Source organism: Salvelinus namaycush, chromosome 10, assembly GCF_016432855.1.
Source record: "Salvelinus namaycush isolate Seneca chromosome 10, SaNama_1.0, whole genome shotgun sequence".
Taxonomy (NCBI): Eukaryota; Metazoa; Chordata; class Actinopteri; order Salmoniformes; family Salmonidae; genus Salvelinus; species Salvelinus namaycush.
This window is the reverse complement of record NC_052316.1, coordinates 29,261,193-29,333,281: the sequence shown is the minus strand read 5'-3', so window position 1 is coordinate 29,333,281 and position 72,089 is coordinate 29,261,193. Positions and strand designations below refer to the sequence as shown.

The 72,089-nt window shown below is 43.0% G+C and overlaps 1 protein-coding gene and 1 pseudogene across 2 annotated transcripts in view; one reads left to right on the top strand and one right to left on the bottom strand.

Moving 5' to 3' along the window:
* Positions 1–2,706, bottom strand: part of inppl1a (inositol polyphosphate phosphatase-like 1a) — a 64,408-nt gene extending 61,702 nt beyond the window's left edge. For both annotated transcript variants that reach the window (XR_005477646.1, XM_039002709.1), the window contains exon 1: positions 2,250–2,706. Coding sequence is in view for 1 of the 2 variants with exons in the window: in XM_039002709.1 (XP_038858637.1) it covers positions 2,250–2,419 (170 nt within the window). In the remaining variant the exon portion in view is untranslated. The remainder of the gene's footprint in view (positions 1–2,249) is intronic.
* An 11,119-nt stretch (positions 2,707–13,825) lies between these two features.
* LOC120054292 lies at positions 13,826–70,367 on the top strand (annotated as a pseudogene).
* Positions 70,368–72,089: the final 1,722 nt, after the last annotated feature.

Sequence of the window (72,089 nt, the reverse complement as noted above, 5' to 3'; positions counted from 1 at the left end):
GGAATACAAAGATAGAGACAGAAAGAGATGTTTACTGTTTATTTCCCTTTTGTTTATTGTCTATTTCACCTGCTTTGGCAATATAAACATATGTTTCCCATGCCAATAAAGCCCATTGAATTGAGAGGGAGTGCGATATGGAGAGAAAGATATGGATAGAGATATATGGAGAGAGTGATATGGAGAGCGAGAGAGATATGGCAGAAGAGTGGGAAACAGTAGGCTTCACCCCCTATGTGTGTGTTTACAGTAAACACAGTGCTGTATTTAGTGCACTATGCCTCCAGCCCGCTCTCTGTTTCCCTCCAGCCCGCTCTCCGTTTCCCTCCAGCCCGCTCTCCGTTTCCCTCCAGCCCGCTCTCCGTTTCCCTCCAGCCCGCTCTCCGTTTCCCTCCAGCCCTCTCTTGCACCAACACCAACAGATGATGGCAAAATACCCACCTCACCCTCTCTCTCTCTTATGCTTGTACCCTTTTTTTCTCTCCAAAGTAGCCCCCCCCCCCCACACACACACACACCAGGTGTTTTAGTGAGGAATGTTTGCTAGTAAACCCTAGCTCCACACACAAACAGTGCGTAACACTCTGAATCCTTGTGGGTCTGCGTGTTTAAACGTGCTAAGTAGGCCTAGTGCTCTGAGGAATATCTCCCCCATCTCTCTGTAACACACACATGGTCGGGAGGAAACACCCAAATTCCCTCACAGACACAGACACACAGTGAAATGTGTAATCTGGAGTGGGCAGAGGTTGAGGTCAGACCAGCAGAAGAAGTAGAAACTCCATAGGCTCCAGACAACCCCCAGACAACCAACAGACAGCTTTTAGACAACATCTGTTTCTCCTCTTGTAGCTCTGTAAACCACCACTTTGTTTCTGCACTCTCATCCCTTTACTCCAGCCATGTTTACTTCAACAACACATTCACAGTTCCTCATCTCTCATCTGTGGCAGTAGGTTGCACAGACAGATGACACGGCTGTTCCTCTCTCTCTCCTCCCCTCTCTCTCTCTCTTTCTTTCTCTCCTCTCCCCTCCCCCCTCTCTCTTTTTCTCTCTCTCTCCTCTCCCCTCCCCCCTCTCTCTCTCCCCTCTCCCCTCTCTCTCCACTCTCTCTCTCCCCTCCCTTTCTCACTCTCTCTCTCCCCTCCCTTTCTCACTCTCTCTCTCCCCTCTATCTCTCTCTCTCGCTCTCTGATATCTGTCAACCAGCAACCACCACTATTTATCAGTGCTCTGAATATCAGCTAGCACGATTTTCAGAAAATGCTCCTGAAGCATACTGATGTCTCATCTGTCTGTCTGATAGAAAAGGGAAGTGTGTGAAAAGGGAAGTGTGTGTCACACGAGCAAGAGGCATGAGAGAGCTGTAAATGTGTGAGGTGATGACATGATGGCCACCAGTGCATGTGACATGACATATGTGATGTCTGTGTTGTTTTACCTGACCTGGTGACCTGACCAGGTAGACCATGATGTAACATGGAGTGGATTGGTGATGCTCATGTTATTGCACAGAAGTAGCAACAATGGCTGCCCATCCAACCCACTCTCAGAGAGGACAGGACACGGGCCCTCGTTCAATACAACCCTTTTCCTCCCTTCCCTGAGCACAGTTTCCACCCTTTTAAGTCCACCCTAACCATCAGCAGAGAAATATCTTGACTGTACTGATGGCTCGATGCTGGGATGTCAACACTAGCCGATAGAGACTTCTAAGCAGCCACTGTGTCACACTGACAGTGTGTGTGTGTGTGTGTGTAAGACCCCTCTGGTTCGGGGGGTACAGTTACAGTCTAAATACCTACGTGCAGACTGACAGACATGGGCTGGGTATGATTGGATGTAGGCTACATAGAAGGGATTGCGGTTAAAATAGGCCTACTGTTGGCTGTAGAAAACTTAAACCGAGATGTTGTGATGATGAGTTGACAGGCGAAGTTAAGAAACTAACTTTTCCTGACAGTCCTAGCTAGTTAAATAACTAGTTAGCAAGTTACAATGTCATAGCATGTCTTAAGAACACAATCTATTGATATTGGCTGTTACACTGTAGCCACAGACGGATAGAATATTTCCTGTACCCTACTGACTGGCTTCTAGATATTTGATTAGTTGCCACGACGTGTCCCTTCCAACCATAGGACAAATGAAAGCCAGACAGCTCAGAAGTTTAGAAACCATCTAGCCAGTCTATCCTGAAAAGTAAAGCCACACTTTTACGAAGAGAACAGTAAATCTGGCTACTTACAGCACACACAAAGCGTACGCCCCGTTAACACTTTCGCTGTCCCGAACCAGGAAACTCCCGTCGCGTCCCGCGCGGGCCAGCAGCTCCTCGGCAGCAGCGCGACTCAGGTCCCGGTGATACCACAACGGAGGTGCTAGCCCCAGCGGCGACACCCCGCCGCCACCGGCCATCGCCACAGCCCCAGAAAACACACGGTTTCCTGAGTTAAACAATCTGAAGGAGACGATAAATCCGGCAGTTAGAGTGCAAGTAGTGTGTCCGAGTTGGAAAACGCGAGAAAACTGTGACGTTAATACTTTTCGATGGGTCGTTTCTGTAGTTTCCTCCGTTCCTGAAAGTCTGCCATGGAGGCTCCGCTGCTTTCGCGCTTCCCACGGAAATCAGCCTATGTAAATCCTGGAGATGGAGCGAGCTGGAGAGGGAGAGGCATAGCAGCTACAGCGAGTAGCTCGCTGTACTTCAGCCAAGACTAGGCCTCACAACAACAAAAACTTCCTGTTGTGTGGTGTGCGTGTTTATGCAGCTAACTATTTATTAACCCTCCCGTTGTCCTCCTATTATGCCTAGCACACAGTGTCCCCCCCGGGTCACCCTGTCCCGTCTTGGCTAAAGGCCCAGTGGGCACAAGTGTGACAGTATGGGTGTGAACAGCCTTTGCAGATGTATTTCTTACACCTGCAGCACGCGGTGTGTGTCTTGGCGTCCTTCTTGGGTGGGCAGAGCTGACACCTCTTCCTCTTACTCGCCTCCAGCCGGGCAGCCGGGGCTGGGTCGGAGGCGGCGGCCGGGCCGACGGCTCGCTCAAGGGCTTGCGGACGAGCCTCGGCGGATACACGCTCGCCCCGTATGACTTTGACAAGTGCTGAGGCGGCTTCGGTGCGGGGGAGACGCTGCCTTCTTTGGATCAAGGGCTTCACGAGCGCCTTTCCGAGCTGCTCCAGGAACACCCTCCTCTTGTTCCGCTTCCCGGGCATCCAGTCGGGGTTGATCTCTCGCCATATGACAAAGGCGTTGTAGGAGGACACGTCGAGGATGTTGTGGAAGATGACCAGGGGCCAGCGGGCGGTCATCCGTCTGCAGCTGTAGGTGCCGACCACCTTGTCTAGGTTGTCCACGCCGCCCTTGTTGCAGTTGTAGTCTAGGATGAGGGCCGGCTTCCGGTCTCGGCGATCGCTAACGTCGGGCTCCGCGTGCCGCGTGCTCAGAAGCAGCACGTTCTTATTTCTCTTTGCCAGGTAGGACACTAGAGTGGCGGTGGGCGTGAAGGCGAACCTGGAGGACGAGACCTGTCTGTCCTTGGACTGGAGCAGCGCGGGAGGGAGCTCGGGCTTGTTCTTTCGCACCGTGCCCACCATGGTGAGGTTCCTCTCGAGGAGCCGCTGCCCGAGTTCGTAGGAGGTGAAGAAATTGTCACACGTGACGTTGTGACCGCCCGGCAGTCCCTCGGTCAGATCGAGGACGACGCGCGCGCCCTGGTTCTTCTCGGGGCCTCCGCCGGCCGCCTTGCCGGTGTACACTTGCATCTTCCAAGCGTAGCTGGACTTGGCGTCGCAGGCCACCCACGACTTGATGCCGTATTTGGCCGGCTTGCTGGGAATGTACTGTCGGAAAGGACAGCGTCCTTTCGGCGAGGGAGAGGGGAGGGAGAGGAGAGGGAGAGGAGATTAGCAGAGTCATACACAGATACATAGACTGCCCGTGCTCTCTACGCTACACGTACAAACACAGATACCAGCGTCATCGTTACCGGCTCACCATCGGGGCGCACTGCGTTTACGTTACACGCAGCCGCCTCCGCCGCCCGTGCTACTGCCGATTGCTACTACTGCCGATTGCTACTACTGCCCGTGCTACTACTGCCCGTGCTACTACTGCCCGTGCTCCACGTTGCTACTCTTGCCGATTGCTACTACTGCCCGTGCTACTACTGCCCGTGCTCTCTATGCTACACGTACATAGACAGATACATTGACTGCCCGTGCTCTACGCTACACGTACAAACACAGATACATAGACTGCCCGTGCTCTCTACGCTACACGTACAAACACAGATACATAGACTGCCCGTGCTCTCTACGCTACGCGTACGTACACAGATGCATAGACGGTACCTCTGAACGGGACCAGTTGTTCGTCCACCGTCACTTCGGGCCCCGGGTTGTAGAGGGCCTGCAGCCGCTCCTCCCACAGGTCCCACACCTCTCTCACGGCCGCCAGTCTGTCTGTGGCGAGTCTCGCGGGTCTCGACTGGCGGTCGTCGAATCGCAGCAGCCTCGAGTACTTGTGAAACGCCTTGAGCGGCATGGTGGCGCGGAACACGGTCCTGCCGCTCTCGGCGTCCCACAGGCTGGCCGCGGCCTCGCCTCGGGACCTGTAGACGCCGGCTAGGATCAGCAGCCCTACGTAGGCGCGCAGGTCGGTGGAGTCCATGGGTCGCCAGCCGTCGCCGTATTTTCTCACCCCCTGCAGATTCGTCATGTCCACGATGATCCTTTCTATCGCCGGTGTGACAAACAGCCGGAAGGCGGACGCGATGTCGAGCGCTCGCGACGCGGCGTAGGCCGTGGGGCCCGGCGTCACGGCGGGGCAGGGCCGGCGGATGGCGCGGGGCCGGTCCGGGCCGCGATAGGCCACGGAGGACCATTTGATTTTGCCGTTTTTTGACAGCAACGTCTCCCTTTCTGGCTCTGGCTCTCTGGCTCTGTCTCGCTCTCTGTCTGGCTCTCTGTCTCGCTCTCGCTCTCTGTCTAGCTCTCTGTCTCGCTCTCGGCCAGCGGCCGCGTCTCCCTCTCGCTCTCCCTCCGGCTCTTCCTCCGAAGAGGAGCACGACCGCGAGGCCGAGTCGTCTTCGTAGTCGTCCGCGTCGCGCTCGGGGTTGTATTCCTCACCGTCTTCATCTTCCGAAACGTCCTCCTCTTCGGAATCGCAGTAGTCTTCTTCGTCTTCTTGGTCGACGCTGGAGGATATCTGTTCCAGGACCTGAGCCGCGCTGAAACCGGGACTGCGAGGCGTCGTAGGCGGAGGCAACACGCTCGGCGGGGTCGTATTCCTCGTCGTCGTCGTCGTCCTCGTCGTCGTCCTCATCATCGTCCTCATCTTCTTCTTCTTCTTCTTGTTCTTCTTGTTCTTCTTCTTGTTCTTGTTCTTCTTCTTCTTCTTCCTGACAATATTAGTAGGCTCTCTACGCCCTGCTTACAGTCGTAGGCGGAGGGCTCACGCTCGGCGGGGTCGTATTCCTCCTCGTCGTCGTCCTCGTCCTCGTCCTCTTCTTCTTCTTCTTCTTCTTCTTCTTCTTCTTCTTCTTCTTCCTGACAATATTAGTAGCCTCTCTACGCCCTGCTTACGGTGGCCACGTGAATGGGACGAGGCACGCGAATGGACGAGGCGCGTGGTCGGCCCTGCCTGCTCCTTCGGGCCCTTCGGCCCCTTCGGTCCCATCCGGGACGCTCGGCTGGCCTCCCCGTGTTATAGCACCGAGGTCGTGCACTGAGTTGTTGGGGACAACTGGTCCCTGCCGGGGTCACTCAGACCCGGCCCAGACAGAGGGGAACAACTCCTAACACAGGCCCCGGGTCACTCCGACCCAGCTCAAGACAGGGGTAGGAGGGTTACAACATACACCTTGCTAACGCTGCCGGGGTCACTCTGACCCAAGCCCCCGGGACAGAGGGGAACAACTCATAACGCAGGGCCTACAACAGGGCCCGGGTCACTGTGACCCGGCCCAGACAGGGGTAGGAGGGTTACAACATACACCTTGCTAACGCTGCCAGAGTCTCTCTAACCCACACAGACACTGGGAATCGACTCGTAACGCTGGCCGGGGGTAACTCTGACCCGCCGAGGCAAGGGGAAGGTTGTGTAACAACAGCCATACCCGAAAGGCACAATTTCCACAACCAAGGGAAAGTAGTTTGTAGGGGGGCGTTTTTAGATTCGATATCCAAACTCACACGGGGCCCAAGGGCCCGATGGGGGGACAGAGGGCCGTATTCGACACAGGCCCTTGCCCGGAATGTTGAGCGTGTCAATTTTGGGGCAGGACCTTTTACTAGTATCCAGCAGGTGGTGGTGTTGGGTCACTGTGACCCGGCCTGCCAGGGTCACTCTGACCCACACAGACACGGGGGAAGCGACTGGTAACGCTGCCGAGGGTCACTCTGACCCCTCTGACGTCACTATGACCCCGCCCACACAGGGGCAGGGGCAGGAGGGTTACAACATACACCTTGCTAACGCCGCCGGGGTCACTCTGACCCCTCTGACGTCACTATGACCCCGCCCACACAGGGGCAGGAGGGTTACAACATACACCTTGCTAACGCTGCCGGGGTCACTCTGATCCACACACAGACACGGGCAATCAACTCGGAACTGCCCGGGGTCACTCTGACCCGCCGAGACAACGGGAGGGTTATAAACAACCTGAGGATTGATTATAAAAAACGTTTGACATGTTTCTACGAACATTACGGATACTTTTGGGAATTTTCTTCTGCCTTTCAGGACCGGAACGAGCCTGTGTTTTTCTGAACATAACGCGCAAACCAAATGGCGGTTTTTGGTTATAAAACTAATATTTATCGAACAAAAAGAGCATTTGTTGTGTAACTGGGAGTCTCGTGAGTGCAAACATCCGAAGATTATCAAAGGTAAGCGATTCATTTTATTGCTTTTCTGACTTTCGTGACCAAGCTAATTTGAGGCTAGCTGTTCTTACTGTTTTGTCTCGTGATTGATAAACTCACAAACGCTTGGATTGCGTTCGCTGTAAAGCATATTTTCAAAATCTGACACGATAGGTGGATTAACAACAAGCTAAGCTGTGTTTTGGTATATTTCACTTGTGATTTCATGATTATAAATATTTTTAGTCTTTTTTAAAAATTTGGCGCTCTGCAATTCAGCGGTTGTTTACGAAAATGATCCCGCTAAAGGGATCCGTGCGGCAAGAAGTTAAAGGTTCCAATTTATTACGTTTTTTAACCTCTCTAGGGGGTGTGGGACGGTAGCGTCCCACCTGGCCAATATCCAATGAAATTGCAGAGCACCAATTTCAAAAACAGAAATACTCGTTATAAAAATTCATAAAACAAACAAGTGTTATACATCGGTCTAAAGATGAACTTCTTGTTAACCTGATGAGGATAGAGGGCGCTATTTACACTTTGGGGAAAAAACGTGCCCAATTTAAACGGCCTCGTACTCTATTCTTGCTCGTACAATATGCATATTATTATTACTATTGGATAGAAAACACTCTCTAGTTTCTAAAACCGTTTGAATTTTGTCTGTGAGTAAAACAGAACTCATTTGGCAGCACACTTTCTGACCAGGAAGTGGAAAGTCTGAAAATTATGCTCTGTTCAAGGGCCTGCCTATAAATGGGCATGACACGTATGAGTATACATGCACGTCATACACCTTCCCCAGGATGTCAAGATGCAGTGAGAGAAGAAATGGAGTGATTATCTTGGTCTGAGATGTAATACGTCCTCTTGGAATGACGTGTCCCCCATTTTATGTTTTCAGGAAGGCGCGAAGTTGGTTCTGGATTTGCCATCGGAATAGCTGTCGTTATAGCCGATTACTATCTCCATTTTTGATTTTATTTGATACATGTGACCATATCATCGTAAAGTATGTTTTTTCAATATAGTTTTATTAGATTTTTGAAATTTATTCGGGACGTTAGGCGTGTTGCGTTGTGTGCCTTTGTTCAGAAAGGAGAGCTTCGAGCCACTTGGCCAGTGTGCTGGCTAATTGAAGAGGGAAAAACGATGTTCTAAATCCAAACAACGACTGTTCTGGACAAAGGACCCCTTGTCCAACATTCTGATGGAAGATCAGCAAAAGTAAGAAACATTTTATGATGCTATTTCATATATCTGTCGAACTGTATACTAGTAGTTTTGCGCCCCGGTTTTGGCCACTCTCTTGCTATAACATAAGCCTTATGTCGTAATGAAGATATTTTTAGAATTCTAACACTGCGATTGCATTAACCTGTTTGGGCTCAAGGGGCAGTATTGAGTAGCCAGATAAAAGGTGCCCATTTCAAAAAGGCCTCGTACTCAATTCTTGCTCGTACAATATGCATATTATTATTACTATTGGATAGAAAACACTCTCTAGTTTCTAAAACCGTTTGAATTATATCTGTGGGTGAAACAGAACTCGACTTAGAGCAATTTTCCTATGTGTATGTCAGAATGCAGAATTTTGCTGGCTGTTCTGAGACCTGTGTATTAATTTGCCTGTCCTCTATTGGTTGAGATGCACTGCATACGCCTTCCACTGGGTGTCAGCGAATAGGGAGAGTTGAAATGGAGTTTCTACGTAGTTCCCAAAGGTTATAAATTGCTTGGAACCGAAGTGTCCCATCTTTCCACTCTTCGCTCTGACGCAGGGAGGGTCTTGGCATGTCATTTTAGAAGCTCCCGTTTTAGCTCCTAGATATATCCGGCTCTGTTTTTATTCGATATAGGTGTTGAAGACATCGTAATGTTGTTATTTTAAACCGAATTATATCAGTTTATGTCAGTATATTGCGATTTTCGGGTATTTATTTTCATGACGTTGTAGGAAGTTGGGTATCTCTGGCCCACATGGTTATTGTTTACTGCTAATTGCAACGTTGAAGACGACGTTCTCCAACCTAGCAACGATTCTTTTGGACAAAGGACACCTTTCCCAAGATTCTGATGGGAGTTCATCGAAAAGTAAGAACTATTTATGCTGATAATTCATTGTTCTGTTGAAAAATGTCAAATGCATAAAACGCCATTTCCTGCAGTGTAGCCTTGCGTTATCGCAGCCTGTATTGCGCAGTAAGGTTAATTTTAAAAATGTAATTCAGCGATTGCATTAAGAACTAATTTGTCTTTCAATTGCTGTCCAACCTGTATTTTTTTAGTCAAGTTTATGAATAGTTTTCGATAAGAATAGGTGCCTTTACAAGATGGCGCCGGACAGATTGCTTGACGTTATGGACACTATTCTCATTGTATAAGCACGATTTGTGCCGCTAAATATGCAAATTTTCGAACAAACTCTATATGCATTGTGTAATATGATGTTACAGGACTGTCATCTGAAGAATTCTGAGAAGGTTAGTGAAACAATTAATATATTTTGGTGGTTTATACGTTATCGCTATTTTTGCCTTGAATCAATGCTGTTGTTATGTTTGCTATTGTGCTAAGCTAATATAACGCTATATTGTGTTTTCGCTGTAAAACACTTGATAAATCGGAAATATTGTCTGGAATCACAAGATGCCTGTCTTTCAATTGCTGTACACTATGTATTTTTCAGAAATGTTTTATGATGAGTATTTAGTTATTTGGCGTTGGTGTCTGTAATTTTTCTGTCTGCTTTCGGTGCAATTTCTGACTGTAGCTGCAATGTAAACTATGATTTATACCTGAAATATGCACATTTTTCTAACAAAACATATGCTATACAATAAATATGTTATCAGACTGTCATCTGATGAAGTTGTTTCTTGGTTAGTGGCTATTTATATCTTTATTTGGTCGAATTTGTGATAGCTACTGATGGAGTCAAAAACTGATGGAGTAAAAATAGTGGTGTCTTTTGCTAACGTGGTTAGCTAATAGATTTACATATTGTGTCTTCCCTGTAAAACATTTTAAAAATCGGACATGTTGGCTTGATTCACAAGATGTGTACCTTTCATCTGGTGTCTTGGACTTGTTAATGTGTGAAAGTTAAATATTTAAAAAAAATATCTTTTGAATTTCGCGCCCTGCACTTTGAGCTGGCTGTTGTCATAAGTGTACCGACGTCGGGCTTGCACGCCAAACAGGTTAAGAACTAGTGTTACTATCATTTCCTATACAACATGTATTTTTTTGTAATGTTTATGAATTGCTATTTGGTCAGAATAGGTGAGAGTCTAATAGAAATATCCGCACATTCTGGGAAATAGAAGCCACGTTAGCATAATGGATAACCACTGATTTCAGCTCTAAATATGCACATTTTCGAACAAAACATAAACCTGAGGAAGGTTTATGAAGGTTAGTGAAAATTGATATCTTTTGCTGGTTTATTCGCTAACGCTAACGTGCCTATTGCTATCGCTAACGTGCCTTGATGAATGAATGCGGTTGTGTGTAGGCTATTGTAGTAAGCTAATATAATGCTATATTGTGTTTTCGCTGTAAAACACTTAAAAAATCTGAAATATTGGCTGTATTCACAAGATGCTTGTCTTTCATTTCTGTACACGATGCATTTTTCAGAAATGTTTTATGATGAGTATTTAGGTATTCCACGTTGGTCTCTATATTTACTCTGGCTGCTTTGGTGCTATTTTTGACGGTAGCTGTGATGGTAGCTGCAATGTAAAACTGATTTATACCTCAAATATGCACATTTTTCGAACAAAACATAGATTTATTGTGTAACATGTTATAAGACTGTCATCTGATGAAGTTGTTTCTTGGTTAGTTTGGTTGGTTCTTGGTTAGTTAGGTTGGCTTTGTGCATGCTACCTGTGCTGTGAAAAATGTCTGTCCTTCTTTGTATTTGGTGGTGAGCTAACATAAATATACGTGCTGTTTTCGCTGTAAAACATTTAAAAAATCGGACATGTTGACTGGATTCACAAGATGTGTATCTTTCATTTGCTGTATTGGACTTGTTAATGTGTGAAAGTTAAATATTTCTAAAAAATATTTTTTGAATTTCGCGCTCTGCCTTTTCAGTGGAATGTGGGAGGAGTTCCGCTAGCGGAACGCTGGGGCTAGACAGGTTAATCCAACCACGGTGTCAGATTTCAAAAAGGCTTTACGGCAAAAGCATACCATGCAATTATCTGAGAACAGCGCCCAGCAGACAAATCATTACAAACAGTTACCAGCCAAGTAGAGGAGTTACACAAGTCAGAAATAGCGATAAAATGTATCACTTACCTTTGATAATCTTCATATGGTTGCACTCACAAGACTCCCATTTAGTCAATAAATGTTTGTTTTGTTCGAAAAAGTCCCTCTTTATATCCAAAAACCTCTGTTTTGTTCGCGCATTGTGTTCAGTAATCCACAGGCTCAAACGCAGTCACAACAGGCAGACGAAAAATCCAAAAAGTATCAGTAAAGTTTGTAGAAATATGTCAAACGATGTTTATAATCAATCGTCAGGTTGTTTTTAGTCATAATAATCAATAATATTTCAACCGGACAAAAGCGTTGTCAATATAAAAGGAAAACAAGAAAGGCGCGCTCTCGGTCGTGCACATGAAAAACCTCTGGGACACTGCAGTGTCCACTCATTCAGAGTGATCTTACTCCCTCATTTTTCAGAATACAAGCCTGAAACAATTTCTAAAGACTGTTGACATCTAGTGGAAGCCATAGCAAGTGCAATTTGAGTTCTAAGTCAATGGAATATGTACCCACCTCCAGGATGGATTTTTCTCAGGTTTTCGCCTGCTATATCAGTTCTGTTATACTCACATACATAATTTTAACAGTTTTGGAAACTTTAGAGTGTTTTCTATCCAAATCTACCAATTATATGCATATCCTAGCTTCTGGGCCTGAGTAACAGGCAGTTTACTTTTGGCACGCTTTTCATCCGGAGGTGAAAATAGTGCCCCATACCCTAGTGAAGTTTTAATCAATTAGTATATTTGAGTTTAACCACAATATTTGTTATGTCTTTTCTGATGGATTAAACTGAAATTGCTTTCACGTTGGTATGAAGAGATTCGGGTAGCAGGCGCAGGAATGCGTAATAGTTTTTTTTTATTGAGCCCAAATTACGGCGTGCTCGGTAAAGGCACGGGGACGAAGACAGAACAAACACTTAACAAAAACACAGGGTTGAAACCCAAACAAAAGAGCGAGGAGTACCTCGAATAAATAACACACGCGCACAATGATTATTAACACACGGGATGAGACCCGTAATCATCTGCGCAATCCACAAGGGCACGAAAGCCCAAACCACACAGCACAGGTACTCACACGCACCAACGGACAATGTAACAATAATGGACAGCCCATTGGAAACCAAAGAGCACACTTATACAAGTACTAATCAGTGGGAACAGCGGACAGGTGTGTGTAATGAAAGTTCCCGACGGATCCATGACAATTGCAACCAACTTTCTATGACTTGTTTAAAAAATAACAATATTTTGGAGACTATTTAGTTTTCAGATAATCTAAAGTGAGCGAGAAAAAGGGCCTTCCTAAACATGGGGTGAGACATTGTTACTAATTTGTAAATAAAGCCAGTTTGTTATTTAGAGTGATTTATTTCTGGTTTTAGAGGGAGAGAAACCAAAAGCCTACCACCACTTCATAGGTCTCCCAGTCATGGCTGGCATGGGTATTGAACTGACATCTGTAGCAAAGCAGTTTGCGCTGTGATGCAGTGTCTTAGACCGCTGCGCCACACAGACACTGGAAAATGTCAGTCGTCGGGAGTAGGCTACAGTACTACAGTAAGAGCAAAATAATCTGAACATTTCCACACCCTAATTGTAGTCTAAGTTTCTCATAGAATAAAAACCTTAGAGTAACAACAGTTTTAGTAAGTGATACTGATGAGTAGTAACAAAAAAATAAGCGTATTTTTCCAGGTGTGTGCGTGCAGGACAGAGGAATAGCAATTCTTACACTATTGTTCTAATTTCAATCACCTTCTTCATCGTCATTATTCAGTTCATTGAAATTAAATTTTGAAGTCGGGCACAATTATCAGTTTCTATTTGGTTAATGTCAACCATTCATTGTCAGTTAGAGACACAGTAGCGCCTTGAGACTCAAAAGCATAATCAGTGCTCTAACTCCCCCTTGCGCTGGTCTGGAGCAATGAAGTAGTGACGCAGGGTACCGTACAAAACCAAAAATTACCTCTAAATCACGCAGCATAATCACAAAACTTTTAGTTGAGCAACCACTGTAGTAAAAGTAATTCTGTCTCCCTCCATTTAGTATGATGGGCGGGCTGCTGCTGTATCATACTAATTTGGGTGTCCCGGATGTACGTTTACTTTGTTACGTCTAGTCTATGAGACCAGGCTGGACGGACAGACTGAAAGACAGACATGCACACACAAAGGAGAGTTGTCATTCTAAGCATAACGTTTGATTAGCTGACTTCTTTATTACTGTACCTTCCTTAGTACCCCTGTTGACCTGTGAAGGAGTAGAAAAGTATCTCATCCAAGCGCACTGAAACCAATTTCTCCTGCTGGGGGCAATAGGGCTTGAACCCTGCCAATGCTGCTTGCAGCTATATTTCCATATTCAATTCTGAGCTATGAAGTATGAAGGAGGTGGAGGGTGATATATTTATGACAACACCAACACTTGGACTTCACCCCTGTATTTTTCATCTTAATGTTCCCTGTCTGGGTAGCTCTCCCTCTTCAAACCTCAGGGGTAACAACAACAATGGGAGCAGCCAGGTGACTTTACGGTCAATCTCACCTTGGGCTTATCTCCACCCCCATATCACTGCAAATTAAACAGGCTGAATTAGACTAAGGTCAGTCCAGCCGTGGAGAGACATCCCTGTGGAACAACAAAGAGACGATGGGGTTCTGCTGGGACTGGAGCAGGGAGTGTGGGCCTCACGGCAGAGGCTGGGTGGACCTCACAGTGCTGCTCTGTATCTATGGCTTCTGCTCAATGATGAGGCCCTCTGAGCCTTTCCTCACGGACTACCTCGCCGGGCCATACAAGAACCTCACCACCAAACAGGTGTGGCACATTAACCGTTTATTCATTTATTGATTTAGCTAGAGAATTCATATCACAAATTATATTTTATAATAATGGCAAATGCTTTTATGTTAATTTATTGTTGTATGACATATCCTGCCATTTTCCTTATCTTTCCACAGGTTACAAGGCAAGTGCTCCCAGTATGTGCATATTCCAACCTCATCCTACTCAACCCAGTCTTCTTGGTGACAGATATCCTGAGGTACAAGCCTGTCATCGTCCTCCAGGCACTCAACTACATCTTGGCATTTCTGCTGTTCATCTTCAGCTCTGGTGTGGTGTTGACTTAGTGCGCCCTCTTCATTTACAGTATGGGCACCGCAGCAGATGTGGCTTACTATCCCTATATCTACAGTGTTGTCCATCCCCAGTATTACCAGAGAGTGACTAGCTATGCCAGAGGGGCTGTGCTACTGGGCTACGCAGCTGGAGCCATGTTTGGTCTACTCTTGGTGTCCCTGGGAGGGGTTTCCATCTACTGGCTCAATGTCATTACCCTGGGATCCCTCTGTGTGGCGCTGTTGGCTGCCCTCCTCCTGCCCATGCCCCAGAGAAGCCTTGGTCCTGGGTGGGACTCAGAATGATAACGGCCCATTCGAGGAGGTTGTGTCCAGTTCATGTGGATCCTGGGTTGTGTGGTGGCTGAGGAAGGAGAGGAGGACCGGGAGGGGGAAATGAGAGCTCTGAAGAGGTTGGCGGTGGATTGTAAAGAGTGTTACTCCTCTGTGGCCGTGCTGTTCTTCTATGTGTGGTCAGTCATGGGGAAGTGCGGCTATCACCAGATCACAGGCTACGTGCAGCTCCTCTGGGCATCCAAACAGCCCCAAAACAACTTCACAGAATACAATGGAGGGGTAGGGGCTGTCGCCACACTCTCAGGTAACATAACGATTCACTTTAACACACTCGTCACATGACTCTTGGTAACACGCTGGAGTTAAACTACATATTATCTCCACTTTCACTCTCCTAACAAATGTTGTTTAACATTGAACTTCAAGAGGACTCTGTATCATCAACTATTACACTTTATACCCCTTTTAAGGACATCCAGGACTACACATGCACTACCGTTCAAAATTTTGGGGTCACTTAGAAATGTCCTTGTTTTTGAAAGAAAAGCAAATGTTTTGTCTATTAAAATAACATAAAATTAATCAGAAATACAGTGTAGACTGTGTTAATACTGTAAACGACTATTGTAGCTGGAAACGGCAGATTTTTTATGGAATATCTACATATTCCATTATCAGCAACCATCACTCCTGTGTTCCAATGGCACATTGTGTTAGCTAATCCAAGTTTATCATTTGAAAAGACTAATTGATCATTAGAAAACCCTTTTGCAATTATGTTAGCACAGCTGCAAACTGTTGTCCTGATTAAAGAAGCAATACATCTGGCCTTCTTTAGACTAGTTGAGTATCTGGAGCATCAGCATTTGTGGGTTCGATTATAGGCTCAAAATGGCCAGAAACAAAGAACTTTCCTCTGAAACTCGTTAGTCTATTCTTGTTCTGAGAAATTAAGGCTATCCCATGCGAGGAATTGCCAAGAAACTGAAGAACTCGTACAACGCTGTGTACTACTCCCTTCACAGAACAGCGCAAACTGGCACTAACCAGAATAGAAAGAGGAGTGGGAGGCCTCGGTGCACAACTGATCAAGAGGACGAGCACATTAGAGTGTCTAGTTTGAGAAACAGACGCCTTATAAGTCCTCAACTGGCAGCTTCAATAAATAGTACACGCAAAACACCAGTCTCAACGTCAACAGTGAAGAGGCGACTCCGGGATGATGGCCTTTTAGGCAGATTTTACCCAATGCACAGCATTAATTACACTGGCTAATTACCTGTACGGTCTATTGTCTCCAGATGGCTCAGACCAGCTGGAACTCGTCACAGACAGGCTTTCCTTTGGCTTTTTAGCTCTGAAACGTTCCCTTATATCCCTGGAAACCACAGGCAATTACTGTGTTTAAATTACATCCTGCTTCATGTCTCCACTCTATACGTTCTTCCGGTTGACATTTTTATCACAGTTTCTATGTGTTTGACTAAGTAAATTTACATTTGCCGATGTTTGAGGCCCAGTGCAGTCAAAAATGTGATTTTCCTGTGTTTTTTTATATTTCCACACTATGCGGTTGGAATAACACTGTTAAATTGTGAAAATGGTGATAATGCCCTTTTAGTGTAAAAGCTGTTTGAAAAGACTGCCTGAAATTTTGGTGGGATGGAGTTTTGGCCTTCCATGGTGACATCACCATGCAGTAAATTAGTTGATACTCCAATAAGAAAGAGAGTTCCAAACTTTTCCGTCAATTACAGCTATATGACAATGAACTTGGCAATAGGAATGTTATTGGAAACAGATTGGTGAAAAGCATGAACCAAGAATGTTTTGCATGAACATGTAATATATTCCTGATATCAAAAACCCTTATCCTCTTCACATATGAGTTCTACAAACGTTGGAGTTATAACCATCAGCATAAACTCATCCACTCCAAACAACACACAGTTCATAGAAAGGTCAAAGGGTTCTGTCCTCTCCATCCATCTTGTCTCTAAAATCTCCTGCCAGGATCAAAGGCACGCTCTGTAATACAAATTACCAGGAATGTGTCCCTGCTTATTTCATTTCAATGTATGTAATTATCTGACTCTCATGGAGGGATTAAAGACAACGCTAAGCTATTAGCAGGTCTATCTCATAACCCTCTTCAGATGGAAGGCCTCTCCTTCTCCTTCTCCTCCCCCTCTTTATCCTCCTCTCCTTTTTCTCTCTTCCTCCCCTCCTCTCCTTCTTCAGAATGAGATTAATTCCATCAGGTGAAACTGTACTCTCCTCAGGCCCAGAAATTGATTAAATACATCTCTAATACAGAGAGCGGTCAGCAGTGCTTATAAACCAGCTATTATTGATCTGCCAAGGCGGGATGGGCCAATGAATATAGGCGTTAAGTGGATTAAAACAAGCCCAAGCTAGCTATAGTAGCCTATATTGCGTTAGCATCACAGTGATATGGAGATTATACAGGGTCCTTTCCTTCCTTGGTGTTGTCTCTTTCATTGTTACAATTCTGACTTAGTTTATGTATGGACTACTCTATAGCCCAAAAGAAACATGATCAGTGGTGTATTTGGTTAAGGAATTTTTTACCGCATTCACCTCAGTTCTACCAGATTAGTGAGATTGTATCTACCTGTGTTCCAGGGTCGGCAGCCTCCATAGCTGTGGGCCATGTGGCTCTGGACTGGTCAGTGTGGGGGAGCTGGTCCTGGGTGTGTTTACTGCTCTGACTGCTGGAGTTCTTTACCTGATGGACCTGACCAACAGCATCTGGATCTGCTACGGCTGCTACGGACTCTTCAAAACCATCTACATGGAGCTCATCACCATCTGCACGTAAGAGATATTTCAACCATAGGAAATATCAAGTTTATGGACTAGGCAGTCAATCAATCATTATTTTACTTTAATGATTCCCTTTGTGTGTCTCTGTCAGGTTCCACATAGCCCAAGGCTTGAGCAGGGAGCGCTATGCCCTGGTGTTTGGTGTAAACAGCTTTGTGGGCATAGCCCTGCAGAGTCTTCTCACAGCCATTGTAGTCAACACCAAGATCCTGCAACTCACCATCACCTCACAGGTACAGCAGAGAGAAGTACACTGACTACCACACACACATATACTCACCTCACTGAAATGAAATAATCTTACAAGCAATTACTGACAGTTACAGTTTGCAAGAACATACCGAAACATCAGAAAAAGTGGTAGGTATTGTGTAACTACTTGTACTTTTTAGCTTATAACATAGTAATAACAACAACATGTTGTTAGTTACACTGGTCGTTACTGTGTTATAATCATTTTGTAATGTAGCCTAATAAGAGTGTTCCTCTGATCTCCTTCCCCCGGCAGTTCTTGGTCTATGCCAGTTACTTTGCTGCCATGGTCATGTTGTTCCTTATCAGAGGAGTGTATACTCTTCTCCAGAGCCGATTGATGGAGCTCTGCCCCGCTGAGGGCCTATCAGAGAGAAGAACTGACCTGCCACAAGTCTCACCTCTGGCATGACACTCAAACTAAGGGAAAGAACATACAGCACTGCCACCACACCTAGCCTAAATGGAGAACAAACCTATGCAAAGGATACACAACCACCTGTATTACAATTATTTATGTCCAAGGAGTGCAATATCTGTATTTAGCCACAAGACAGCACTGTAACCTTATGAACATGGCCATTATTGTTTCAAGTTTCCAGCTGACTCTTTACTAGCCTGAGTGCAAGTCTGTTTTTGCCATAGAGATTATATTCAATTACTAGAGGGACTATGTCATAAACCATTAATGTTCCAGAATGAAGTGAAAATGTCAGCCATATTGTTCAGGGAAAAATCCAAACCAGTCTAATTACAATTAATGTCAGTAGAAGCATAATCCTGAGTTTACTTATGCAGGAAAATAAAAGTAAGGCATGTGATTTATCAGAAATTGTGTAACAGAATTATTGTAAACATAAGATATTGTCATATAATTATAAATACAGTTTTTACATGTATTTCTTTGAATGCGAGTGCTATTATAAGATACAAGTTGCATTTACAACTTGTCTAAGTCCTATCATCAACTAATTTCAGCCAGTGTTTGGCTGTAGATGGACTGCATTGTTTGAATTGAATGTTGGCATATTGGCAGTTAATAAAAAAATGTAATCATTCCTCTGAAACTGTATGGCTAGCTAGCCAACAAAGATACAGTGCAGATAAATTCTTCAATTTTTTTTTTTTACAGAATATCTTATCACAGCACTGGCAGTGGTCGACCAAAATGACTGACCTTTATACCATCATAAGAAGGTTCATGTCCATTCTAGTGTTCTAATTCTTAATTACATGGTTTCTGCTTTCTTGCCAACTCCTTCTGGAATTGTAATTTAATGTCAAGTTGAATTACAATGACAATGGGGTAGGCACAAGTAAAATCAGATCTGGGACCAGGCTAACTTTTTATAACATCACTGGAAAATAGTATTTTGAATATGTCTACAGTACCCCTGAAATGTATGTGCCAAACCATATTTGCCATTATATTTGTCTACAATCATGTTGATTAAAGTGACCACATGTTCCAGATTTTCGAGGACAGTAACGCATTGTGGCCCTTTGTCCCTACTCCCGCAACCAAATAATCATGTTCAGCATTTTATCAACAATTTCAAACACCACTAATTTTGAAAAAAATTTAGATTTGTCCCCGTATTTCTGTCAGACATTCCAACCTGTCTCTTGTGGTCACACTGAGCTTATGAATCTATATATAGAAATACACTACCATTCAAAAGTTTGGGGTCACTTAGAAATGTCCTTGTTTTTGAAAGAAAAGCACATTTTTTATGTCCATTAAATAACATCAAATTGATCAGAAATAGAGTGTAGACATTGTTAATGTTGTAAATGACTATGCTAGCTATAAACGGCAGATTTTTTTTATGGAATATCTACATAGGCATACAGAGGCCCATTATCAGTAACCAACATTCCTGTATTCCAATGGCACATTGTGTTAGCTAATCCAAGTTTGAATATCTGGAGCAACAGCATTTGTGGGTTGATTACAGGCTCAAAATGGCTAGAAACAAAGACCTTCTGAAACTCGTCAGTCTATTCTAGTTCTGAGAAATGAAGAAATTGCGAGAAATTGCCAATAAACCGAAGATCTCGTACAATGCTGGGAACTACTCCCTTCACAAAACAGTGCAAACTGGCTCTAACCAGAATAGAAAGAGGAGTGGGAGGCCCTGGTGCACAACTGAGCAAGAGGACAAGTACATTAGAGTGTCTAGTTTCAGAAACAGACGCCTCACAAGTCCTCAACTGGCAATAACATATCCTGACAGAATGTAAACTTTATACATTCCCCTTCTCCTTTAGTGGCAAGAATAAGTATATTTCATATGTTCACGTTTATAAGTCAGAACCTATCAATACAGTGTCAAGTTACTTTTCAATGTGTTCCCAAAAAGAGCAAATTGACATCTACATAAGTAGCACTTTGTGTGAGTGCACAGGTGCACCCAGTTAAAACAACAATATCATTGCTTGCTAGCACAACTGAACCTGTGCGCAATTCAAAAGAAAACGCCATGCTTGTTAAAACTTCTTAAGGCTAGGGGGCAGTATTCGGAAGTTTGGATGACTGAGGTGCCCAAAGTAAACTGCCTGTTACTCAGGCCCAGAAGCTAGGATATGCATAGGCATGGTAGTATTGGATATACAGTGGGGCAGCAAAGTATTTAGTCAGCCACCAATTGTGCAAGTTCTCCCACTTATAAAGATGAGAGAGGCCTGTAATTTTCATCATAGGTACACTTCAACTATGACAGACAAAATGAGAAAAAAAAATCCAGAAAATCACATTGTAGGATTTTTAATGAATTTATTTGCAAATTATGGTGGAAAATAAGTATTTGGTCACCTACAAACAAGCAAGATTTCTGGCTCTCACAGACCTGTAACTTCTTCTTTAAGAGGCTCCTCTGTCCTCCACTCGTTACCTGTATTAATGGCACCTGTTTGAACTTGTTATCAGTATAAAAGACACCTGTCCACAACCTCAAACAGTCACAGTCCAAACTCCACTATGGCCAAGACCAAAGAGCTGTCAAAGGACACCAGAAACAAAATTGTAGACCTTCACCAGGCTGGGAAGACTGAATATGCAATAGGTAAGCAGCTTGGTTTGAAGAAATCAACTGTGGGAGCAATTATTGGGAAATGGAAGACATACAAGACCACTGATAATCTCCCTCGATCTGGGGCTCCACGCAAGATCTCACCCCGTGGGGTCAAAATGATCACAAGAACGGTGAGCAAAAATCCCAGAACCACACGGGGGGACCTAGTGAATGACCTGCAGAGAGCTGGGACCAAAGTAACAAAGCCTACCATCAGTAACACACTACGCCGCCAGGGACTCAAATCCTGCAGTGCCAGACGTGTCCCCCTGCTTAAGCCAGTACATGTCCAGGCCCGTCTGAAGTTTGCTAGAGAGCATTTGGATGATCCAGAAGAAGATTGGGCGAATGTCATATGGTCAGATGAAACCAAAATAGAACTTTTTTGGTAAAAACTCAACTCATCGTGTTTGGAGGACAAAGAATGCTGAGTTGCATCCAAAGAACACCAAACCTACTGTGAAGCATGGGGGTGGAAACATCATGCTTTGGGGCTGTTTTTCTGCAAAGGGACCAGGACGACTGATCCGTGTAAAGGAAAGAATGAATGGGGCCATGTATCGTGAGATTTTGAGTGAAAACCTCCTTCCATCAGCAAGGGCATTGAAGATGAAACGTGGCTGGGTCTTTCAGCATGACAATGATCCCAAACACACCGCCCGGGCAATGAAGGAGTGGCTTCGTAAGAAGCATTTCAAGGTCCTGGAGTGGCCTAGCCAGTCTCCAGATCTCAACCCCATAGAAAATCTTTGGAGGGAGTTGAAAGTCCGTGTTGCCCAGCAACAGCCCCAAACATCACTGCTCTAGAGGAGATCTGCATGGAGGAATGGGCCAAAATACCAGCAAGAGTGTGTGAAAACCTTGTGAAGACTTTTAAACGTTTAACCTCTGTCATTGCCAACAAAGGGTATATAACAAAGTATTGAGATAAACTTTTGTTATTGACCAAATACTTATTTTCCCCCATAATTTGCAAATAAATTCATTAAAAATCCTACAATGTGATTTTCTGGATTTTTTTTTTCTCATTTTGCCTGTCATAGTTGAAGTGTACCTATGATGAAAATTACAGGCCTCTCTCATCTTTTTAAGTGGGAGAACTTGCACAATTGGTGGCTGACTAAATACTTCTTTGCCCCACTGTATAACACTCTAAAGTTTCTAAAACTGTTAAAATAATGTATGTGAGTATAACACAACTGATTTGGCAGGTGAAACCCTGAGGACAATCCATCCAGGAAATGTATTTTTTGAGGTCATTGGACTTTCCAATACTTTTGTATGGAAAGCCTAATTATTAGGACCCAGATTGCAGTTCCTATGGCTTCCACTAGATGTCAACAGTCTTTAGAAATTGTTCTATGTTTTTTTTTGAAAAATGAAGAAGTTTTCGTATTCTTTCTAAGTGTCACTCAGGAGGACTCTAGGGTTTTGGTGCGCGTGAATGAGAGCGCGCTCCTCGTTGTTTTTGTCCGGTATTGAAAACAGTTTATTCCATCTTAAATTTGATCAATTATTTACATATTAGTGTACCTGAGGTTGGATTAGAAACATTGTTTGAAATGTTTGGACTAAGTTTACAAGTAACTTATTAGATCCTTTGTAGGCATGTTGGGCGAGTTGGAACATGTGTATTTCTGAATCAAACGCGCCAAATAAACTGACATTTCTGGGATATAAAGAAGGACTTTATCGAACAAAACGACCATTCATTGTGTAACTGGGACCTTTGGGATTGCAAAAAGATGAAGATCTTTAAAGGTAAGCAATTTATTTTATTGCTATTTCTGACTTTCGTGATGCATCTGCTTGGTTGGAAAATGTTTTTAATGCTTTTGTATGCGGGGCGCTGTCCTCAGATAATCGCATGGTATGCTTTTGCCGTAAAGCCTTTTTGAAATCTGACAAAGCGGCTGGATTAACAAGAAGTTAAGCTTTTAAATGATGTAAGACACTTGTATCTTCATGAATGTTTAATATTACGAATTTAGTATTTTTTAAATCAATCCCGGTAACGGGATTCTAGCCGTAAGGGATCCCTAAGAGGTTGGTTAGAGCTAACACTATAAATAACCTAACTGTATAAATGAGACTGTTTTCAACACATCAACTGTTTTTAGACAATTTATTTTTAACCAAGCAAGACAAATAAATGTTAATTGGGCTCCCGAGTGGCGCAGCAGTCTAAGTCACTGCAGCTCAGTGCTAGAGGCATCACTACAGACCCTGTTTTGATTCCAGGCTGTATCACAAACGGCCGTGATGGGAGTCTCATAGGGTGGTGCACAATTGGCCCAGTGCCGTTAGGGTTTGGGGGGGTAGGTTGTCATTGTAAATATTGTAAATTGTAAAATTGTAAATTTGTTCTTAACTGATCTTGTCTAGGTAAATACAAATAAAATGAGAGAATGGACAACCAAAACATTGTGCACCGAAGGTATCCTGTCATCAACAGACTGTCCAGTTAAATAGAGTTAACATGTTTATAATCAAGTTGACATGTTTATAATAAGGTTTGCAGTCTAACGGTTACAGTCACCGCCTTTGAAACTGAAGGTCCTGGGTTTGCCTCTCAGAGGATACATTTTGGCCATTCTCTTTAGGGTATATTTTTGACACAGAATGCTTAATTGCATTTATTAGGTGGCTCTGAAAAGAGCCTTTGGGTTCGTGGAGTTGCAGGCAAGTGAGAGTGGTGGTGTGTACTACTGCTTGCATATTGCTAGAACGGAGGAGAGACCAGCTCTCAGATTATCAAGGAAGAAAGAGGTTGTTGCCCTCATCCATGAGATGCACGCCATACTGTACTGCCCAGGGACACTTATGGCAGATTGTGGGCATGCTCCTGCAAGCTGGCCCATGTGGAAATGACAAACAACTTTTGCCAATTCAAAAGCATGCAGTACACACGATACATCGCACACTATAAATACTTAAAATGTATGTTCTAATCCAAGTCTGTGAGTACTCTCACCTGTTTTCTTATTTATACTGCCATTTACAAATGAGGACATGTGTGCTCTTTTACTGGAGATGGACAGGTGTGTACAGTACATCATTACTTAGGACATTTGTAGCTGAAGTTTTTAGAGCACCTATTCCATTTTCATATTTGTAAATATGACAATATTTTTCTTCAGTGTTTTGAACTTGTTTCTCAGCAGTTTGTCATTTGTTGCACTATTTATATCAGGAGTTATCAAAATTGCTCTTGACGATCCATAGCGTTGTGCAGGCTTTTCTGTTCAAGCCCAGTGCTACCACACCTGATTCTACTACTCAGCTGTTCATCAAGACCTCAGCTGTTCATCAAGGCCATGAATAGTAGAATTAGGTGTGATAACTGGGCTTGAACAAAAAAGCCTGTATAAACCTGTAGCTTGTCAAAATCAATTGTGGCCATCCATGAATTGTATTTACAAAGTTGAGTATATCTGATGAATGTACATTTGGATGTAAATGTTATATTTAGTGATAATTCACTTTTGTTTACAGGTAATGTCATTATAGGCTTTTCTCCAGTAAACTACAAGGTACATTTTCATGTAAATAGTTAATGGTTACATGTTTATTATTTGTGTATTCTCCAGGAGCTTGATTGTGTGTCTTGAGAGATCAAGAAAAAGTTTACTCAATATTGGCTTAAATGAGTTTCATTTTTTTTCGCTTCCCTCTGGAAGATCATATGTCAATATTAAATAAATACTAACAACTACATTATTTCTGTTGTCATTTGATATTATTGTTTACCTTTATTTAACTTTTATTGGTCATTATCTGATCAATGATTTTTTCACATATAACAAAAAAAAAAAAAATTGAATTCTCTGTCCATTTCCTCAATTTTCTGTACATTCTCTGGTTCTCTGTCCATTCTCTGATTCTCTGTTCATTATAAATAACATCCTAGGATATCCTGGAGCTAATATTTTAGGTGAAGAGTCTTGTTTACCTGTTCTGATCAATCAATCAAATTGATTCAGGTTGTTTATGATAGGATGAGATGATTGGTGGGTGATTGGTATGTCCATATTTGGGAGATGTTATTCTAGTGTCCGGTTACATTTGAATGTCTATTTTGCAGATAATATATAATAAATATGATATTTGTACTTGTTGTTGGCAGTTGATGTCAATTTCAAGGAATTTACCCTGTTGTATTATGTTGACATATTGCTAAGTCTACCTTTATGTTCCCATTCGTCTGCAACAGGTGTTCACAGAGACTAGAGGGCGGGGTGGGGTACTGTGCAAACAGACTATGTACACATCCCATTCTACTGCATAGTCTCTCTATCCTCATCATACCATACTGCTTCCTCTGGACAGGAAATGACAACCTTAAATGTTCATGTCACAAAGATGATGTATCTGAGTGTCTGATTTCCTTCTCTACTCCCTCTTTCTTTGTCTTTTGCTCTGTCACTTATTTAAAAAACCTGATAACAGTAAAAAATAAGTCAGGACATAGTATAGTTTAGAGTGTTCCCATGTCTCAACTGTCACAAACAAAGAATGTCATATAGGCGTTTATGTACAACATTGCATGAAACAGAACAAAACAATTATTTATTATCTGTTTCTTCTCTGAAAACACGAGACCCCGCCACCCCACACACACAGATGTAGGATCTTCATTTGAGCCAGTTTGCTACAGCAGAAAAATTATCCTGCAGCAACAGGAAATTTTAGATATTATCTGGATAATGATTAATGCACAATTTTATAGTGGTTGATACATTTTTCGTAATGGAAACTAATTTACTAATTTCAGAAGTTTTTTTAAACTGCATTGCAGGAAAGTTCTCCTGCAACAGGGTGATTAGATTAAGATCCTACATCTGTACACACACACAGACACACTGTCATTATATAATCAATAGCTATATAGTAAGTAGATAACCCATATTTACACCTGGATCTCGCAGCTAGCTAGCTGCTATCCGTGTGACTATTGGCTTACGTCGATCCCGGAGCAAACATCAATTATTCCAGAGCTAGCCAGCTGAAGAGTTCCATCAGCCACTCCTGGGCTACAATCACCTATCCGGACCCGTTTTACTGCCGATGCGGAGCCCCACCGGGCCTTCACGAGTGGACTACCGACGTTATCTGCCCGAGGGAGTTATCCAACTGGCCCCTCCGTCGCAACGTTACCTGAACGCCCATCTGCGGCCCGCTAATCGTTAGCTGTCTTATCGGCTGCTATCTGAATAGGTCTATCTATCGGACAATTTTTCTTGGGTCACTATAACTATATCTATTTTGCCAATTGGATTGATCCCCTCTACCACACGGAACCCCACTAATCTACCGTCGGAAACGCACGAGGTGGCTACCCCAACCAACCTCACTACTCACTGGACTCTTATGATCACTCGACTAAGCATGCCTCTCCTTAATGTCAATATGCCTTGTCCATTGCTGTTCTGGTTAGTGTTTATTGGCTTATTTCACTGTAGAGCCTCTAGCCCTGCTCATTATACCTTATCCAACCTTTCAGTTCCACCACCCACACATGCGATGACATCACCTGGTTTCAATGATGTTTCTAGAGACACTATCTCTCTCATCATCACTCAATACCTAGGTTTACCTCCACTGTATTCACATCCTACCATACCTTTGTCTGTACATTATACCTTGAAGGTATTTTATCGCCCCCAGAAACCTCCTTTTACTCTCTGTTCCGAACGTTCTAGACGACCAATTCTCCTAGCTTTTAGCCGTACCCTTATCCTACTCCTCCTCTGTTCCTCTGGTGATGTAGAGGTGAATCCAGATCTTGCAGTGCCTAGCTCCACTCCTATTTCCCAGGCGCTCTCATTTGATGACTTCTGTAACCGTAATAGCCTTGGTTTCATGCATGTTAACATTAGATGCCTCCTCCCTAAGTTTGTTTTATTCACTGCTTTAGCACATACTGCCAACCCGGATGTTCTAGCCGTGTCTGAATCCTGGCTTAGGAAGACCACCAAAAATTCTGAAATCTCCATTCCTAACTACAACATTTTCAGACAAGATAGAATGGCCAAAGGGGGCGGTGTTGCAATGTACTGCAAAGATAGCATGCAGAGTTCTGTCCTACTATCCAGGTCTGTACCCAAGCAATTTGAACCTCTACATTTAAAAATCCACTACTACTTTAAAAAAACGGTCTCTCACCGTTGCCGCCTGCTATAGACCACCCTCTGCCCCCAGCTGTGCTCTGGACACCATATGTGAACTGATTGCCCCCCATCTATCTTCAGAGCGCGTGCTGCTAGGCGACCTAAACTGGAACATGCTTAACTTCTTGCCACTAGGGGGGTGCCATTTCGACATAGTACAAATTCGTTTCCAAATTAAACTGCCTCGTACTCAATTCTTGCTCGTACAATATGCATATTATTATTACTGTTGGATAGAAAACACTCTCTAGTTTCTAAAACCGTTTGAATTATGTCTGTGGGTGAAACAGAACTGGACTTAGAGCAATTTCCCTATGTGGAGTTGAGAATGCAGAATTTTCCAACCTGTTCTCAGACCTGTTTATAAATCTTCTATTGGTTGAGATGCACTGCATACGCCTTCCTCTGGGTGTCAGCGAATAGAGGGCCTTGAAATGGAGTCTCTAGGCAGAGCTGAAAGTCTATAAATTGATTGGAAACGAGGTGTATCGTTCTTTTCCCCTTCGCTCTGACGCACTGAGGACCTTGGAACGTTCTTTTGGAAACATCGGTTATAGATCTAACACATTTCCGGCTGTGTTTTTATTCGATATAGGCTTTAAAGACATCATAATCTTGTTATTTTGAACCGAATTATATCAGTTTATGTCAGTATATTGCGATTTTCGGGTATTTATTTTCTTGGCGCTGTAGGAAGTTGGGTATCTCTCTCTCTCAAGCTAATGTTTACTGCTAATTGCAACGTGGAAGACGACGTTCTCCAACCTAGCAACGATTCTTTTGGACAAAGGACACCTATCCCAAGATTCTGATGAGAGTTCATCGAAAAGTAAGAACTATTTATGCTGATAATTCATTGTTCTGTTGAAAAATGTCAAATGCATAAGACGCCATTTCTTGCAGTGTAGCCTTGCGTTATCACACCCTGTATTGCACAGTAACGTTAATTTAAAAAATGTAATTCAGCGATTGCATTAAGAACTAATTTGTCTTTCAATTGCTGTCCAACCTGTATTTTTTTAGTCAAGTTTATGAATAGTTTTCGATAAGAATAGGCGCCTTTCCAAGATGGCGCCGGACAGATTGCTTGACGTTATGGACACTATTCTCATTGTATAAGCACGATTTGTGCCGCTAAATATGCACATTTTCGAACAAACTCTATATGAATTGTGTAATATGATGTTACAGGACTGTCATCTGAAGAATTCTGAGAAGGTTAGTGAAAAAATTTATATATTTTGGTGGTTTATACGTTATAGCTATTTTTGCCTTGAATCAATGCTGGTGTGATGTTTGCTATTGTGGTAGCTACTATAACGCTATATTGTGTTTTCGCTGTAAAACACTTAGAAAATCTGAAATATTGTCTTGATTCACAAGATCTGTGTCTTTCATCTGCTGCACGCTGTGTATTTTTAAGAAATGTTTTATGATGAGTAATTAGCTAATACACGATGGTCTCTGTAGTTATTCTAGTCGCTTTGGTGAGAGTTTGGATGGTGGCTGCAATGGTAAACTATGATTTATACCTGAAATATGCACATTTTTCTAACAAAACATATGCTATACAATAAATATGTTATCAGACTGTCATCTGATGAGGTTGTTTCTTGGTTAGTGGCTATTTATATCTTTATTTGGCCGAATTTGTGATAGCTACTGATGGAGTAAAAAAATGGTGGAGTAAGAAAAGTGGTGTCTTTTGCTAACGTGGTTAGCTAATAGATTTACATATTGTGTCTTCCCTGTAAAACATTTTAAAAATCAGAAATGATGGCTTTATTCACAAGATGTGTATCTTTCATTTGGTGTCTTGGACTTGTGATTTCATGAACATTTTATTATATGATATCCCTGTGGCTTTAGGCTAGGCTATGCTAGTCAGCTTTTTTGATGGGGGGGATCCCGGATCCGGGTTTGGGAGGTGTTAGAGGTTAACTCCCCAGCCATCCTACAATCTAAGCTTGATGCCCTCAATCTCAAACAAATGATCAATGAACCCACCAGGTACCACCCCAAAGCCGTAAACACGGGCACCCTCATAGATATCATCCTAACCAACTTGCCCTCTAAATACACCTCTGCTGTTTTCAACCAATATCTCAGTGATCCCTGCCTCATTGCCTGCATCCGTAATGGGTCAGCGGTCAAACGACCTGCACTCATCACTGTCAAACGCTCCCTGAAACACTTCAGCGAGTAGGCCTTTCTAATCGACCTGGCCGGGGTATCCTGGAAAGATATTGATCTCATCCCGTCAGTAGAGGATGTCTGTTTTTTTTATTTGATTGCCTTCCTCACCATTTTAAATAAGCATGCCCCATTCAAGAAATGTAGAACCAGGAACAGATATAGCCCTTCGTTCTCTCCAGACCTGACTGCCCTTAACCAACACAAAAACATCCTATGGCGTTCTGCATTAGCATCGAACAGCCCCCGTGATATGCAACTTTTCAGGGAAGCTAGAAACCAATATACACAGGCAGTAATAAAAGCCAAGGCTAGCTTTTTCAAGCAGAAATTTGCTTCCTGCAACACAAACTCAAAAAAGTTCTGGGACACTGTAAAGTCCATGGAGAATAAGAACACCTCCTCCCAGCTGCCCACTGCACTGAGGAAAGGAAACACTTTCACCACCGATAAATCCACTATAATTGAGAATTTCAATAAGCATTTTTCTACGGCTGGCCATGCTTTCCACCTGGCTACCCCTACCCCGGTCAACAGCACTACACCCCACACAGCAACTCGCCCAAGCCTTCCCCATTTCTCCTTCTCCCAAATCCAGTCAGCTGATGTTCTGAAAGAGCTGCAAAATCTGGACCCCTACAAATCAGCCGGGCTAGACAATCTGGACCCTTTCTTTCTAAAATGATCTGCCGAAATTGTTGCAACCCCTATTACTAGCCTGTTCAACCTCTCTTTCGTGTCGTCTGAGATTCCCAAAGATTGGAAAGCAGCTGTGGTCATCCCCCTCTTCAAAGGGGGGGACACTCTTGACCCAAACTGCTACAGACCTATATCTATCCTACCCTGCCATTCTAAGGTCTTCGAAAGCCAAGTCAACAAACAGATTACCGACCATTTCGAATCCCACCATACCTTCTCCGCTATGCAATCTGGTTTCAGAGCTGGTCATGGGTGCACCTCAGCCACGCTCAAGGTCCTAAACGATATCCTAACCGCCATCGATAAGAAACAATACTGTGCAGCCGTATTCATTGACCTGGCCAAGGCTTTCGACTCTGTCAATCACCACATCCTCATCGGCAGACTCGATAGCCTTATTGCCTCGCCTGGTTCACCAACTACTTCTCTGATAGAGTTCAGTGTGTCAAATCGGAGGGCCTGTTGTCCGGGCCTCTGGCAGTCTCTATGGGGGTGCCACAGGGTTCAATTCTTGGACCGACTCTCTTCTCTGTATACATCAATGATGTCGCTCTTGCTGCTGGTGAGTCTCTGATCCTCTACGTAGACGACACCATTCTGTATACTTCTGGCCCTTCTTTGGACACTGTGTTAACTACCCTCCAGACGAGTTTCAATGCCATACAACTCTCCTTCCGTGGCCTCCAATTGCTCTTAAATACAAGTAAAACTAAATGCATGCTCTTCAACCGATCGCTGCCTGCACCTGCCCGCCCGTCCAACATCACTACTCTGGACGGTTCTGACTTAGAAAATGTGGACAACTACAAATACATAGGTGTCTGGTTAGACTGTAAACTCTCCTTCCAGACTCACATCAAACATCTCCAATCCAAAGTTAAATCTAGAATTGGCTTCCTATTTCGCAACAAAGCATCCTTCACTCATGCTGCCAAACATACCCTTGTAAAACTGACCATCCTACCGATCCTCGACTTTGGCGATGTCATTTACAAAATAGCCTCCAATACCCTACTCAATAAATTGGATGCAGTCTATCACAGTGCCATCCGTTTTGTCACCAAAGCCCCATATACTACCCACCACTGCGACCTGTACGCTCTCGTTGGCTGGCCCTCGCTTCATACTCGTCGCTAAACCCACTGGCTCCAGGTCATCTACAAGACCCTGCAAGGTAAAGTCCCCCCTTATCTCAGCTCGCTGGTCACCATAGCAGCACCCACCTGTAGCACGCACACCAGCAGGTATATCTCTCTGGTCACACCCAAAACCAATTCTTCCTTTGGCCGCCTCTCCTTCCAGTTCTCTGCTGCCAATGACTGGAATGAACTACAAAAATCTCTGAAACTGGAAAAACTTATCTCCCTCACTAGCTTTAAGCACCAGCTGTCAGAGCAGCTCACAGATTACTGCACCTGTACATAGCCCATCTATAATTTAGCCCAAACAACTACCTCTCCGCCTACTGTATTTATTTATTTATTTTGCTCCTTTGCACCCCATTATTTCTATCTTTACTTTGCACATTCTTCCACTGCAAATCTACCATTCCAGTGTTTTACTTGCTTTATTGTATTTACTTTTCCACCATGGCCTTTTTTTGCCTTTACCTCCCTTATCGCACCTCATTTGCTCACATTGTATATACTTATTTTTTTTCTACTGTATTATTGACTGTATGTTTGTTTTACTCCATGTGTAACTCTGTGTTGTTGTATGTGTTGAACTGCTTTGCTTTATCTTGGCCAGGTTGCAATTGTAAATGAGAACTTGTTCTCAACTTGCCTACCTGGTTAAATAAAGGTGAAATAAAATAAATAAAAATAAAATATTAGTCAATCCCTGTGTTGTCATGGAAGATTTGATGTGTGTGTGGGGGGGCATTAATTCAGACTGGTCTTTTCCCCCCACCCACCACTTGCCCAGCCCCAGTACATCACTCTGACGCATACAGGGTCTTCCTTTGCCTCTCCGCATAAATATGTGACATTACTCCCAGAGGAAGCCACAGCCTGCCACTGACTAGCATCGATCCAACCACCAGAGATATTACACCCATGCCTCGCTTCACCCCAAGATATATTGTTCCCATAAGTGCTACCATTTAATGCCAGGGAGCAGTCTGAAATGTCACTGGGCACATAATTGGGAAGAAAGAGGAAGCAGTGTATATCAGTCACAGCCTGTGATCAGATTAATACCAGAGGGAGGAGAGTCGTGACGGGAGGTAAAGAACAAGATCTGTCACACAGAATTCAACTAAAGTAGCTACATGGCGATATTCCATTGACAATTTACCCTGGTGTTTAACCCAAAATACCTTTATTTTTCCATCTACGCAGATCGGCACCCATGTCTCACTGGGCCATGGCTACGTTTGATGTGCCCTGACTTGGGGCACAGCCCAGGCCCTGGGACCCCTTCAGCTTGTATTGACATAACAATGGCTAACTTTGAACTTGAACACCTCACAAAGCAACTGTCTTTCATGATGCAGAAGTTGTTGATTCTACTCGCCCCAAGTTCTTTGTGTCACACTCCTGATGGAAACAAGACTAGACTAGAGCTAAAACACTGGCGACCCAATGGTGTGGGGGTAAGTCTCATTGGAAAAACCCAAACAGTGTAGAGACTAGTGTTCCCTATGCTTTTGTTTGTCCTACTACAGTGCAGATGCAACCTCTCTTCATCTCGCTCTCTTTCTCTCTTGCTCACTTCAATAAAATTTAGTTCAAAGAGATTTTTTGGAATGGGAAACATATGCTTACATTTCCAAAGCAAGTGAAATATACAATAAACAAAAGTGAAATAAACAAAAATGAACAGCAAACATTACAGTCACAAAAGTTTCAACGGAATAGAGGCATTTCAAATGTGCTATTATGGCTATGTACAGTGTTGTAACGATGTGCAACTAGTTAAAACACTAGTCTCAACGTCAACAGTGAAGAGGCGACTCCGGGATGCTGGCCTTATAGAAATAGTTCCTCTGTCCAGTGTCTGTGTTCTTTTGCCCATCTTAATCTTTTCTTTTTATTGGCCAGTCTGAGATATGGCTGTTTCTTTGCAACTCTACCTAGAAGGCCAGCATCCCAGAGTCGCCTTTTCACTGTTGACGTTGAGACTGGTGTTTTGCGGGTACTAGTTAATAAAGCTGCCAGTAGAGGACTTGTGAGGCGTCTGCTTCTAAAACTAGACACTCTAATGTACTTGTCCTCTTGCTCAGTTGTGCACCAAGGCCACACACTCCTCTTTCTATTCTGGTTAGAGCCAGTTTGCGCTGTTCTGTGAAGGGAGTAGTACACAGCGTTGTACGAGATCTTCAGTTTCTTGGCAATTTCACGCATGGAATAGCCTTCATTTCTCAGAACAAGAATAAACTGATGAGTTTCATTAGAAAGTGCTTTGTTTCTGGCCATTTTGAGCCTCGAATCGAACCCACAAATGCTGATGCTCCAGATACTCAACTAGTCTAAAGAAGGCCAGTTTTATTGCTTCTTTAATCAGCACAACAGTTTTCAGCTGTGCTAACATAATTGCAAAAGGGTTTTCTAATGATCAATTAGCCTTTTAAATATTAAACTTGGATTAGCTAACACAACGTGCAATAGGAACACAGGAGTGCTGGTTGCTGATAATGGGCCTCTGTACACCTATGTACATATTCCATAAAAAGAATCTGCCGATTTGATGTCATTTTAATGGACAGCAAATTTGCTTTTCTTTCAAAAACAAGGACCCCAAACTTTTGAACGGTAGTGTACCTATGGTGCTGATGTTTAGGCCAAGTTATGTACAGTTTTTTGTGTGCTCTATGGCAACGGTATCTAGATGGAATTTGTGTTTGTGGTCCTGGCAACTGGACCTTTTTTGGAACACCAGGTCTGACAGAATCTGTGCAAAAGTTCCAGGTGTGGGCCCTCCGAGCATTGCAGAGCTGGCTACAATTTCAATTTCATCCCCCTGAAAGGGTAGAACAAATATTACAGCAAATGTTATGGCTGAACTCAAATGTGCTGGTTGATAGAATACCTGTATTTATGGGAAAGATGTTTGAAAAGGGTATTTTGTTCTTAAATTATATTGTAAATTGGGATGGTAGAGTTATGTATTTCATGGAGTTATCAGAATTGTACAGGAAGGTTTGCTCAATCCAAGAGTAGAAACAATTGATTACAGCATTACCCAAATAGAGGAGGCAGGTGGCAGCGGGAAGAGGTAGGGAACTGATCTGTCTGCCCAATATAAAGGATCAAAACTGTCAGAGGAATAAAAATAGCATAAATAGGAAAGTATACCAGTTTCATTTGAGGACCAGTATGTTGACAACTGTGCCATACAGATTGCAAAACAGTTTGGAAGAGATTTTTGATGTACCGATTCCATGGTATGAGTTGATATTTAAATGACGCAAGATTCAATACTTCGTGCTGAGGATACATAATCAATAGACAATTTATGTTGGTATTGCCCTCAGGTAGCCTGTTTCTGGTCTCAGGTTCAGGTTCAGGAATGGCTGAAAATGCATAACATAGATCTAAATGTAGAAATACTAGAAATAGTACTGTTATGAGATCTGGAGAGACCGGGTCAGTCAATTACTAATATACTAATACTCTTTGTAAAAGTATTTATCTTCAACTCGCAATCTGTGGATTCGATTAGATAGATTGAAATTGTATGTTAAACGTCACAGCATAGTTGAAAGATATATGTTGTGTAGAAATCCGAAGAGGGTGGACAGCAGAGATAGGTGGGATGGGCTGAGGGAAGCTGAGGGTTGGGATGTGGAATTAGAGACAAGTGGGAGTGGAGTTGCTGGGCGGGAGATAGAATGATGGTCAAAGATAAAGTTTAAAAAATAAAGTCAAAATTAAACATAACAAAAAGTAAGTTTGAATGACACTGAGAGTGTAACGCTCGTCGGAAGAAGTGGACCAAGGTTCAGCGTGGTACATGTTCATGATTCTTTATTTAATCTGAACACCAAACAAAACAACAAAAGAACAACGAACGTCACGTTCTGAAGGCTACATAGAGCTAACAAAAAACAACATCCCACAACCTAAGGTGGCAAAACAGGCTGCCTAAGTATGATTCCCAATCAGAGACAATGATAGACAGCTGTCCCTGATTGAGAACCATACCCGGCCAAAACATAGAAACACAAAACCTAGAAATAGAGAACATAGACTGCCCACCCAAATCACACCCTGACCAAACCAAATAGAGACATAAAAAGGCTCTCTAAGGTCAGGGCGTGATAGACAGAGAGGCAGTGTTTTTACAGCTAATGCCGGTTTGCCTGAGAATGATGCCGTGCAGGTGTTTTTACACATGTATATACACACACTCTCCTTCAAATAAACACATACACAGACACACACATATGTAAATAGTGCCAGACATAGACTCAAACATATACAGTTGGCCTTGCTGTTATGACTTTAGTTGTTCTTGATAGACTTAGTTTTTTTATATATAGTTTTTTTCTTTTTTCTTATTAGTTCATTTTCTTGGTTGTTAGTGCATTGGGGGGATTCTTGGGGGTGGGGAATGGAATTAATTTTATTTTGTATTATTTTCTTTCTTTTCTTGGGGGGTGATTGTGGGACGGGTCTCAGAGGGTTGAGGGACAGTTATGGGGAACTGTGGGTGGATCTTGGATGGTTCGCGTCCCCGTTTATTTTGCCTTGTGGGAGATCTGTCAACGTGTCCATGAGCAGGGCGTTGGTCCCTGGATGCTTCTGTGTGTCGCTCTGAATGGAATTCTGTTGAATTACTGGTGTGGTGTAGTTTTTGAGCGGCTTCAATGCAAGTATATTGTATGTTTTGCGTATTTAATTTTAAAAAATGTTAACATTATTTTAAAGAGTGGGCCATCCTTAGTTGAGGACAGAAGCAGCCGTCACCAATTCTTTGATATATATGTTGAAGAGGGTGGGGCTCAAGCTGCATCCTTGTCTCACCCCACGGCCATGTGGAAAGAAATGTGTGTGTTTTTTAATTCTCTCTCTCACACATACACACTCTCACACACAAACACTTTCTTCTCTCTCTCTCTCTCTCTCTCTCTCTCTCTCTCTCTCTCTCTCTCTCTCTCTCTCTCTCTCTCTCTCTGTACGTGTCATCTGTTTTGTCGTTTCTCTCCCCCACCGGTTGTCAGTTATTATTACTAATAAAACACCTTGATGAGAGACATCTCCATGTTAGTTGTTGTTCACAAAGAGAGGTATGAAGGAGTTGTTGTGGAAATTCTTACACAGGGACACGCTAAGTTAATCTTAATATGAATCATTGTTTATTGTCAGCACGCTGGAGAGGTTCCAACCAACTCAATGCACCATAGTACACATGTCAATCAGGAGCTCAGCTTGGGCAGTCCCAGGAGTTGTCTTATATACGGCTACACACAGACAGGTTATATTTGCATGATTTATTATAATTAATTAATCATTACCATTTTGTATCATTCATGTGACCGACCATTACTGGTCCATAACATGTGACAGACCAATATCTCACAAGGCTTCTCTCTAAGCTGACACCTTTTAACTGAAATATCTTTTGTTCTCAAAACAAGGTCTGGGTGTACTGCCAAATTACAGCTACTTATAGTGAGGATTTGTTAAATCAGTCACTTGCATGAACACAGAAAATGGTTTATAGAACAGCACATGAATAGAACACAGAAATAAGTTATAAGAAAAGCACAAACATGAACATGTCCATTACATTACATCCTCGTATCACTTGTGTGATAATATTCATTACATTTTTTAATGTAAGCATTTAGATTTTAGCTTCTATTTCAAAATATTCTATACTCCTATTAAAGTAAGGGAAATTGTATTCATTTATTTTAACCTTTATTTAACTTCTCTGCGCTACGGATCCCTTTTACAGGATCATTTTCCTAAACAACCGTTAGAATTGCAGGGCGCCATGTCATGTTCTGACCTTTATTTCCTTTGTTTTTGTCTTTATTTAGTATGGTCAGGGCGTGAGTTGGGGTGGGCAGTCTATGTTTGTTTATCTATGTTTTTCTATTTCTGTGTTTGGCCTGATATGGTTCTCAATCAGAGGCAGGTGTTAGTCATTGTCTCTGATTGGAAACCATATTTAGGTAGCCTGTTTTGTGTTGGGTTTTGTGGGTGGTTGTTTCCTGTGTCTTTGTGTATGTCACCAGACAGGACTGTTTAGTTTCGGGTTATTCTCGTTTATCGTTATTTTGTTGTTTTGTTCGAGTATTTCGGTTTTCATTAAAAGGAATATGAATACTCACCACGCTGCAGTTTGGTCCTCCTCTCTTTCTCCTAACGACGAGCTTTACTGAACCACCCACCAAAACAGGACCAAGCAGCGTGATAACGGGCAGCAGCAGCAGAAGAAGCGATCGGAGGACTCCTGGACCTGGGAGGAGATTCTGGACGGCAAGGGACCTTGGACTCAGGTTGATGAATATCGCCGCCCCAAAGGTGAGCTGGAGGCAGCGAAAGCGGAGAGGCGGTGGTATGAGGAGGCTGCACGTAAGCGCGGCTGGAAGCCAGAGAGGCAGCCCCAAAAATGTATTGGGGGAGGCACACGGGGTGTGTGGCTAAGCCAGGTAGGAGACCTGAGCCAACTCCCCGTGCTTACATTGGAGAGAGAGGGACCGGGCAGGCACCATGTTATGCCGTGAGGCGCACGGTGTCCCCGGAGAGCAGGCATAGCCCGGTGCGGTACATAACAGCGCCTAGTATCGGCCGTGCTAGAGTGGGCATCGAGCCAGGTGCCATGAAGCCGGCTCAACGCATCTGGTCTCCAGTGCGTCTCCTCGGGCCGGGGTACATGGCACCGGCCCTACGCATGGTGTCCCCGGTTCGCCAGCACAGCCCAGTGCGGCCTATTCCACCTCGCCGCACTGGCTTGGCTACTGGGAGCATTCAACCAGGTAGGGTTGGGCAGGTTCGGTGCTCAAGACCTGCAGTGCGCCTCCATGGTCCGGTCTATCCGGTGCCACCTCCACGCACCAGCCCTCTGGTGGCAGCCCCCCGCACCAGGCTGTCTCTCTGTCTCCTCACTACAGGTGCTCCCGTCTGTCCAGCGCCACCTGAGTCTTCCATCTGTCCAGCGCCGCCAGGGTCTTCCATCTGTCCAGCGCCGCCAGGGTCTTCCGTCTGTCCAGCGCCGCCTGAGCTGCCCGTCTGTCCTAAGCAGTCAGAGCCACCCGTCTGTCCTGAGCCGTCAGAGCCGCCCGTCTGTCCTGAGCCGCTAGAGCCGCCCGTCAGTCAGGAGCCGCTAGAGCCGTCCGTCAGTCAGGAGCCGCTAGAGCCGTCCGTCAGTCAGGAGCCGCCAGAGCCGTCCGTCAGTCAGGAGCCGCCAGAGCCGTCCGCCAGTCCGGAGCTGCCCTTCAGTCCGGAGCTGCCCTTCAGTCCGGAGCTGCCCTTCAGTCCGGAGCTGCCCCTCAGTCCGGAGCTGCCCTTCAGTCCTGAGCTGCCCCTCAGTTCTGAGCTGCCCCTCAGTCCTGAGCTGCCCCACAGTCCTGAGCTGCCCCTCAGTCCGGAGTTGCCCCTCAGTCCTGAGCTGCCCCTCAGTCCGGAGTTGCCCCTCAGTCCGGAGCTGCCCCTCAGTCCGGAGCTGCCCCTCAGTCCAGAGGCGCCCCTCAGTCCAGTGGGGCCATTTAGTAGGGTTGCCAATCCTAGGTCGGCGGCGAGGGTTGCCGTTCCTAGGAGGACACAGACTATGGTGGAGTGGGGTTCACGTCCTGCGCCAGAGCCGCCACCGCGGACAGATGCCGACCCAGACCCTCCCCTATAGGTTCAGGTGTTGCGGCCGGAGTCCGCACCTTGGGGGGGGCGGGGGGGGGGGGCGCCATGTCACGTTCTGACCTTTATTTCCTTTGTTTTTGTCTTTATTTAGTATGGTCAGGGCGTGAGTTGGGGTGGGCAGTCTATGTTTGTTTATCTATGTTTTTCTATTTCTGTGTTTGGCCTGATATGGTTCTCAATCAGAGGCAGGTGTTAGTCATTGTCTCTGATTGGGAACCATATTTAGGTAGCCTGTTTTGTGTTGGGTTTTGTGGGTGGTTGTTTCCTGTGTCTTTGTGTATGTCACCAGACAGGACTGTTTCGTTTCGGTTTATTCTCGTTTATCGTTATTTTGTTGTTTTGTTCGAGTATTTCGGTTTTCATTAAAAGGAATATGAATACTCACCACGCTGCAGTTTGGTCCTCCTCTCTTTCTCCTAACGATGAGCGTTACACGCCAAATGCAAAAATATTACTAAAAATATTTAGAATCATGCAATCACAAGTGAAATATACCAAAACACAGCTTAGCTTGTTGTTAATCCACCTATCGTGTCAGATTTTGAAAATATACTTTACAGCGAAAGAAAGCCAAGCTTTTGTGAGTGTAGCAATCAATGCCACAACAGCTAGCCCCAAATTAGCATGGTCACGAAAGTCAGAAAAGCAATAAAATTAATCGCTTACCTTAGATAATCTTTGGAAGTTTGCACTCACGAGACTCCCAGTTACACAACAAATGTTATTTTTGTTCGATAAATATTACTTTTATCACAAAAAAACGCCATTTGGGTTGCGTGTTATGTTCAGAAAACCAAAGCCTTGTTCCGTTCGACAAATTCCAAAAAGTATGGTCGTAGAAACATGTCAAATGTTTTTTATAATCAATCCTCAGGTTGTTTTTAACAAACATAATCGATAATATTTCAACCGGACCATAAGCTATTCAATAAGAGAGAAGGCACTATTCAGAGGACACCTGACTACTTTTGAAAGATCTCGTTCATATTTCAAAATAAAAGCCTGAAACTATGTCTAAAGCCTGGTCACAGCCTGAGGAAGCCATTGGAAAAGGAATCTGGTTGATACCCTTTTAAATGGAAGAAAGACTGGCCTGGAAACACAGAATAAAAAATAAAAAAATCACTTCCGGGTTATATTTTCTCAGGTTTTCGCCTGCAGAATCAGTTTTGTTATACTCACAGACAATATTTTTACAGTTTTGGAAACTTTGGAGTGTTTTCTATCCTAATCTGTAAATTATATGCATATTCTACAATCTGGACCTGAGAAATAGTCCATTTACCTTGGGAACGTTCTTTAAAAAAATGTAAAATATGTGACCCCTAGCGTCAAGAGGTTAACTAGGCAAGTTAGTTAAGAACAAATTCTTATTTACAATGAATGCCTACCCCGGTCAAACCCTGTCCACACTGAGCCAAGTGTGCAACGCCCTATGGGACTCCCAATCATGGTCGGTTGTGATACAGCCTGGAATCAAACCAGGGTCTGTAGCGATGCTTCTAGCACTGAGATGCAGTGCCTTAAACTGCTGCGCCACTCGCGAGCCCTTAATCAACACAGAAAAAAACAGACACTTGATAATTTTAAACCCTTCCAATTAGTATGGTAATACTATAATCATAATAAAGGTTATATTTATTTTAATAGAAGTGAGTATCAAAAATACACACACATATACAAGGGATCTGTAGATTCAGAGTTGAATAAATCTCTCAATGTTAACCATTGTTTCCATATCTCTTACAACAATCGGGGGTTTGGTCCCTGGGACATCAACTTAGTCAAAATATAAAACCCCCAAAGGTTGGTGCTTGCTCATCAGCTCAGTGTTCCACATAATAGAACCAGGTTACGGGTTTAGATGACCTTTCCCACAACTTGTTCAAAGAAAACAACCTTCAATCATTATTCATCATCCGTATCTACAGGGGGAAATGGGGACTCATTCAGAGTTGGCAGCTCATTAGTTTCACCAGAAAACAGCAGAAAACATGATTGCTGCTGAAATCTTATCAGTCAGAGGGGCACAGATCTCCTTACAGCATGGTAATAATATTTCACAGGGACGAGAGAGAGAGACAACACATGTTATAACAGTTTCACACCAACCTTGCTAAGAATGAGATTGGGGCAAGGTTAGCCCAAGCTACAATCTAGTGTCTCTCCTCACCTTTTAGGGCACAGCTCTGTCTCTAGAAGCCTAGCCTTTCCAAATCATAATTATAACTATTGATAAATTATCCAACCCAAATTTAGAATGACAGTCCTTAGTGCTTCACATTGATACTGGCAGAATGTACATTTACATTTAACGTATTTTTCAAGCATTATCTTTTCTCATCATGGCCCCTATTTGTGGTATTGACAGATTGTATCTCAATAGATTCTTGTCTAAATTACAGTACATTTTGCAGTGTGCAGACCTCCACAATCAATCTGATACCCTAAATAAACAATTTTGGATAAGCCTAAATAAATTACGGGCATGGCTGACCACCCCCCTCCATCCCCGGCATTTCTTCATGTTCTTCTTCAGATAGTGTTTCAGTTTGTCCTTTTTAATGGCACATGTTCAAATTGGATGGCCCTTGATAATGTCTCTCACCTGAGCCACCAATGTCCTTTACAGTCCAGTATGTCTTTGTCCATTTCTCCTACCAGTACACCAACAGCATGAGAGAAATGTGGATGGGATCACTCTCCATGCTCACTCCACATGGACCCATGTCATACTCCTGAGAGAAAAAGCATGAGAGAAAAAGTTATATTATTATTACTACCTGATTCAGGAAATCCAGACTTCTAAAACAACACATAGTTGTAACCCCCCCCCCCCCATTGGATTTTACTCCCCTATCATCTTGCATCTTGACAATCTCACTGCAGAGTTACAGGTCGGGGAATCAGAGGGTTATTCTTTAGGAAGAAATCCCAAACATCCAGCAGACCCAATCTGGTGAGATTTGTTATTGAAGCAAGACAAAAACTAAAAAAACTAAAGAAAACAACAACAGCAATACACTTCTTCATATAAAACTAGAGGTGGGGAACTGTCATCCATTACCAACATCTCTTTATTTCCTTTTACAGGCAGATTTGAAAAAAATGTTTGCTTATTTACCAAAGGGCCCCAGGGGACCGGTAATTCCCCCTTTGGACACATGACTCACATTGTGATTCATGCGTCCAAAAAAAACAACAACACTGATCAAAAATAAACAGATTACAATAAATCTCAAAAATAATTGTATCCCGTATGCGCTCTCTCTCTGTCCTTCTCGTGGTCCCAATCACACATAGGACTATTGATTAAAAAAATTGCATAGCCCATTAAAAAAACAATGTCTCCTGTCTTTCTAGCGAGTGTGATTAGGCCTCACCAGGAAATCAGAAGAGAGGTCAGAGGTCAGTCAGCCCTATTAAGTGAGTGTTTTTTGTCTGCACCTCAAACATTATTTAAATATATTTAAAGAACATTTCAAACATTTTGAGCATCAGGTTTACGTTGGGTTTTCCAGTTAATTTCTTCTAATCAAGAAAATTTACATGTGTGCAACTACAACTCTGACAATAAAAACATTAATTTATGTACAGCATCCTTTCTTACCCGTGAAAAACCCACGAAAACCAAATAAAAAGACCACACACTTTTAAATTAAACAGAGTATTAACCACTAAGAAATATTAATTAACAGGTGGGTTGTGTGTGGGTGCCGGCGTGTGTGCTCTATCAGTCCTGGAAGAAAGAAAATCAACTTGTATTTAGTTTCCACTATGCTACATTTTATTCAGTCCTAAACATTCTTAATCATTAATCGAGTTGGGCAGGAAGTCGGGCAGGAAGTCTTAATGTATGAGTCCAAAAATGGATGTAGTAACTAAGGAATGCCCCTTTAACAGGCAGTGACCTTCATATAGCAAAACTACACTACAAAAGTATGTGCACACTTGCTCTTCTGGGAAGGCTTTCCATTCAGCCACAAGAGCATTAATTAATGAGGTTGGGCATTGATGTTCGGCAATCAGGCCTGGCTCGCAGTCGGCATTTCAATTCATCCCAACGGTGTTCAATGGGGTTGAGGTCAGGGCTCTGTGCAGGCTTATCAAGTTCTTCCACACCGATCTTGACAAACCATTTCTGTATGGACCTTGTTTTGTGCATGGGAGAATTGTCATGCTGAAACAGGAAATGGCCTTCCCCAAACTGTTGCCACAAAGTTGGAAATACAGAATTGTCTAGAATGTCATTATATGCTGTAGCGTTAAGATTTCCTTTCGCTGGAACTAAGGGGCCTAGCCCGAACCATGAAAAATAGCCCCAGACCATTATTCCTCCTCCACCAAACTTTACAGTTGGTACTATGCATTGGGGCAGGTAGCGTTGTCCTGGCATTCGCCAAAACCAGATTCGTCCTTCGGACTGCCAGATGGAGAAGCATGATTCATAATCCAGAGAACGCGTTTCCACTGCTCCAGAGTCCAATGGCAGCAAGCTTTACACCACACAGGCCGAAGCTTGGCATTGTGCATGGTGATCTTATGTTTGTGTGTGGCTGCTCGGCCTTGGAAACCCATTTCATGAAGCTCCAGACAAACAGTTATTGTACTAATTTTGCTTCCAGAGGCAGTTTGGAACTCAGTAGTAGGTGTTGCAACCGAGGACAGACGATTTTTACACACTACCCACTTCAGCACTCGGTGGTCCCATTATGTGAGTTTGTGTGGCCTACCACTTCGAGGCTGAGCCGTTGTTGCTCCTAGACGTTTCCACTTCACAATAACAGCACTTACAGTTGACAGGGGCAGCTCTAGCAGGCAGAAATTTGACTAACTGACATGTTAGAAAGGTGGAATCATTTGACGGTGCCACATTGAAAGTCACTGAGTTCTTCAGTATGGGCCATTCTACTGCCAGTGTTTGTCTATGGAGATTGCATGGCTGTGTGCTCGATTCTATACATCTGTCAGCAATGGGTGTGGCTGAACTAGCCGAATCCACAAATTTGAAGGGGTGTTCACATACTTTTGGAGAATGTTCAGGAGCCTTTTGGTGTCAGACTTGATCCACCGGAAACTGCAAATTTCACATGTGAAACGTAATGTTATGACTTTAAGTACTGTTCCCTAATGAAGGGAAACGAGGTGCAACATATTATGGGGGAGTCGCAATCTGGTGACTTAGATTGAAGGATCTACAATCACGTTTGACAAGGCCAATGAAATCTGCGCGTCGCTGGGAGCCCCGCATTCCACAGGTGATAAGTGTTTGGCTCGGATTCATTCCTTCAATTTAACACCTCTCTTTTCAGAGCCCAGGAATTATCAGTGCGGGGCAAACATGTGTTGTACCTCGTTTTCTTCCATCAGGGAACAGTAGTTATAATCATAACGTTACGTTCCTTTTCAGTCAGTCAGTTTCGGTGCATATTAAGGGGAAATATAATCCCGCCCCAAGCCAACCCCAATTAATACTAAGGTGACTCACCTTAGAGTTGCCTGGGGCGAACTGAGTACCGGAAAGGTGTACAGACAACAGGTGGAGGTCCCCAACACATTTAACCAAGGCCAAAGCCATGAGCAGAGAGATTTTGTAAGAGAGTATCTTCATGTCCACTGACTCCAGAGGCTCAAAGGGGATTTCACGCAATGCCTCCAAATCCAGCGTCAAGTCCCATGTGGGCGCAATAGGTTTAGATACTGGTCTGAGACAATGTACACCTTTCAGGAACCGCACCACAGGATGAGGCTCCGTCAATTCTCACATGACAGGCTGAGATAGCAGCCATGTTCACTTTTTGCTCAAAAGCTCCTCTAGGAACACAAGGATGTCCCTCACAGAGCACTGAAAAGGAACAGGTCTTTATTTTGGCACCAGAGCTCAAGCACTTGCTACTTATACAAATACAGACCTTTCGTGGAGGGCGCCCTTGCAAACTGCATGGTAGAAATAACATTCAGAGGTAAACCCCTAGCCAGCAGATTGGCCTTCTCAAGGGCCAGGCCCATAGGAACCAAATCTCTGGAATCTTGTGCCAAACCTGTCCTTTCACGTGGGACAACAGGTCCCTGCTCAACGGGAGTTGAGGCAAATGATCTTCGCAAACCAAGGCTGCCTGGGCCAATGAGGAGCCAAAGTAATGAATTATAAGCCCTCCCGGTACACTCTCTCCAATGTGGGCTGAATCAGAACCACTGGTGGAAACGCGTAAAGGAGGATCTGAGGCCACTGGTGTGACAGAACGTCCGTTCCCAATGGGGCATTCTGATCCCTTATCAAGAAAAAAGACGACACTGCGTGTTTTCCAGCAATGAGTAAAGATCTATGTTGGCCCTGCCGAACCTCTCCCATATCTGGACAACCTCCCACTCCTGAGGACGAGCCCCCCCCCCCCCCCCCGAATAGCAGATCCGCACTCGAGTTGAGGCAAATGTGAACTGCTCCACAGCAACAGGGAGCAAGCCAAGGAGTGGGAGGGACCGACTCCCCCCATCTGTTGATATATGCCACCGTCGTCATGTTGTCGGTTATGACCAGCACATGCAGGCCCGGAAAATGGGAGAGGAGGCACCTGAGTGCTAAGTACACCTTCAGAAGTTCCAGGTAATTGATATTCCCAGCACCCTGTGACACCGTCCATACTCCGAGAATTGATTAACCCTCGCACAACACGCCCCACCCTTGTAGGGATGCGTCTGTTGTGACCACCTTGCGGGACAACACCTGACCCATGAGAACCCCTTGTGACAGCAGCAGGGTATCCCTCCACTGGGCCAGTCCCCGAAGGCATATCAGGGACAGCTTAACCTGTTTGGGCTCAAGGGGCAGTATTGAGTAGCCAGATAAAAGGTGCCCATTTCAAAAAGTCCTCGTACTCAATTCTTGCTCGTACAATATGCATATTATTATTACTATTGGATAGAAAACACTCTCTAGTTTCTAAAACCGTTTGAATTATATCTGTGGGTGAAACAGAACTCGACTTAGAGCAATTTTCCTATGTGTATGTCAGAATGCAGAATTTTGCTGGCTGTTCTGAGACCTGTGTATTAATTTGCCTGTCCTCTATTGGTTGAGATGCACTGCATACGCCTTCCACTGGGTGTCAGCGAATAGGGAGAGTTGAAATGGAGTTTCTACGTAGTTCCCAAAGGTTATAAATTGCTTGGAACCGAAGTGTCCCATCTTTCCACTCTTCGCTCTGACGCAGGGAGGGTCTTGGCATGTCATTTTAGAAGCTCCCGTTTTAGCTCCTAGATATATCCGGCTCTGTTTTTATTCGATATAGGTGTTGAAGACATCGTAATGTTGTTATTTTAAACCGAATTATATCAGTTTATGTCAGTATATTGCGATTTTCGGGTATTTATTTTCGTGACGTTGTAGGAAGTTTGGTATCTCTGGCCCACATGGCTATTGTTTACTGCTAATTGCAACGTTGAAGACGACGTTCTCCAACCTAGCAACGATTCTTTTGGACAAAGGACACCTTTCCCAAGATTCTGATGGGAGTTCATCAAAAAGTAAGAACTATTTATGCTGATAATTCATTGTTCTGTTGAAAAATGTCAAATGCATAAGACGCCATTTCCTGCAGTGTAGCCTTGCGTTATCGCAGCCTGTATTGCGCAGTAAGGTTAATTTTAAAAATGTAATTCAGCGATTGCATTAAGAACTAATTTGTCTTTCAATTGCTGTCCAACCTGTATTTTTTTAGTCAAGTTTATGAATAGTTTTCGATAAGAATAGGTGCCTTTACAAGATGGCGCCGGACAGATTGCTTGACGTTATGGACACTATTCTCATTGTATAAGCACGATTTGTGCCGCTAAATATGCACATTTTCGAACAAACTCTATATGCATTGTGTAATATGATGTTACAGGACTGTCATCTGAAGAATTCTGAGAAGGTTAGTGAAACAATTAATATATTTTGGTGGTTTATACGTTATCGCTATTTTTGCCTTGAATCAATGCTGTTGTTATGTTTGCTATTGTGCTAAGCTAATATAACGCTATATTGTGTTTTCGCTGTAAAACACTTGATAAATCGGAAATATTGTCTGGAATCACAAGATGCCTGTCTTTCAATTGCTGTACACTATGTATTTTTCAGAAATGTTTTATGATGAGTATTTAGTTATTTGGCGTTGGTGTCTGTAATTTTTCTGTCTGCTTTCGGTGCAATTTCTGACTGTAGCTGCAATGTAAACTATGATTTATACCTGAAATATGCAAATTTTTCTAACAAAACATATGCTATACAATAAATATGTTATCAGACTGTCATCTGATGAAGTTGTTTCTTGGTTAGTGGCTATTTATATCTTTATTTGGTCGAATTTGTGATAGCTACTGATGGAGTCAAAAACTGATGGAGTAAAAATAGTGGTGTCTTTTGCTAACGTGGTTAGCTAATAGATTTACATATTGTGTCTTCCCTGTAAAACATTTAAAAAATCGGACATGTTGGCTTGATTCACAAGATGTGTACCTTTCATCTGGTGTCTTGGACTTGTTAATGTGTGAAAGTTAAATATAAAAAAAAAAAATATCTTTTGAATTTCGCGCCCTGCACTTTGAGCTGGCTGTTGTCATAAGTGTACCGACGTCGGGCTTGCACGCCAAACAGGTTAATCGAATGGTTTAGGTGGCGAGAAGCATCAAAGCCTGGAATGCCAGCATTAGAAATAGTCCCAGGGGAATGACCACTATCATAGAAGCCATTATCCCCAGAAAGCACAGGAACTGGCGAAAACGTACTGTGCGCCCCAATCAAAATTGGGCAGAAAAAAGTGATTTACGCACGAGACCAAAGACTATCGCTTCATAATGGACCTTTCTGTGACTGGGGTTCATGGGCACGTGAAAGTATGCATCCTTTAGGTCGATGGTGGTGAACCAGACCACTTGGGGGTACTGTTGTCACCATGGGTGTTTGGGGAGGCTGGCAAGGGAGAACCCGATCCTGTGCCACCTCCCATCCCCGAGCTAGGGCTGTCTCCTTCCCTGTGCTGTGGCAGGAACATCTCTCACCTCATCTCCACAAACTACACATAAATCGTGAGTATCTTTCAGAGAAATTCTATAACTGGGGGCATGATCTCGACCCCAAACCAGACTTAGCCATCATCGTCTCTGTTGCTTTCTTAGCAATCTTACTAATTTCGCTAGCAAAATGAAGAATAACTAATTGTTTGTGATTAGGAAACTTATGAGAACAAGTACAAACTTCAGTACACAATGTCCAGGGGGTGAGCAAGCTCTACTGCTATGGGACAGATTAGTTGGAGTATGAATCGTTCCTCTTCACACCGAGGTGAAGAGCGGAATAATTTAAGGAATAAATCCGAGCCTCACGCATATCACCTTTGGCAGGCGGGGTGTCCACCGAGGCAAGGATTTTTTTGGCCTTGTCAGGCGGGATTGTAGATCTTCAACCGAAGTCGCGAGAGTGGGACTCCCCCATAGTATGTTGTACCGAAGTTGTCTGTCTGAAAGGGAACTGCAATTCACATGTGAGGTAAAAACATGTTGTTCTCCTCAAGTGAATAGGTGGTGTTAACATGTAAACTCTAGATTGAATACACGTGATAATATGATTTGAAATTTAAGATCAACATGTGAAAACAGTTATTTTCAACTGCAAATTTGACGTATTTTTTTGTAATGGATCCCACATCTGAATCCTAGATATACAATACTATAAGCTGACCTACTTGTATAATATGTGCATGATAAGTAAATACTTTAATTGTGCTATTTCGGTCCAATGATGCCTTCTAACTTTCCCCAATAAAGTAATCTGGAAGTGTAACGACTTTCCTCTTCTTCTGACGAGGAGTAAGAGAAATCGGACCAATGTGCAGCGTGGTAAGTGTCCATTTTAATATATAAAAACTGAACACTACAAAAATACAAAATAACAAACTGAATGAACAAACGAAAATCGAAACAGTCCCGTATGGTACAGACACAGGAAACAACTACCCACAAAACACAAAAGACAACAGGCTACCTTAATATCAATCAGAGACAACGACTGACACCTGCCTCTGATTGAGAACCATACTAGGCCAAACACATAGAAATAGAACAACAGAACAAAACATAGAAAAAACAACATAGAATGCCCACCCCAACTCACGCCCTGACCAAACTAAAATAAAGACATAAAAAAGGAACTAAGGTCAGAACGTGACACGAAGTGAAGTGAATGTGTGTGCTTTATGTGAGAGAACATAGCTGGTCAGGGGTACAGAAGTCAGACATCTGTAGAAGTATCTGCTTGCTGTGAGGCTGTGAGGAGGAGTGTGCCTGATAGAACAGAGCTACAATACTGAATGTAGGCTTCTCAGCATGTGAGGGACGGAACATGTGCAGGTCCAGCAGACAGCGGCCACGTGAGACAGACAAAGAGACGGCAGAGAGATGAAAGGTCAATGGTTAGGAAGCAATAATAACAGGGATTCACTTTAGTTAAATGTTTAAAGAAAGAGAAAGGGGGGTGACATGTGCACACACATGACACACACTCTCACACAATTACCGGGGAGGTTCTCCATGTCGATTAGTCATCTACAGCAGAGGTAAAGAGAAAGAACGATTGAGAGAGAAAGAAGTGTCTGTGGGATTTGAATGACATCAGCGATGTCAGCAGCATTAGTTAGCTCTGACTGTAGTAGCCATATGAAAGGTGTGTGTCCTTGGTACCAAGTGGGCGGACATCTCACATCCCTTTCCTTTTGTACGGTTCTTCCTAGTATTGAAAAGGGCTCCATTTGATTTGCTTGCGGGTGATTCTCTCCTTGTGACAAACAAACTTTGCTTCCGTCTGACGTTGCCTGATGTGGAGGGAAGTTAAAGGAAAAAGACTTTGGCTCAGGGCTTTTCAGGGTGAGCATTCTGACAGCTATGTATATTTCTGATTGAATATGCTATGAAAAGCACTGGTTTATCTCTTTGTGCATTCTGTCACAATTGTCATTGGTGATATCAAGGGATGGCATGTTCATTGTTGTTCAGTAATTGGCAGCTACGTTCTTCCCACTCCCCAATGATTTGACAGGAGACTAGAAAGGGTTGTTCAGTAGTGAAGTGCACGTGCCAATTATGCCCCTGAACAAGAGACAGATAGAGAGAGAGAGAGAGAGAGAGAGAGAGAGAGAGAGAGAGAGAGAGAGAGAGAGAGAGAGAGAGAGAGAGAGAGAGAGAGAGAGAGAGAGAGGGGACAATGAAAGAGAGACAAAGGGAGAAAGAAATAAAGCGCTAGAGAAAGAGACAACCCTGGCTCTCTGCACTTCGGTTGTGCTGTTGCTGGAAAATGGGAAGTATTTCTGCTCCACCATGTGAAATAAAAACAAACACATCCAAACATTTCCCATGCTTAGAAAGGTTTTTTCTTCGTTCTCTACTGTCTAAGAAGAACACTGCTAACATGTATCTGAGCTGCTGCTGTGTTTGCCTCCCAACACCCTGACCCTAAGATTTCACTCCACTACAGCCCCCCTGCTGTCTCCCAACACCCTGACCATGAGACCTCACTCTACAGCTGCCCCCCTGTTGTTTCCTGCTGTGGATGAGTGCCCCTGTTCCCCATGTCGCATCGCAGCACTGTATGACTGAGTTATGTGTGTGTAGTGTTTGTGTACAAGTGCATCCGTCTATGTTGTGTGCACATTCACTTAAACATTGGTGGGTTCTGAGCAAGGTTATTATAGTTTTGTGATTTTCTATTCATTTTTATTTCTATTTGTTTTTAGATTTACACTACCATTCAAAAGTTTGGGATCACTTAGAAATTACCTTGTTTTTGAAAGAAAAGCACATTCTTTGTCCATTAAAAGAACATAAAATTGATCAGAAATACAGTGTAGACATTGTGAATGTTGTAAATGACTATTGCAGCTGGAATGATTTTTGGGGATGCTCCAGATACTCAACTAGTCTAAAGAAGGCAAGTTGTATTGCTTCTTTAATCAGGACACCAGTTTTCAGCTGTGCTAACATAATTGCAAAAGGGTGTTCTAATGATCAATTAGCCTTTAAAAATGAATAACTAGGATTAGCTAACACAATGTGCCATTGAAACACAGGAGTGATGGTTGCTGATAATGGGCCTCTGCATGCCTATGTAGATATTCCATTAAAAATCTGCTGTTTCTAGCTGCAATAGTCATTTACAACATTAACAATGTCTACACTGTATTTCTGATCAATTTGATGTTATTTAAATGGACAAAACATTTGCTTTTCTTTCAAAAACAAGGACATTTCTAAGTGACCCCAAACTTTTGATCAGTAAGTAGTGTGTATTTGAAATTCAGATTAGTTTTCAGGTGTGATTTACTGGTTTTTGTTCAGTTTCAGTTTGGTAAAAACATTTCTATTTTGTTTTTATATGATTTAGTTTCGGTTTTAGTTTTAGTGCTTGGAAGGGTAGGAGCCATTTATGTGCTGTAGGCCTGTAGCAGGGGTACTCAAGTAATATTTGAGATGGTCCAGTCACACAAATGTCCTAGACCCGGAAAGATATTTTGATTTATTGGCGTAGTAACAAACCCCCACCTCGCAAACCATAGGACCCCAAACTGTTCAAACTGTTCACACCCTTCTTGTTGGTAGAGAGACAAATTAGCAGTTTAAAGCTTATTATGCCATCAAGCAAACAAAACATTTAGCCATTTTTCCCCCTGCAATTCAACAAAAATGTGTCTTATGTGTGTTTATATCCTTAACAAATTCCAAAAATAAAATAATAGCTGTTTTACCTAGGTCTTTATCCTGAAATTCTTTGTGGGTATTGTTCAGATTAAAGTTGAGGTTGGTTGGGTTTTTCCCTTTTATCTCTGTTCTACTAAAGCTGCCATCTTCAGACACTACAATGCATTTGCTTTTCTACTTTCCAGCAATTTACTCACCAGATTCAGAACCTTGAAAACCCCATTAGAAAAAAAGAAGGGGAAAAAATTAAAACTAAACATAATTTATGATGGTTTTGATTTGAATTTAGTTCGTTTTGCAGTCAAAGATTATAGTTTCAGTATAGTTTTATTTTTTCAAATGTTTTTATTTTACATTTTATTTCAGCCTACTAAATACACTGCTCAAAAAAATAAAGGGAACACTAAAATAACACATCCTAGATCTGAATGAATGAAACATTCTTATTAAATACTTTTTTCTTTACATAGTTGAATGTCCTGACTACAAAATCACACAAAAATTATCAATGGAAATCAAATTTATCAACCCATGGAGGTCTGGATTTGGAGTCACACTCAAAATTAAAGTGGAAAACCACACTTCAGGCTGATCCAACTTTGATGTAATGTCCTTAAAACAATTCAAAATGAGGCTCAGTAGTGTGTGTGGCCTCCACGTGCCTGTATGACCTCCCTACAACGCCTGGGCATGCTCCTGATGAGGTGGCGGATGGTCTCCTGAGGGATCTCCTCCCAGACCTGGACTAAAGCATCCGCCAACTCCTGGACAGTCTGTGGTGCAACGTGGCGTTGGTGGATGGAGCGAGACATGTTGTCCCAGATGTGCTCAATTGGATTCAGGTCTGGGGAACGGGCGGCCAGTCCATAGCATCAATACCTTCCTCTTGCAGGAACTGCTGACACACTCCAGCCACATGAGGTCTAGCATTGTCTTGCATTAGAAAGAACCCAGGGCCAACCGCACCAGCATATGGTCTCACAAGGGGTCTGAGGATCTCATCTCAGTACCTAATGGCAGTCAGGCTACCTCTGGCGAGCACATGGAGGGCTGTGCGGCCCCCCAAAGAAATGCCACCCCACACCATGACTGACCCACCGCCAAACCGGTCATGCTGGAGGATGTTGCAGGCAGCAGAATGTTCTCCACGGCGTATCCAGACTCTGTCACGTCTGTCACATGTGCGTGTGAACCTGCTTTCATCTGTGAAGAGCACAGGGCGCCAGTGGCGAATTTGCCAATGTTGGTGTTCTCTGGCAAATGCCAAACGTCCTGCACGGTGTTGGGCTGTAAGCACAACCCCCACCTGTGGACGTCGGGCCCTCATACCACCCTCATGGAGTCTGTTTCTGACCGTTTGAGCAGACACATGCACATTTGTGGCCTGCTGGAGGTCATTTTGCAGGGCTCTGGCAGTGCTCCTCCTAATCCTCCTTGCACAAAGGCGGAGGTAGCGGTCCTGCTGCTGGGTTGTTGCCCTCCTACGGCCTCCTCCACGTCTCCTGATGTACTGGCCTGTCTCCTGGTAGCGCCTCCATGCTCTGGACACTACGCTGACAGACACAGCAAACCTTCTTGCCACAGCTCGCATTGATGTGCCATCCTGGATGAGCTGCACTACCTGAGCCACTTGTGTGGGTTGTAGACTCCGTCTCATGCTACCACTAGAGTGAAAGCACCGCCAGCATTCAAAAGTGACCAAAACATCAGCCAGGAAGCATAGGAACTGAGAAGTGGTCTGTGGTCACCACCTGCAGAACCACTCCTTTATTGGGGGTGTCTTGCTAATTGCCTATAATTTCCACCTTTTGTCTATTCCATTTGCACAACAGCATGTGCAATTTATTGTCAATCAGTGTTGCTTCCTAAGTGGACAGTTTGATTTCACAGAAGTGTGATTGACTTGGAGTTACATTGTGTTGTTTAAGTGTTCCCTTTATTTTTTTGAGCAGTGTAGTTTTTCCACTTGTAGTTATTATTTTAGTTTCAATTTTGTTTACTATAATTTACTATAATGTCGCTACAATCATATATAGGGCAATATGACACCAATCTCGATGACACACTCCCCGCCATTCGTCATGAGCCGTACGTCCGTTACCAAAAACCACACACCAAATTTTTTACAGGTTCGTTAGCAAAATCTTTTGCCAGGAACTAGCTCAATATCTTGCCAATGGATAAGAACAAGACTACAGAGTCCATAAAGTGACCATTAGACTTGACACCTTTCAGACTGAATAAGTTTGTAGGGGCAACATTTTTGATTACATTTATAATTTATCGCTCTCACATGCTGATTTTTATCATCTATGCAGCACTCCGCCAATAAGGCCTTTATAGAAGTGCCCATATGGAAGCCACTCCTAAGTAAAAGGCACATGACAGCCCGCTTGGAGTTTGCTAAAAGGTACCTAAAGGACTCTCAAGCCATTAGAAACAATATTCTCTGGTCTGATGAAACCAAGATTGAACTCTTTGGCCTGAATGTCATGAGTCACATCTGGAGGTAACCTGGCACCATCCATATGGTGAAGCATGGTGGTGGCAGCATCATGATGTGAGGATGTTTTTCAGGGACTGGGGGACTAGTCAGGTTCGAGGGAAAGATGAACAGAGCAAAGTACAGAGAGATTCCTGATGAAAACCTGCTCCAGAGCGCTCAGGACCTCAGACTGGGGTGAAGGTTCACCTTCCAACAGGACAACAACCCTACAGTGAGCACACAGCCACAGCCAACACAGGAGTGGCTTCGGGACACGAGGCTGTAATCGCTGCCAATGGTGCTTCAACAAAGTACTGAGTAAAGGGTCTGAATACTTATGTAAATGTGATAGTTAAGTTTTTTATTTGTAATACATTCGCAAAAATGTATAAAACCCTTTTTTTGCATTTTAGTATAAGTCTGTAACATAACAAAATGTGGAAAGAGTCAAGGGGTCTGAATACTTTCTGAAAGCACTGTATATCATTTGGCTGTATGTATTTTTAGATATAGGCCTATTGTAAATGTGTATTAACGTTGCATCACCATCTTTATTGCAAAAATAAATTAAAGTACAAACATAACTTTAAGCAACATATTATTTTGACAGGGGTAATGAATTGTCAATTGATCAGCACAGCAATTGATAAAACAGGACAATTTTTGACACACAATGGGTTCTGAGCTTATGTCAGTATTAGACAGGTAATCTAACAGTTACAGAAATCCGGAATGTAGACAGGCTCTATCTATCTGAGCTACTGTGTTGTTATGTTGGGCACCTACTGACCAAAAAATTATGTCATTATGATTTTTTTTATGACACGTATTGCTAAAATAAAGGTTTAAGGAAATACATGCATACACCACATTATTACAAGACAAAACAGCTCAATCAAGCCTAATGGTCTTGTAATTATAAAAGCTTTCTTTTTTTCTTTTTTACATGAAAATGTAGCGTAATGGGATAATGTCTTACTGTGGTATGTGAAGAATCCAATACTTTACCTTGTATTCAACTCAAATCACATTATTGTGGAAGCACCTACTCTAGTATGTATTAGGTTGTTTGAGAAGGTTCGAATCCTAAGAAACCAGCCTACACATAGTTTGAAGCTGTGTGTTGGAAAACCTTGGTAGAGCATGGGTGGAATAGGCATTGTGGTGCTCATGTGAATGTCCTTTCTTTTTCGGCTTCAAACCAATGTGTGTATGTGTGTGTGTCAGCGTAATATCTTAGTTATTAGATATTCAGGGGGAGGTTTTCTTGATGTGGAAGCAGCACAGTGGTCACATCCTTGCTGTGTATATCTCCCTCTGCTGAAAGATATCAAATTCATATCTCTCCTCTCCTATCCTCTCCTTCTCCTTCCTTGCCTCTCCCTCCTCTAAGAGAGAGGTGGATGAAAGGAAGGCTTTAGTCCATCTGCCAGCATCATTATTATTTTTTATCAGCTAAATAATATTTCTGTCCTACCTCACCTCAGTGGTTATCCCGAAAATGTCTCAACATTCTCTGTCCAGAACAGTATTTCTATACAGCCCCTGTGTACAACTGTATATTTCTATACACTGTATTTTTGCCCATATCTTGTTTAAGCAACTACTCTGCTTAAGCTTGGCTTGTCCTCAGAGAATTCTCTGAGCATTAACAGCGTTCTCTACCTCTCCCTCCCTCTGTTTCTCCCTTTCTCCATATTCCCCTCTCCCTATGCCCGTCTCTGTTTCTCTTTCTCCAACGTTTTCTAACCGATGAGCATGCTGTGTGGTTCCTAGCCTCCTACTCATCACTGCAACTGTAACAGTAACAGCAGAGATATCGCCACTCAAGAGGAGTGCCATCGCAGACATCTACACACACACAGTCACACACACACCAACGTTGGATGAACATCGGCTTATTCTTCTCAAACGTACGCTGGGGAGGTAGAGAGAGAGAGTGTCCACCTGCGCTCATCTCATACACAACAGGGCTAAGGTAAAGCATCATCCATATTCATCTGGCTAGTAGATAGTTTCATTACGTAAGTAAGTCCACTATGGATAAGGGATGGGAGGCAGGCTGCCGTTATGTACATCTGCTGTTTTAATGTACTGTATGTCTGTCTGATCTTGACTGACATCAGAATATAAAAGATGGAGACTATTTGTTTGCAGAACAGGCAACTGTCATCATCTGGAAAAGACACACTGTTAGAGACATAAGTGGAGAGTGTGTTTGCTACTCCAAATATAGTTAGGTAATATTGGTAATTAATTATTTACTACAGCAGTGCATTGTTTACAAGTTTTGAAATGTGTGTGTGTGTGTGTGTGTGTGTGTGTGTGTGTGTGTGTGTGTGTGTGTGTGTGTGTGTGTGTGTGTGTGTGTGTGTGTGTGTGTGTGTGTGTGTGTGTGTGTGTGTGTGTGTGTGTGTGTGTGTGTGTGTGTGTGTGCATGCGCGCCTGTGTAAATGTCAAACAGTGAGGAGTCACAGATGGAGAGGGGCGGCTTTGAAGCACCCACACATCCCACCTACATGTTTCACACCTCTCTCTCTCGCTCTCTCGCTCTCTCTCTCTCTCTCCCCCTCCCTCTCGCCCTCTCTCCCTCGCTCTCTCTCCCCCTCTCTCCCTCAGATTTTTCAGAAAGTCAAAGCAACCCTTCCTTCCTATTTATTTTTCTTCTACTTCCTCCCTTCTCTTCTCTCTCACTCAATAGGTATCCCTCTTCCTTTCAGTTTCTTACACAAGCATCTACAGTTAGGTCAATAATTTTTGGCAATGTTGATAAAGATGCAAAAATGACTGCATGAAAGTAATATTACAAATACTGAGCTATGTTGCATGCAAAAAAAATGCTAATTGATATTACTTTATATACTAATGCAATTGCTCAGAGAAAGAGATGTTTAAATCATTAAAAAAATATATTAAAAAGATAGGGGTCAAAATTATGTGGATCTTTCAGTAAGAGAATAACTCCATGCACTAAGCAAAATCCACATTGAAATTGTTAGTTGACCACAAAACTGAAATTTTTCAATGGCCATCTCAGTCTCCGGAATTGAACCCCATTTCCCCATATCTGGAAACATTCTGCATGGAGGAACGGTCTATGATCCCACCCAACATGTTCTCCAATTTCATGAAATATTTCAGAAAAAGGCACCCACCTGGTGTCCCAGGTATAAATCAGTCCCTGATTAGAGGGGAACAATGAAAAAAATGCAGGGGAAATGGCTTCAAGGTCCAGAGTTGAGTTTTAGGGCGCAATAGAATTAAAAACAGTGGTGATAATAATTTTTACATATATCTTTTTTTTAAAATTGTAATTACCTGTTAAACATTAGCTCTTTCGCAGAGCAATTGTATTAGTATGAAATAATATACATTTCCGCATTTTTGAGCATACAATAATGTAGCTCAATATATGATTTATTTATTTTACACAGTCTATTTTTGCTCAACTTTATCAAAGGTGGCAATAATTATGGACCTAACTGTCTCATCCTTGTGTATAGAGAGAATCAACATATCTCCCTCTATTCTTCCCTCCCTCTCTTCCATCTCTCCATTCCTCCCTCTTCCCTTATCTCAGTACTCCTCCCTCTCCTGCATATCTCACACAAGCACCTGCCACTAATCCAACAGAGATTCTGTGTGGCCACTCTCAACACAGAAACACTATATGAAAGTCTACATTCAAACTGTGAACAGGATGGGTTTAAAAGAGCAAAGAGCTGCCTAAACATAGATACAGCTACAATACTTTTAAAACAACTGACCCTACAGATGGTTAGCAACTGTGAAAGTTTTAAACATAATGAGCTGTCAAATTTATACTTTCTGGATGGAGTGGTCTGCAAACCTAATCCCTCAAATAAATTGATTACATAAAAAGCTAAAGTCAGGATTAAGAGCAACATTCCTGACTCTGCAGACAAAATATCAAAATACCAACAGAAGAGCAATGGTCCGACTTGTAATCATAAACTTGATAATCATTATACTAGTGGTTATTATCACCACATAGAGCATGAATCCAGACCCCAAAATGCATACATACACTGAACAAAGATATAAAAGCAACTTGTAAAGTGTTGGTCCCATATTTCATGAGCTGAAATATAAGATCTCAGAAATGTTCAGTTTGCACAAAAAAACAGATTTCCCTCAAATGTTGTGCACAAATTAGTTTACATCCCTGTTAGTGAGTATTTCTCATTTTCCAAGATAATCCATCCACCTGACAGGTGTGGCATATCAAGAAGCTGATTAAAAAGCATGATCATTACACAGGTACACCTTGTGCTGGGGACAATAAAAAGCCACTCTAAAATGTGCCGTTTTGTCACAAAACACAATGCCACGGATGTCTCAAGTGTTAAGCGAGCGTGCAATTGGCATGCTGACTGCAGGAATGTCCACACGAGCTGTTGACAGAGAATTGTATGTAAGTTCTCTACCATAAGCCGCCTCCAACGTCATTTTAGAGAATTTGGCAGTACGTCCATCTGACTTCAAAACCGCAGACCAAGTGTAACCACGCCAGCCCAGGACCTCCACATCCGGCTTCTTCACCTGCGGGATCTTCTGAGACCAGCTACCCGGACAGCTGGTGAAACTGAGGATTATTTCTGTCTGTAATAATGCTCTTTTGTGGGGAAAAACTCATTCTGATTGGCTGGGCCTGGCTCCCTAGTGGCTGCGCCAGTAATATGAAATCAATTGATTAGGGCCTAATTTATTTATTTCAATTGACTGATTTCCTTATATGAACTGTAACTCATTAAAATCGTTGAAATTGTTGCATGTTGCATTTATATTTTTGTGCAGTATATATTTTTGATGTGCTAAAATGCTTAACAAGTTTTGTTGTAAAACATACAATGATTCTAAAACAGAGACAAAAACAAAAGCTTAACATGTAATTATCTGATGCTCTGCAGAATGTCCCAATTACCGTGACCACTCTGTGCATATATTTACTTTAAATAGTAATATCCTCATCACTCAGGGCTGGATGGGTATGGCCAATCTCAGGGTCATCACAAACCTTGTGTCTTATGCCTCAATCCTCAACTTCCACCTCCATGTGTGCGTGTGTGTGTGTGTGTGTGTGCGTGCTAGCAAGAGATGTGCAGGTGCACATGCATGTGTGCATGCGTGTGTGTCTTACTCATACTTATTTTTCCTGGTTTAGAGTGCCTTAGAGTCTATTGTAGCCTACTGGGCAGCAGTAACTATTAAAATCAAGCAAACGCAAACTACCACTTTGGGGAACAAAGTGACATTAACAGGACTGTACATCGATGTACCTGAAGAGAGCTAAGAGTAAAAATAGATAGACTGTATTAGTTTGATGAGCTGAGACTGAGAGGCTTCTGTCCTGGCTTTACCCCACGCCTCTCTAGATGAGCCATAAATCAGGGCTGATGTGTTCATCAGGATTAAGCCTACTCTATGAGAGTGTTTAGATAACAAGTGTAGGCTAAGTGCTAAGCTGGCGTAACAAGGCAAGGACATCAGTGAGACTGCTAGCTGCAGAACAGACAACAGGGCTATTTTTACCTGAGCGGGTAAGGTCAATGCCTCTGTGGATAAAATCATGATAGCTGGAGGTCCACATAACAATGTTGGAGGGTAGCTGTTGGCAGTGGCTACATGTAAACAAACAGGGAGGGAAGAAGAGATAGAGAGGGGCAGGGAGGAAGGGATGGAGAAAGAGGAAAATACTAATGGAGAGAGTGATGGAGGGAGAGATGGAGAGGGGGTACAGGGAGAGCGATGGAATCAGTTCAAGCGGAGTCAAGTTTTCCCCTCAGAGACACAGTGGACATCAGACAGACAGACAGTCCCCAGGCTGAAACAGAGAAAGGAGAGTAGCATAGGTCTGTAAGACCAGAAATAACCCAAACAGCCCTCCCGCCGGAGGCTACACATCAGATGGCCTGACACACTGTCTGTGGGCAGCACGGCTTCCGCAGGAGGCACTTTTCTTTCAGACAGGGACATAGAGGGTAGCCAAATGCATGCAGGTGCAAGTGCACACACACACACACAAACATGGGCATCTGATTTTGTCTGAAAGTGGAGATGCAAAAGGGGGTGGTCCAGGGGATTTTTATTTTTTTGCATTTCCTGCAATTCTTGGGGGACTCCATATTTGTGACTCCTTTCAGGAAACTATGCGTATGTCGCGGCGCCCTACTTCACAGGAGAGCCACCACGCAGAAATGCCTTCTGGAACATGTGAACTTTCATGTGCCTTAATAACAAACTTGTATGCCATTTGTAAATACCAATAAAATTGTTAAATTACAACCGTAGTTGTGTTTGCCTCGGAAAAAGGCTGCAACCTTCAAGCTAGCCATGATGGCTGAGAAAATTAGTGGGCTGGACATGCCGAGAGATGAGTTCGGCTTGGTCTGCCATGTAGGTAATCCTTTCTAACGAGGCTTTTTTGAAAGATATCACTTGGTAGAACTACATAAGTTTTGCTCTCCACTTTCTGGAGGACCGAGTTTTGAAATCAGTGGAATTAGAGTATGATAGCTAAGTAGATTGAGAAAATTCTGGCGTGTGATTGCAAATATACAAACAGAGTCGAAAAGAGAACGCACAGAAGGCTGTTGATTAAAACATCTGTCTCCAGATTACATCTTCAAACTAAGGGCAACAATGGCATCCATGACAGAGAGGGAGAAGCATCCATCCAGTCTAGTTAGCTACATTTTCAGATATTACACGTTTCTAATTTTGTCAGAAAGTTGTTTCATTTCAAGTTAAAATGCTAGCTAGCTAATGTTACATGTATGATCTGTGTAGTAATATTATTCGTATCTCAGAGTCATTTGCATTGCTAGTTATAGCCTAATGTTAGCTAGCTAACATTGAACCTGGTTGGTTAGCTACCTGCAGATTCATGCAGTGTGGTAAACGCTATGCGTTGGGATTATGGTTCATTGTTTCGCTAACTTGCTACATATCTAAACAAAAGACACTATGCAAGTAATCATTTCAGTCGAATGTTCATGATGTCACTGCGACAACCATCGATAGATGTAGCTGGTAAATTTGCTCCGGCTATCTACTCCGATTTCAGATCACTCTCATCTGACTGTGCCAGAATAACTGATGAATTTATGAATGCTCAATACCTGTGCCGGTAAACGTTGGCAAAAAATAGTAATTAAATTGTTGCCAGCAGCACAGTTGCAGTCACCAACACTCTGGCTAACATAAAAGCAGCCTAACCAGCTCTGCTAGGGCGAGTAAAATGGTCAGAGTGAGCTGTTCTCTCATTTGTGTCTGGAAATAGCTAGCAAGCTAGCCAACGTTAGCCATTTAGCTTAGGTGCTTGACTGCTGTTGTTAGGTCAAAACGCTCAGATAAACCCTACTCCTCGGCCAGCGCATCCAGTGTGCACTCTGAATGCTCCAAGAGAGAAACGCTCTGTCTTTATGAACTGAAAATCTGACAACACTGAGTTTATGAACACCCAGAGCACATTCTGGCACTTCAGACTAAATTTATGAACACACCCGTAGTATAAACCAGCCTTTAGTCTTGACATTTTTGTTTGTTTAGTACATGGCCTTACATGTGAATCCTTAAAGAGATCAGTGGGGCTAAAGCTTATGAGGGTGTGAACGATGCTGAATGGATGTAGACAAGGAAGAGCTCTCCAGTAGGTGTACCAAAAAATTCAAGGGCCATTTTCTCAAAAGTGAGGTTACAAGTTTTCCAACTTTCAAAGCAGAATTACTTTGCCATTGTTCCTCAACTGTAGTATATGATACAGAATTGTCTAGCTCTGAGTCTCTACTTTTATCCAATGTAAAAATAAAAAACATTTAAAAAAATTCTACATAACACAGAATCGAGCCGGTCGGTCATACTCATGACCAGAGCACAATAATTTTTCTTAGATTTTTCCATGATAAATTACATTACAAAATGTGTTTTAATGACTAGATTACTAATCTCCTCCCTTTCCTGAAAAATCTAAAACCCTACCAACTGTGACTCTCACAAATAGCCTGCTCCTCCCCTGACAATCCCATCCACAGTGATAGCTTGACAGGTCAAATTTTTAAGAATGTGGCCAGGATAACATATAACAATGAAAGGAATAATATTGTTTTACCCAATAAGGATTTTTAAGAAAAAAACATTGTGAATTTGCACATTAAGTTTACATCTTCTTTCTGCCACAAATAATGCGTTCACAATAATGTTGTAAAATTACAAAAGTGAAGTTTGATTTATCTTTTAACATTGTTCACATAAAAATAATATTGCTAATGTATTATTAATTAATCATTATCATTATCAAATGTGGCAGCTACAGTACGAGTCAAAAGTTTGGACGCACTTACTCATTCAATGGTTTTTCCTTATTTTAACTATTTTCTACATTGTAGAATAATAGTGAAGACATCAAAACTATGAAATAACATATATGGAATCATGTAGTAACCAAAATTCTTCAAAGTAGCTTCCCTTTCCCGTGATAGAGCTTTGAACAATGCCACCCACAGAACAGAAGCAGATCAATCGTCAAAAGCATTTCCATCGCGCTCACCTCGATTTGTATTATACAGTATATAGCTATTAATATATATATATGTTTTTTTAAATCCTGTTTATCTTAATTTACATAATTAGAAATTCACATTTGTAATAATGTAGGCAGTTTATGCAAAGGATTGTTACCTCTTACCAGTATTGCCATTACCAAAATTACATTATGGGAAGCAATTATTATTTTAGAAAACAATTATTGTTTTTCATTCTATATTGTCCCTAACATATTATACAACCCCGCAACAGTTGTGGGATACACACACACACACACACACACACACACACACACACACACACACACACACACACACACACACACACACACACACACACACACAAACACTCATACACTCATACACACTCAACCCCTTTCCCCTGAAACAACCATAGACTCAGATTCTCAACAGTTGCACCATCCCAGAGCCCAAGTCGAGAAAGGTCTTGATTTACAAATGCAAATAGAGTTTCAGCTGTAGGAGAAGGCCTGCACAACTGAGGAGATTTGATTAACCATTGTCACGTCCTAGGTGATGGAGATCAGATATACCCCCTTCGCCTGAAACATCCACACATACCCCCCATTGTGACCATATTCCCAAGCATCTCCGTGAAGTCAGACCTTTGATGATTTTGTGCCACCAGGGTCGCAATAATAATTTACTCAGTACTTTGTTGAAACACCTTTGGCAGCTTTTACAGCCTCGGGTCTTCTTGGTTATGACGCTACAAGCTTAGCACACCTGTATTAGTGGAGTTTCTCCCATTCTTCTCTGCAGATCCTCTCAAGCTCTGTCAGGTTGGATGGGGAGAGTCACTTCACAGCTAATTTCAGATCTCTCCAGAGATGTTCGATCGGGTTCAAGTCCGGGCTCTGGCTGGGCCACTAGATGTCAACAGTCTTTAGAAAGAGTTTCAGGCTGGTTTTTGGAAAAATTAGGGAGAAGTTGTAGTTTTCCAAGTGGCTCCCATTTTGGCTGTAGTGTTTCCAAGCGCATTGCCAAGAGAGCGCGTTCTTTTTGTTAATCTCCGGAAAAGACAATAACGATTCTCTGTCTTAAATGTTATTGTTTATTTGCGTAATAGGGTACCTAAGGATTGATTATAAATGTTGATTGACTTGTTTGGATAAGTTTGTTGGTAACGTTTGGGATTCATATTGTATGCAGTTTGACAGAGGGAAACCAAATGAATTATTGACTGAAGCGCGCCAGCTAAACTGAGTTTTTATGGATATAAAGAAGGAATTTATCGAACAAAAGGACCATCTGTAATGTAACTGAGACCTTTTGGACTGCCAACAGAAGAAGATCTTCAAAGGTAAGGTATATATTATATCGCTATTTCTGACGTTCGTGTCGCAACTCCCTGGTTGAAAATGATTTGTTATGCATTTGTGTGCTGGACGCTGTCCTCAGATAATCGCATGGTTTGCTTTCGCCGTAAAGGCTTTTTGAAATCTGACATCTTGGCTGGATTAACAACAAGTTAACTTCTTTGGGCTGCAAGCCCGAAGCCGGCACAATATGACAATAGCCACTTCAAGTGCAGGGCGCAAAATTCAAAATATATTTTTTAGAAATATTTAACTTTCACACATTAACAAGTCCAATACAGCATATGACAGATAAACATCTTGTGAATCCAGCCAACATGTCCGATTTTTAAAATGTTTTACAGCGAAAATACCACGTATATTTATGTTAGCTCACCACCAAATACAAAAAAGGACAGACATTTTTCACAGCACAGGTAGCATGCACAAAACCAACCTAACTAACCAAGAACCAACCAAACTAACCAAGAAACAACTTCATCAGATGACAGTCTTATAACATGTTATTCAATAAATCTATGTTTTGTTCGAAAAATGTGCATATTTGAGCTATAAATCAGTTTTACATTGCAGCTACCATCACAGCTACCGTCAGAAATAGCACCGAAGCAGCCAGAGTAATTACAGACACCAACGTCAAATACCTAAATACTCATCATAAAACATTTCTGAAAAATACATGGTGTACAGCAAATGAAAGACAGGCATCTTGTGATTCCAGCCAATATTTCCGATTTCTTAAGTGTTTTACAGCGAAAACACAATATAGCATTATATTAGCTTACCACAATAGCCAGAAACACAAGCCATTTACCAGCAGCAAAAGTTAGCGATCGTAACAAACCAGCAAAAGATATATAATTTTTGACTAACCTTGATAAGCTTCATCAGATGACAGTCCTATAACATCAGGTTATACATACACTTATGTTTTGTTCGAAAATGTGCATATTTAGAGCTGAAATCAGTGGTTATACATTGTGCTAACGTAGCATCTTTTTCCCACAACGTCCGGATATTTTTCTGACACTCACATATTCTGACCAAATAACTATTCATAAACATTACTAAAAAATACATGTTCTATAGGAAATGATAGATACACTAGTTCTTAATGCAATCGCCGTGTTAGAATTCTAAAAATAACTTCATTACGACATGCAGTTTACGTTATGGCGAGAGCGTGCCCAAAATCTGGGCGCAAACTACTAGTTCACATGTTCGACAGATATATGAAATAGCATCATAAAATGGGTCCTACTTTTGATGATCTTCCATCAGAATGTTGTACAAGGGGTCCTTTGTCCAGAACAATCATTGTTTGGATTTAGAATGTCCTCTTCTCCAGTCAATTAGCACGGAAAGCTAGCAAAGTGACGCGAAGCTCTCCTTCCTGAACATACGCAGACAAAGCAACACGCCTAACGTCCCGAAAAAAATTCAATAATCTAATAAAACTATATTGAAAAAACATACTTTACGATGATATTGTCACATGTATCAAATAAAATCAAAGCCGGAGATATTAGTCGTCTATAACGACAGCTTTACAGAAGGCAATACCAGGTCACTTCTCGCGCGTTCCAGAAAACAGGAAATTGGGGTCACGTCATGCCAAGAGCTTTTATTCGACCTCAGATGATGTTATACACTCCATTTCTTCTCTCACTGCCTGTTGACATCTAGTGGAAGGCGTATGAAGTGCATGTATACTAATAAATATCAAGCACATTTATAGGCAGGCCCTAGAACAGAGCATCGATTTCAGATTTTCCACTTCCTGTCAGGAAGTTTGCTGCAAAATGAGTTCTGTTTTACTCACAGATATAATTCAAACGGTTTTAGAAACTAGAGAGTGTTTTCTATCCAATAGTAATAATAATATGCATATTGTACGAGCAAGAATTGAGTACGAGGCCGTTTGAAATGGGCACCTTTTATCCAGGCTACTCAATACTGCCCCTGCAGCCCAAAGAGGTTAAGCTTTATTTTGATGTATTGCACTTGTGATTTCATGAAAGTTTAACATTTATAGTAATTTAATTTTAATTTGGTGCTCTGCCATTTCACCAGATGTTGAGACGCTACCGTCCCACCTATCCCAAAGAAGTTAATGACCAGTTTGGAGGGTACTATGGTGTTAAATGCTGAGCTGTAGTCGATGAACAGCATTCTTACATAGGTATTCCTCTTGTCCAGATGGGTTAGGGCAGGTATTTATTGAACATATCCCAATCCACGTGATCGAAGCAATCTTGAATCGTGGAATCCGATTGGTCGGACATCTCAAGGATGATCAATGGAAACTGGATCCACCTGAGCTCAATTTTGAGTCTGATAGCAAAGGGTCTGAATACTTATGTAAATCAGGTTTTTAAATTTAACCTTTTATGGCTGCAGTCCCGTTAACGGGATCGATATGACAACAGCCAGTCGAAGTGCAGGGCGCCAAATTCAAAAAACAGAAATCTCATAATTAAAATTCCTCAGACATTCATGTGTCTTATATCATTTTAAAGGTATTCTTGTTGTTAATCCCACCAAAGTGTCCGATTTCAAATAGGCTTTTCAGCGAAAGCACTACAAACGATTATGTTAGGTCACCACAAAACCACAATATCCACAGCCATTTTTTCCAGCTAAAGATCGCTTTCACAAAAAACAGAATAGAGATAAAATTAATCACTAACCTTCGATTATTTTCATCAGATGACACTCATAGGACTTCATGTTACACAATACATGCATGTTTTGTTTGATTAAGTTCATATTTATATCAAAAAATCTGAGTTTACATTGAGGCGTTAGATTCACTAGTTGCAAAAACATCAAGTGACTTTGCATAGCCACATCGTTTCAACAGAAATACTCATCATAAATATAGATGATAATACAAGTTATACACATGGAAATAGATATACCTCTCCTTAATGCAACCGCTGTGTCAGATTTCAAAAAAACTTTACGGAAAAATAAACCATGCAATAATCTGAGACGGAGCTCAGATGAATAGCAAAATTAGCCGCCATGTTGGACTCAACAGAAACCAGAAAATACATGATAATTGTTTCCTTACCTTTGATGAATTCATCAGAATGCAGTCCTAGGAATCCCAGGTCCACAATAAATGCTTGATTTGTTCGTTAATGTCCGTTATTTATGTCAAATTAGCTACTTTCGAATTGTTTACCAAACACCCTAATCAAAGTCTCAAAGCGCGACCACTATAACGTGACGAAATGTCCAAACGTTCCGTTACAGTCAGTAGAAACATGTCAAACGATGTACTGAATCAATCTTTAGAATGTTGTTAACATACATCTTGAATAACGTTCCAACCGGAGAATTACATCGACTTCAATTGAGAGATGGAACGGAGCTGCCTCTCACGTGAACGCGCATGTTGAATGCATGGTCACCTCATGGCAGTGATTACTCATTTCTGTCTCCTTCGACCCCCCTTCACATTAGAGTCATCAGACTTAGTTCTATTGACTGTTGACATCTAGTGGAAGCCGTAGGAAGTGAAAACCCATCCATATCTCTCTGTATTTTCAATGAGAGCTTGGTTGAAAATATGGCACCCCCAGAAAAAATCCAAACAGGAAGTGGAACTTCTCAGGTTTTTGCCTGCCATATGAGTTCTGTTAATCTCACAGACATAATTCAAACAGTTTTAGAAACTTTAGAGTGTTTTCTATCCAATACTAATAATAATATGCATATATTAGTAACTGGGACTGAGGAGCAGGCCGTTTACTCTGGGCACCTTTCATCCACGCTACTCAATACTGCCCCTGCAGCCATAAGAAGTTTAAAAAAAATGTACATTTGAAAAAAAGTTTTCAAAAACTTTTTCAAGTTTTCATTATGGGGTATTGTGTATAGATTGATGAGGAAAAACTTTTAGAATAATGCTATAAAGTATCAAAACGTGGAGAAAATCAAGAGGTCTAAATACTTTCCAAACGCACTGTATAAATTAAGGCCCTGAATCTGCAATAGAAAGAATAAAATGTAGCTCTGTTAATATGGGTCATAGTTGAATAGTTTGGCTTGGAGTAGGTGTCTCCAACACTTTATTTCAAAGGTTATTTCATACCCCAGAAAATGTGCAAGCTACTCATATACAGCCTGCATATTTTTTTAATTATGTAGGCCAAATTTGATGAATAGAACAAAGCACAGCACTGCATACATATGGTAATTGCGTTTTGGTTTTAAACACCACACATTTTGAACAAATATTCTACTGTAAGTCTACCTTGAGAATCTAGCCTTTTTAAGATCAGAGACAATAAAATGGTCATTCTGTTTAATATTAACCTTTTGAACAGCAACCACAGTGAGTATGTTACGTATTTGACAACAAATTGTGAAGAAACAGACTAATAATAAAAACTATGAGGAAAGCAAAAGTGTTATCTCAGCAAGCATATTAATTGACCGTTCTGCTTTTCCTCCAACATTGACTTTATTTGACGCTGTTGTTTGAAGCGCTGTCACCATGACAATGTTTAAAATGAACTTGTCTTAGCAGCATACATATTATATGCAACAAGGTTAGAAATGGCTTAGCAGAGCTGTTTAATCAAGACTCAAATATTCTGTGCTTTTTCATTTGATCAGAGACACAGCTATGCGAAGATAGCGTACCTGATAACGCTGATGTCTGAGAGGGCACTCGCCTGGGCTACGGTGGTGTGGGAGCAACAGTCCACCGTTTACCTCAGTCTGGAGGAGTTTGTGGCGGAAGTACGAAAAGTGTTAAATTCTCCATTGTCCGAGAGAGACTGCTCGTAATGTTACGCTTGGCGGAGCAGGTGAACCCAAGTGCAGACTCAGACCTTGGAGACAGCGATAAGGTAACTAAGGTATTTATTGAAAAGTGGGGGGTGATGGGGTACAGGCCAGGGGAAGCTCGGGCGGGTAGCAGGGAATCAGGAACTGAGGCTGAGGCTGGGGAAAGGGGAGTAGGGGCAGGGTAAGCATGTCCGGAGTGGAATCCAAGGATGCAGTAGAGCAGGGGTCCGGGGCAGGGAAGCAGGACTGACAAGATGATGGGGATTTTCCAATCGCTCACTACTCGAAAGCCCCTCTATGCTACCCTCTTGTGGGGAGATCAGTCCAAGTCCATCCGGGTGCTCACGGGAGCTTTATAGACACTACCCTGGTGTCGGAGCTGGGCATCTCCACTCAACCCCTTTCCATCCCAATGGACATCAGAGCGCTGGATGGGCGCTCTATTGGCAGTCACCCACAATACTGTTCCTATCAACCTGCGAGTGTCAGACAACCACAGTGAGTCTATGCAGTTTCTGCTCCTGGATTCTCCTCATGTACCCATGGTTTTGGGGTTTTCATAGCTCTAAAGGCACAACCCCCTAATCGACTGGGCTACGGGTTCCATCATGGTTTGGAGTCCGTTTTGCCATGCACATTGTCTGAAGTCGGCGAAACCTGCCCCAGGACGTCTTCCTGCAAGCTTGGGTAAAGTCTCAGATCTCTCCGCCTTTCCCGCAGAGTACCAAGACTTAGGGAGATTTTCAACTCTGCCCGTGTCACATCTCTTCCTCCACATCGACCGTGCTACGACTGTGCTATCGACCTTCTACTGGTCACCGTACCGCCTCTGGGGCGACTTCATTCCCTGTTGGGTCCGGAGACCAAAGCAATGGAAGGGCACATTGAGGACTCTCTCGCAGCAGGGATCATGTGGAAATCTGCCTCCCCCAGGACAAATCATGCATCCGTGTATCGACTACCGGGGTCTTAATGACATTAAGGTTAAAAACCGTTACCCGTTAACACTCATCTCTTTGGCTTTCGAGCCTCTCCAGGGGGCGGTCATCTTCTCCAAGTTGGACCTTCGGAACACCTACCATTTGGTTCGGATATGGGAAGGAGACGAGTGGAAGACAGCCTTTAATACGGCTAGCAGGCACTACGATGTCCATGGTGATGCCATTCGGACTGTTCCAGGCCCTGGTCAATGATGTGTTCGGTGATATATTTATCCGATTTGTGTTTGTCTACCTCGATGACATCCTCATTTATTCCCAGTCAGCTCAAGAGCATGTCCTCCATGTCCGACAGGTCCTCCAGCGTATCCTGGAGAACCAGCTTTTTGTGAAAGAGGAGAAATGTGAGTTCCATCACTCCACCATCTCCTTCCTAGGATATGTCATCGCTGCAGAGAATATTCAGATGGACCCTGACAAGGTGATAGCGGTGGTGGATTGACCTCAACCCACATCCAGAGTGCAGCTGCAACGTTTCCTGAGGTTTGCTCATTTCTACCGTTGTTTTGTCCTGGGTTAAAGCACCCTTGCTTCCCCGCTCTCTGCACTCACCTCTCCCAAGGTTATGTTCATATGGTCTCCAGCAGATGACCAGGCATTCTCAGACCTCAAGCAGCGATTCACTACAGCCCCCATCTTAATCCATCCGGACCCATCCCGTCAGTTCGTGGTGGAGGTCGACGCCTCGGACATCAGAGTGGGGGCTGTCCTGTCCCAGCGTTCTGCCCAGGACCAGAAGCTGCATCACTGCGCCTTCCTTTCCCATCGTTTTAACCCCGCTGAGAGGAACTATGACATGGGAATCGAGAAGTAAAAGGGGCGGGACATCCATTCTTTGTGTGGACGGACCGTAAGAACCGGATTGAGGCTGAGGCGGTGGGAAAGGTGATTAGGAACCAAGTAAGCAGGTCTGGAGCATTATCCAATGAAGCAGTAGTGCAGGGATCCAGGGCAGGAAAGCAGGACTGAGGAGACTTGGGACTGGGGACAGGTACCAGAGTCAGAGCAGACGGGACTGTAGTGAAGAGAAAAAGCAGCGTGAGGCTAGGGAAAACAAGCACAACATGATCTATGCAGGCACAAACAGCGAGAAATGCAGACTGACTGAGTAGAGGCTACGATTTGGCAGCGTGGAAGTGGTAGGGCTGAGTATTTGTAGGGTTCTTGACTATGGAACAGGTTGCAGCTGGTGGGAATCTGCTCTGCTTCTAGCACACCTGTCTCCCCTCACACAATCACAAACACACAGAGAGAGAGGGAGAGAGAGAGAGAGCACTGGGGGACTGGTAGCAGGTTAGGGAGGTCCATGATGAGAAGTAGAGGGCGTGGCAGGAGCAGATGTAACAGGTTGAGTGGGAGGGTTATGGCCCGGAGGAAAGGTGTTGTGTCCCAACCAGGAATATCCTGGACCAAGCACTCATGGCAGTCTTCCACCGTCGACACCCAGGTCAACCAGGCTTGTCCCAGGGAAGGATGCCAGGTGGCCCCCCTAGAGAGAGGATGGGTTACTGTCACACCCTGATCTGTTTCACCTGTCTTGTGATTGTGTCCAACCCCCACCAGATGTCTCCCAGTACCTCATGTGTATTTGTACCTGTGTTTTCTGGTTGTCTGTTGCCAGTTCGTCTTGTCCAGTCAAGTCCTACCAGCATGTTCCTGTGTTTCCTGTGGTCTAGTGTTTACTAGTCTTCTCAATTCTGACCTTTCTGCCTGTCCTGACCCTGATCCTGCCTGCCGTCCTGTACCTGCCTGACTCTGATTTGGATTATGACTCTTTGCCTGCATTGACCTACCGATTGCCTGCCCCTTGTACTGTTCTAAACTCTGAGACTCGTATTATCCGCCTCCTGTGTCTGCATCTGGGTCTTAGCCTGATCCGTGATAGACATGCAGTTTTCTGCTAAGGTGCAACCTTTGGAAGGCTACGGAGCTCTCTTTTTCTAAACTTATCCTCTGAAATTGTTGCAACCCCTATTACTAGCCTGTTCAACCTTTCTTTCGTATCATCGGAGATCCCCCAAAGATTGGAAAGCTGCCGCAGTCATCCCCCTCTTCAAAGGGGGAGACAATCTAGACTCAAACGGCTACAGACCTATATCTATTCTACCCTGCCTTTCTAAGGTCTTCGAAAGCCAAGTCTACAAACAGATCAAGTTAACAAACAGATCACCGACCATTTCGAATCCCACCATACCTTTTCCGCTATGCAATCTGGTTTTCGAGCTGGTCATGGGTGCACCTCAGCCACGCTCAAGGTCCTAAACAATATCATAACCACCATTGATAAGAGACAATACTGTGCAGCCGTATTCATCGACCTGGCCAAGGCTTTCGACTCTGTCAATCACCACATCCTCATCGGCAGACTCAACAGCCTTGGTTTCTCAAATGACTGCCTCGCCTGGTTCACCAACTACTTCTCAGACAGAGTTCAGTCTGTCAAATCGGAGGGCCTGTTGTCCAGACTTCTGGCAGTCTCTATGGGGGTGCCACAGGGTTCAATCCTCAGGCCGACTCTTTTCTCTGTATACATCAA